This window comes from Populus trichocarpa, chromosome 3, assembly GCF_000002775.5.
Source record: "Populus trichocarpa isolate Nisqually-1 chromosome 3, P.trichocarpa_v4.1, whole genome shotgun sequence".
Taxonomy (NCBI): domain Eukaryota; kingdom Viridiplantae; phylum Streptophyta; class Magnoliopsida; order Malpighiales; family Salicaceae; genus Populus; species Populus trichocarpa.
Window position 1 is genome coordinate 11,762,415 of NC_037287.2, and position 72,089 is coordinate 11,834,503.

Here is a 72,089-nt window from a genome sequence, read left to right on the forward strand (position 1 = left end):
TCTTCTTTTCTCATTCCACTTCTTGGGTTTGGTTGGGATTTATTGGCCCTGTTGAGCTTTCCTCATTAGAATTCCTCACCAAATTTGTACCAGTATAACAAAAGTGAGTATCTAGAGACTTACATATGATAACAACCATGTGAAAAAGTCAAGTAGTAAAAATTATCCTAATCTAGAACCATTTCATTGAAAATCCAAGCATTTTTGGTTAGCTACACTATCCACAAAGCTATTTTTATTTTTTTAGACCGAATAAAGAAATCCTATTCTTGATATGACTCATCAATGGTGTTCGAAGTTAAGCAAATATGAATAGTAATTATCTATATCTAAATAGAGAAAATAAGGTTGAAAACATCGTGAACAACAATCAACTAGGTTTGAAAATTCCTAATCGAGCAAGAAAGCTAGAGAACAATTGATTAGATGATCAGAAGTCATGATTGATACAAAAAAGTGATTGATCATTGGAGTTTAAATTCACATGACTGATCAGAGGGGTCAATCCTACTTAGAATGGGAGTCCTTGATGGGTTAATTTGACTAAGTTGTTTAGATTAGTTAGGATTGATGTGAGTATTAGTAAAGGAAAATTTTAGTTTGTATTAGGATTTAAAATGACTTCTTGTTTGATATAGATTACTTGTTTAGATGGAATTCAATCACTATATCAATATAAATAAGAAATTTAGTACATGAAAAATTTGGCCAACTCCAAGTATGTAAATTTACTCAATTAATTCTTTCAAAATATCTTCTTTCAATATTTACAACCTTCATTTATCTCATTGCTTTCAATTCTTTGTTTCTTTTTACCTATTCATCTTCTTGAGTGGTGCAGCTTAGGACATATACATATTATCTTAAGGTTTAAAGTATTAAAACACTCACATTTCATTTGATTTTACGAGGCTGTAATTGCCTCTGCTCATAATTTAGTTCATGGATAACGTTTTTCTTATTGGAAGAAAATAAATGAAGAACTAGTAGCTTAATTGATCTAGAAATACTTGATTGATTAATACAACCAAACCATCTTATAATATAGAAGAAGATGCTTTGTTGATTCTTGAATGAAGTAGGACATATAACAATTGACGTGGATCATTCATGAACCAAATAGACAAGTCTAAGTGCAAGAAGAATTCTAGATTCATCAAATGATATTTGAGAAGAAAAAAATAGAATATTTAATTTAATTATTGAATCAAGTTTAAATTTTATAAGCATGTTCTATAGATCCAGTTCCTCATGAAATTAGCTTAGAAGATGTCCAAAATAGACTTAAAAGATGTTGTTTAAGATTATTTTTTCTAGTTTTTTTTTTAATCTTTTTCTTAATTAGGTTTCAAAATTTTATTTTGTTTAAATTTCACTAACCATGTCAGTTTTAGCAACTATTTAACCAATTCATATATTACTTTCAAAATAGATTATTGTTCTTGTTGTTGTTGATTTTAAACATTTATCACATCAGAGTCTTCTATAGTTTAATGGTAATTTTATAACTTATGATCAAAACCTACCTTTCTATCTTTCATATAACAAGCCACCGAGTCATCCACACCTCAACATGACGGAAGATAAAATGATTTAATTCCTTTGACTTCCCTTTCTCAAACTTAAACTTTTTAATCCCTTTGAAACCATATGGCTACACTAGAGATCAAGACTGCCGGCCGGCGAAATGTGGATTGCCTACCAATAAATAATCCATTAAACGAAATGACTTATTGGCTCATATCCGAACCAAGGAACAAAGGACAGAGATCAGGTAGGCCTCTGTTTGAAGTAACAAGTTCGATGAAGAAGGAAAATGGATAAATCATTCTGGACTTGAGAAAACTCTCTGTCAATCTTAATTACCTGTGGACTTTCATCTAAACCGTGCGTACTTATGCCAAACCACTAGATACTCCATCAAGTCACATGTGATTAAGAACCGACCAAAACCCCTTCAACCTCTGCTTCCTTATGTTACATTTTCTATATTTGTGTTAAAATAGCAATCATTTTTTAAGATATATGATGTTAGAAAAATCAGTTAAAGCTAAACACCTTAATATTTGGAGGAAAAGAACGTGAACAGTTATAATTGTAAAAGAAAGGTGTTCTGTTGGTCTTTTTCCATATTTCATAATAGTTGGGAGAATTGCTTTTATATTTGTTAGCACATAACAAATATATAGTCGAGAGGCTAACCAAAAAAATTACATAATCATTCCATCCTCAGGAACGCTATTGCGTTTAATCCACCCTTTTGAAGGAGAGTGAGACTTGCATCCACCTTCTTGTACACATTTCTCAAAAATTAGAAGAAACATAAGAAACTCGTCCACAAACCATTATTCTATGCATATATTTAAACTTTAGGGTGTGAGAGAAATGACTGCGTTTCAAGTCTTTGTCCCCTCTCCTTCCTCCTCCTTCCCTTCCCTTTTCCCTTTCTCTGCACTTCATCCCTCCCTCTCTCTCTCTCTCTCTCTCTCTCTCTCTCTCTCTGTCCTTGTTTATCTTGTTTTTTTCTCTCCAAAATATACATGTAACCTCTCTCTATATATTCATATATTTTTCTTCGAGTCCCGGTGTTCCCCTTTCCCTTTCTATTTTCTTTATAATTTCACTCTCCTGTTTCCTGTTTCAACATTAAACAAAACCCAAAACAGTTTTTAATCATCTAAAATATTTATTTTTCTAAAAAAATCATTTCCTGTTTTTTGTTTCCTTTTGATGTTGGCATGGCTGGTTTAGATTTAGGCACTACTTCTCGCTACGTTCACCAGCTTCACCACAGACCTGACCTTCAGCTCCAGCACCAGCCTGATCCTGAAGACGAGGATCCCAATAGGGCTGGAGACGGTCTTGGAAGTGTTGGTCGCTTTTCTACTGACCACAACCCCGACGATGGCCTGCATCAAGGCCTTGACCTGGTTGCTACTGCGGCCAACTCCGGGCCAGGAGACATCATGGCCCGTAGGCCTCGAGGCCGTCCACCTGGTTCCAAAAATAAAGAGAAGCCTCCGATTATCATCACTCGCGAGAGTGCAAACACACTGCGTGCCCACATTCTTGAAGTAGGAAGTGGATGCGATGTATTCGAGTGCGTGGGTAACTACGCGCGTAGACGGCAGCGTGGGATTTGCATACTGAGCGGAGCAGGAACAGTAACAAATGTTAGCATCAGGCAACCAGCTGCAGCAGGATCTATAGTGACTCTCCATGGCAGATTTGAGATCTTATCTCTGTCTGGATCTTTCTTGCCGCCTCCGGCCCCTCCAGGCGCGACGAGCCTCACAATCTTCCTTGCTGGGGGACAAGGCCAGGTGGTGGGAGGAAGCGTGGTGGGAGAGCTTACCGCAGCAGGCCCAGTTATAGTGATTGCAGCATCGTTCACAAACGTGGCATATGAGAGGCTGCCTTTGGATGAGGATGACCAATTGCTGATGCAGAGTGGTGGAGGGGGTGGAGGTGGTGCTGGTGGTGGGATTGGGGTTGGGAATAATGGTCCTTTTAATGAAGCGGGAGCGGCTTCCGGGGGGCTTCCGTTCTTTAATTTGCCGCTTAATATGCCATCTAACGTGCAGTTGCCAGTGAATGGATGGGCAGGTAACTCAGGAGGTAGGGCTCCGTTTTGAGAGAAATAATCGAATAGGTTGCTGGTGATTTTGTGATGTGTTGTATTATGGAAGCCAATTGTGGCTTTGCTGGATTGGAGCAGCGTTCTTTGGTTGGCTTTGTTGGGCTTGTTGAATAATAAAAGGTCAGCAAAATTCATGGATTATCTATCCTCAAGATCATGATCATGTTACTTCTTCTCCATCTCCTTCTTGATCTTACGGTGATGTTTTAATTTAGGGTATAACTTCTTGTTTTCCCAGTCATCTATTCTCCTTTTCTTTTTATTTTTTAGATTCTGATGGTTCCTTGAAAATAGCCTCCTTGTTCATTGTGAAACTATCTTCTACTTTATGAGAAATGGTTTGATGATGTCTTGACTATCTTAATTGAAAACTGCAACTTACTTAATTTCAGTGATGCTGATACATCAACTAGGGTTTCTTTTGGTTTCTCTCTCTTTATTTAAACTTCCTCTTGGATCTCAACCAGGTTCTTTTTGTTGGTGATATGGTAACATATACAATATGGGGTATTTTTTTTATTTTTTCTTAACCACTTTGAGGTAAATCTTGTGGGATTTGGTAACATGGGATTGTGTCTTTTGCATTGTTTTTCGGAGGGAATAAATATGGTAGTAAGGAACCGAGGTTTTCAATAAAAACATGGATTCCTTTCATTGGATGTACTTTTTTTTGTTAACCACCAAGAGTTGTATTAATTTTCTAGCCGACTTTCTTGAGCTAGTTAGATCTCCTGGGAATGAACTATACAACTAGTTTTCTGTAATAAATATAACTTTCCTGTCTTCAAAACCTCTGGCATAAAGAATGAAATGACAGAAAAACCAAGACCTTGTTCATTAGCATGTTGCTAGTACTAAAAGCACTCCCCTTTAAGATATACATAAGTTTCCAGGCAACAACAGGGATTAGTAATTTATTAATTATTATTAATCATACTTTATATGTTCTTCTGCCAACAAGGGTTTTTATTTTTTTAAGATAAAGTAATTCATTATAGCTCTTCTTTACAGACAATTTTAGAAATCCGATTGGGAAGTAGGATTATTGCTTTTAAAAATTGAAGGTTCTGCATTGTTTTTATCCCCTCACACTTGGTAAACATACAAAGAGCTAGCAAATAATCAAAAGAAGATTTGCCTTTGGTAATGAAATCAATTATGGTCATCATATGATTCATATCCATGAACTCAGTGTCTGTAAGGAAGAACTTTAGTTTTCTTGCCCTAAAAATTAAAACCGTTCGAACTCGAGATTATTATTATTTGCGCTGCATGAATATGTTCAAATATTTAGCAGCTCCTTACCCTCCTCCTGCTCCCTTTATATCTACATTGAGTAATTAACAGGTTACTTCATCCTCCATTTTACTTCTAAACTAGTTGCAAATCCTGAATATATGCGCTGTGATGTTTGTCATTTCCGAATATTTTGTTCTGGGTTTTTTTTTATAGAGAAGTTTTTTTATTTTTGTTATGGATAATGCAAAACAATTGATTTGCTATTGGTTAACTTTAAATCAGCAATAAAGAGAAAAATATGACCATTGTTCTAGTAATCGATCGCATGAAATTTAAATGGAAAATTAATTCCAATTAACTTGATAAAAAATTGAGTCTCAAGTGTATGTGTGTGCAAAGTTCAGCAAAAATGTTCTAGTGTAATTCCAAGAAATACTGAAGCCCAACATATCTAGTTTATCATATAAAAGAAAGAAAAAGGAGCAGAAACAATTTGATTCACAAGGAAAAAAAAACTAGCAATCATAAGAACTTACTAAACAGCCATTCTACCAAATTATGAGGGATCTAGATATGAAATTTGGATGGTGGAGAATAGATATCCACATCGTCTACCTCATAAAAGTTGTAGATTGAATGGTTTCTTGGATGTCAAGAATGGTTTCTTTAGCTCACATGTTCATGTACAAAATATGCTCAGAATAACAATATCGTTAGGTTTTCCAGAATTAAAGCTGATACACCTGTGTATTTTATGGTTTATTGGATGTTCGTGGAAGCTTGCAAGCCCGATTCGGCAGTACTGTCAACAAAGCCAGAAATGGCTATACTGGTGAAATAGAATGTTACCTTATTTGATCACGGACCCAACCGCCAAGGAAAGTAGTTTAGGCCATATAGGAATAGAAATCTATGGATTTCCTTATATTCCTTTTCCATCAGCTATCAGCTAGCAAAGAAGGATTTAGTTCATCTCGGATTACACTCAGAAGCCCTTCCCGTCATGTAGATGGAACTTTAACAGCAGTTAGGTCTAGAGGAAAAATTATGAGCATTACGTTCATGCATAGCTTTTATATTAAAGTTAGCACAATTAATAATCAATCCAGGTATTAATTACACAACCTTGACTATTGTTTGAAATTAAAACCATTTATATTGAAAATAATATTGCTAATACTTAAAGCAGTGAACCAGATACCTACTAAAGCCAAGCAAATACCTGCTGCTACAGGTCAAGCAGATACCTGCTACAGGCCAAGCAGCTGAGAAGAAATATAAAGAATGAGAGTTGTTAGAACTAGCAGATCAATCAAACCAAAATAACCATCGACTCCGATATCATTGAGGATTCAGATTGTTGTATTCGCAATCCCTTCTTTTGAAAAAGGTGAAAGAGCTCATAGCCCGTGGTTTTCGTTGAAGGCAGCTAGTGTAGTTCGACAAAGCAGAGGCCCTGAAAGGATAGACAAATACTCTGGAGTTCACTCTTCTAGAAAACGCTCTAAGAATTGTGGTCTAGATCCAAGGTCGATTCTCGTTCTTGCTTTCAACCATATCTATTAGTGCTTTTTGTACCTTGTATGAATGAGACTGCCCCTTTCCGGGGTTCCTTAATGGAGCAGAGTCATTAGGACTCTTGTCCTAAAAAAATTATAGATAATTAATCAAAATTGGTATTGGTGTGATTCAAAAGATAATGAGAAACCCATCTTGGTTCACTGCTTTATATATGAAAAAGGTAGAAGCGAATTTTCTATATATATATATATATATATATATATATATATATATAAACTGTGATAAAAAAAAAAAGAGCTTCAGTTTGGACGTTACTTGAATAAAACTATCATTTGTCCCCAGTTATGATGGATTTGGCTATGAAATTAACATAAAAGAAAAAATATATATATCGTTGTGAAAAAAATTCTAAAATGAATGGCTCGTTGGTTGCTAAGAATTGTATATTTAAGTTCACAAAATTAACAATAGAATCATATAATATAAACCAAAAAATGATTTTAAGTTTATTCTAGAGGGAAAGTGAATCCCATATTGTCTAGTTTACTATATAAAAAATCACAAATAAACCTAATAATTAAAAAAACTCCAGCCTACTTTGTTTGGATGTTACCTAAACCATGCATGCTACAATTTCTCTCTCAAATCATGAAGGATCTAGCTAAGAAATTTAATTAGACATACACACCTATCTTGCATAAAAGTTTCAGATTCGGTGGATTCTTTGGTTACAAGAATTTGTTTTTTAAGCTCTTCCACCGAATAATTAATTATAAACGGAATATTGAAGTTAAAAAAATAGATAAATTAATCGGTAATAACTCAAAGTAATTTTATATTTCATAGAATTTTTAGCTTAAGAGGAAGAGAGTCATGAAAAAAGAAATATCCACTTGCATTAGAAAAAAATAAACACAAAGGATAAGATTTTGAAGACAACAACAATAGTTTTGTTATTAAGGTAATATTGATCAGACCTATCCTAAAAGAGGGCAGTACCAATTTATCTATTTTTTTAGTTAATAATTATTATCTATTTTTTCCTTGCCTGGATACCTCACGTACGTCACATAATATAAAACCATAACACGAAGTCATAAGAGAAAGCAGCATATCATAACCTAGCTAACCCAAAGCCAAAATCTTCATTTTCTTATATAGTCCAATATTATAGCATATAATACATAGCGGGGACCCATTTCCTACTGCATCACCCAAAACCTTAAGTTCTTGGGTTGAATAATCACCAAAGCCTCACCAGGTCAAGGCCTTGATTCTCCATTTCAAATCTTTGAGCTTAAGTTCCATGGCGGATGAGGAAAGTGCTTGCCATATCCAATAAAATCCACATTGAACATTGATGAAACGAATTCTCGTAGTGCTTATTTATGGGCATTTGATTCATTGAAGTACTTTAGTTTAGAATATTTCACCTCATGTTAGATTTTACGAAGCAATGATGATGGTGAGGTAAGGATGAATTTTAAATATACAAAAGATTATATTATATGACTTGTTTATGTGTACAAGGACTTGTATAATACTTGAAAAGCTGGTGGGATATTTAATAATTCAGCGTTGTAAACCACCATTTTCTGCTGTTCGGCACATGGTAGGAGTTTATTAGGGTGCTTTGATGCTTGCTTCTATCTTTTTTCCAAAACACTTGCTCCTCTCCTATCTATTATATAATAGATGATAGATTTATACATCATATTATCATGGTTCTTAATTCATGACGCAATTATCTGTATTTGGTTGGGATTTCTCGCTGCTACTTAATTTGTCCAAATTCATGCCTTTGGAATCTTGACAATCTAAAAGCAGCCTCAACTCAGAGTTACATCATCAGAGGTGGCATGAAAGAGTAATGTGGATTTCTTCCACTCAAAGAACTTGCAAGAACTAAAAGGTACGGCTTGATTTGAAGCTTGGAGAACTTGCAAGGTGAGTCTCAAAAGAGGATGATGTATATCATAGGTTGTAAAATATAAGAAACAACACACGAAGAAGAAGCCTAACTAATTATTACTACATGTTTAAGGTTGTGGCCATAATTGATAAGACTTCAAGCATTGGCCACTCATTATGGGAGAATGAGCCTACTTTTCTTCCCAGTTACAGCAGTGAACTTACTAGGTTTTTCTATTTTATTTATTACTTTTATTGCTGTAGATGATCATGGTAGTGAAAATTAAAAGCAATATACATGGCAAAAGATTATTCGAGGATTTAAAAGGTTGTTAGAAAATTAATGAAGCTCTATGCTTACCCAACATACTTAATAAAATAAGGCAAGTGTGTGGTGGTTAAATCATGAACAAAACACCTTGATTGCACATGAGCTGACCGGATCTTAAGCTCACTTAGCATGTTATGAAATTATATTTGATTCTAAGCTGTCATCTATATACTTAATTAATTAAGAGCAGTTGAATTTCATAACGCCACAAGAAAACATTTTTTTAATAATAGATGTTAATGTATAAACAATGGCCAAATAGGATAATTAATTAACAAGTTGTTTATGGTTGGTGTACTGTGATCATGATAAAGGCGACAACGATGATGATGACATTGTACCATGGAGTTTCTGATCACTTCCTCTTCCTTTTCTCAACTTTCTTATATATAGGGTTTGGTTTTGTCAAATGACTGGATGCTTTTGAAAATCATGTCTGATTCTTTGATCGTTCCTAGTCGAGATATCCACATTTTTAAAATGTGCACACAGTAATCACAATATCTTAGCCTTTTACTAGCTATGTCAACGTCATTTGCAGTGGGTTAGATGTATTTTTTTTTAAGTGAAAAAAATGAATATATAGATTTTTCCATCATATTTTTTTATATTAAAATACTTTTAATTATAAATTAAAATATTTATACACATATCTAATTAAATAAATCAATATTTGATAAAGAAATAACTCAGATTAAGATATTTGATCTCATAACAAATTAAATATATAAAAAAAAGTACAAAGATCTTAAAAAAATTAAATATTAAAGGATAAAATTAAAAAAAATATTCAACTTCTAAAAAAAAACTAAAAAAAACTAAAGTGAATGTGTGTGAACTTTTAAGACTCATGATTGTGGTCATTAAGCCCAGGCTCACCACATATAAAAAGCAAACCCAAAAAAATGAATAAAATTCTCAATAAAAAAATATTGAGAGCGAAACTAAAAAAAAAAAAGATTTGAGTAAACCCGGGTTAACTTACTAACCCTATGATCATGAGTATAGAATTGAGATAGCCCTAAATAATGAAAAGTAAAAAAAAGAAAACATGAAGACCAATTTCAAAAAAATCAAATGTTTAAGGATGAAATTGAAAATAAATTAATTTTATAAAATGATCTAAAAAAAGACCATAATAAACCTTTGTCAATCTTCAGAACTTGTGACTTCGGTCATGAGACTTGTACTAACTCTATAGAAGGTAAAAAAAACAAGAAGTAACATACTCCATAAAAAATATTAATGAATGAAATTACAAAAAACAAATGCAATAAGAAAGAAACCTAAACAAAATAAACAACAATAAAAATAATGGGGACCGAATTCTATATAAAAATAAATTGAAATCAAATGTTATGAATGAAAATAAAAAAGAAATTCAATTAGTAAAAGGATAAAAAAAATCAAAAGAATAAAGATCATATCTGATATTAAAATCAAATTAAACCAAATGATTAGAAATGAAACTAAAAAAAAATCAAAAGAAGATAAAAAAAAAAAACTAGCAATCAATGTTAAACAATAAAATGTTTTAGATGTTTTATTTGTAAAAAAAAAAATTATTGTCAAACGATGAAATTGAAAAAGAAAATAGGGTAAAAAAACAAAGATGTCGACTCATGTTAACTTTTCAAATATGTGACTTGATTCATTAGACCAGAAGCACCATACATAGAAAAATAGCACACCCAATCCCTAGAAAATCAAAACGTTGAAAGATGAAATTGAAAAAAAAATCACACAAAAGAATCTAAAATAAAAATCATAATTAAAAGAATGAGGGTGAAAATTAAAATAAAAAACAAATTAGAATGCAATTATAAATTTTTTATTGGAAAATTAAACTGAAAAGAAAAATAACTTTAGCAAAAGAAAAGAAAAGAAAAATAAAAAAATAAGGTGTAAATTGGAAAAAAAAATAACACACCATAAATTTGAATTAAAAGATAAAATTGAAAACTAATAATTTTTTTAATAATAAAAGATAAAAAAAAACCAAATAAAAAAATAATATATGACAAAACTCATGTGAAAAGTCAAATAGGCTCATGCTTGTTTCTATTGATTCCTTCCTGTATTTAAGAAGAAAAAAAACAAATAGACCTAAAAGCTCTTACTCTTATATTAACATCATTAATTTCTTTTTACTTGGAGGTTAGATAAATCATTTTATTGTTTCTAAAAATTAAAAAAAAAATCTAAAAATCATATGTTGTCGGACAAATCTATAATGATTAATAGATTTGTTTATGTCTTGTTTTTTTCTTGGGAAAAAGAGTTCATACACTGCAACATTGAATAGTGAATTTATTTTGACTACGCAATTTAGAGTTTTTGTTAAACAATGTAATCCAAATAAAATTCCAGGGGAAAAAAGAAGAAGAAGCAATAGTAGATAGATTTTAACCATGATAGCCCGTGTCATGATCACGACATGAAAACGATTTTGAGATACATGTGTAAAGAAATTAATAGTGTTGTTGAGAGATCTTATAAACACAGTGCTTATAAGATCTAAAATCTGTAAGGATTAAGACAGACTAAAAAGCATATTATGGTAATAAATAAACCATGTAGATGAATCAATGAAGGGATATGTGGACAAATTAGCTGATTCAAGCAAGCAAAACTATAGACCACGAATTTCTTAAGTGCTTAACGAATGTATTAATTAACGGCCATCTCTCTTGCAAAGGAGAATTTCTACTTTAGTGATACGAGGGATGTATCTACCTTATTGGTCTCGAGAAATGGTGTTTTTCGCATGGAATTATGCATCTGATGATTGTGACAATGGATGTCTTTATCATTAGATAGTGCATGTCGACTTGTAAGAAGAAGAAGAAAAAAAAAAACTCTCTGGCATGCATCTAAAAGAAATGTGCTCCAGCTTTTGAGGTTTTAGAGGAGAATATTATTGAATTTTACTAAATTAAAGGACATGATTAATTTAAGCAGCCAGTGCCACGAGGATCTCTTTTTAAACAGATCAAATCAAATCCATATATTCTAAGATTGCAACTTGGAAAACCAAAGCCATTTTCCATCAATGTAATCCTGGGCTGGACGAGACGTTTGCTCCCATAAGGACCAATATTAGCTTTACCAGCACGATGGTGGAGCATATACTCTGCCCGTTGTCGATTATGACACAGCCCATGATTGATCTTGCTCTAGCCCAAGCCGAATTCCCTCACTTTCTATTTCTTTTTTAGAAATTCCCTCTCTTAAGAAAAAACTAAGTGCCTCTAAATAATCACACGTTAGTGGGATCGAAAATTAGTCTGCGAGAACGTAATGAATGGAGTGTAACTGTACCCTACTTGTCACTGAATATTTATTTATTTTATTTTGACGAGGCAATTTCTGAAAGCAAGGTTTTAAAAACTCTTTTATGTTGTTATTTTCTGTTTCCAGTTCCATCATATCAGAGAAAGTAATTGTACAGATTTCAAAACGTAGCAAATAGAAGCTTCAATATAGGGCAAAATTTGGCTATCGGAGAACTTTTTTACTGAACTATTCAAGAATATCCATTACCATGCTTCTTCTTTTTCCCCCTTTTGGGGGTCTTGAGTCAACTTTTGAAGGATGACATCAAATTCTCTAATAGAGGTTTAATTGGCTATTAAAAGAACATCTAGCACCATGATATTTTATAACTAATGTAAATATAAAATAATGCTTTAAAAAAATTAAACATGGGTTAATTGTAGTAAACTTAAAAAAGAAACATTCTAAATTGTCCTATTACAGAACCCCCCCCCCCAATATATATAGAAAAATTAGAAGGAAAAACCCACAAAATCGCCTTTGTTTATACCAATTTGGCAAATCAATCCCAATGAAAAAGATTTTGTGCGCCAATCAACAAGAAAACCTATATTGACTTAACCCAAAATAATTCAAATTTTCTAGATTGGATTGACCTATGAATAACCCGTGGGTCAAGTATTATATAACACCTTAACTTTACAAAACCTTAAAGTATTGTTTGACTATAAAAAAATGAAAAGTCCGGAATAAAAATGAAAGACTCATAGCGATATTTTAATTTCAATATTATGTTTGGAATGGCAATGGTTTATGAGGTCTTCACGAAGTTTTTACATATCTTATAAAATAGTTGAATTCTTCTCTTTTTTTTCCTAGAAATTTGTTTTTAATAACATGGATAGACCTAAACCCGCTCGAATATAATGAGTTAGGGTCAAGGTCAAGTGCATGCTGGTCCAAACTTAAATAGCAACACGATCTAGACGCACCTATCCTGACTCAATTACCGGTTCCACATGTGTTGCAAAATTTAGTCCATGCAACATAATTGAAAGAAATTGCATAAAATCTCAAAATGAATAACAATTAATATTTGGGAAATGCTTAAGAAATAAAGAAAAAATATTTCTTAATTTTAGAAACCAAAAGGTTATTTAAATGTTTGTAAAGATAGAGTCGATTCTACATAATTTACTTCTTTTTTTTTTGTCCAAGTTTCTTCACTTTTTTTTTTTTTTATCTAACTTACTTCCCAAATTTCTACTATTTCTATACAGACGTGAACAAAAAGGATATATGAAAGAAGACTTTTCTCTTTTTTAGTTGAGATATTTTTTGAAGACTTTTTAATAAAATTTCCAATGATATTTGATTATTAAATATTTTATAATGTTTAAGGAATAAAAACAGTAATGAACAGATAATATTTTAAAAAATATTAGTCATTAAGTTATGAATATGTTTTAAGAGATGTTAAAAAATATCAGAAAAATATAATATTTGAAAATATTTAAGAAATCATTTTTCTTAATTTCTCAACAACTAAAATTTATAAAATAAAAATTTTAAAATTTTCAGCCATTGATATTTTTTAAAAAATCCGTAACATTCTCAAGTTTTTTAATGTATGACTATTTCTTTAAGAAAAATATTTTGATATTTTTTATTACTTAGAAATTATAAAAAGTTTAAGTTGTTTTGCAAAAAAAAAAAAAAAGTGTTTCTCAAACATGTTTTTAAAATTATAATGATTGACTGTCTTTGAATTTTTTATTTATTTTTAATGAAAATATCCAAAAAAATTATTTTCTTGAGATAAAAAATTATTTCCTAAACATTTTAGAAAATTCTAATTACTATTAATATTATAATTTAATTTAATTTAGTCTAGTTGAGTTGCAAATTGATACAAATATTGGGCCTATGAGCTTTTTTTTTTCAAAATATAATAATATCTTTAAGGTTGCGATTGGTTGGTCTAAAATAAAAAATATATAAAAATGATAAAAAAAAACATGTTTAGTTAGTTAGAGGGATTAAGATGAAAATATAAAAATAGATTTATACTTAAAAAATTGGAGTGAATTTTTTTTATTTAAAACATAAATAACATGAGAATATATTTATTCTCTTTTAATTATCTCTATCTCTTCTGTTTCCATGTAAAACTCTACTTAATTGATATCACTGTTTTGTTACTCCGTTCATAAAAAAGAGTGCAATCCAACATAATTGATGTATATAGATCTCATTTTTATGCAACTAGAGAATATTAAATCATGGTGCCTAATAATCTCCATGTGATAAAACTAAGTTTTTTTTTGTTTTTTTTTTATCAAATGCTAGTTAGAAATGGCAATGGATATCCGCGGGTTAGATTTTTTTATATTCATACCCTATCAATTATCTATCGAGTAAGAAATTTAGATATTTATAAATTATTCATCAGGTTTTGGGTATCAATAACTATATATTATCTACTATTATTTATTAATAAATAAATAATAAAATAGTTAATATATATATTTGAAGTATGTATGTGTATATTAATGATAAAATGATAAATGTTATTCATATATGTGTGTTTTATATCAATATTAAGGTATGTATATATCATGTTGTATTTTAAAAAAATCTAAATATTCTATAATTATATTTATATAATATAATTATATATTTAAGGTTAGATTTAGACAGATTTCAAGTTAAGTTTGATAATATTCTATTTATTATTATTCATTAAATAGTAAACTTCTTCGTACAAGAGAATGGGCTTCTCCATCTCATCTTGTTAATTCGGTAAGGCCCTTATGAAAAGTAGGAACTCCCTAAGGCCAAGACAACAGAATGGCTGAAATTTGAGTTCACCTGCAATGCCTATTTTTGTATCTTGGAATGTTTGTCAGCAAGAAACCATCACGGATTAACAATTTTTCTTGTCAATCGTTTTCAAGTCCAACCCACTTGAAAAAGGCCACATAAATTTATATAAACTGGCCAGTTTCTTCAGAAAACAACATCGCAACAAAAGCAAAATTGGAATATTAATTGATATTGATATCTTTAATGACTCCAAACCGCTCTTTCGTGACCACAACGAAAAACTTGTGCTGTTAGTCTTTGATCATACTTCACCGTCAATGCATGCATTGATGATTCTCTATTAGTCTCTAATTGACCAGAGAACTTCGTAGGATATGCTAAGTGGGCGACAAAAGAAAAGGAAAAGAATATGCTAAATGGAATGCATATTAAAGTTCATGGCGTTAACTTGCTTCATCTGGTTAGAGGTGGATTGGAATCGATCTAATTGTATTAACAGATTAAAACTTCATAAAGCTTGTTATTCTGGATCTAGTTACAAGTAATCTGTTAGGTTGTCCATTAATCTGAACAATTTACAGCTAAGTGCATATTAATTTGTTTTTATTTCCAGTAATCTAATGTCATATTTGACTCTTTCCAAGCGAACAGAGGGGAGAAAACACTCTTGTTGTTACGAAACAACGAAGAAAGCTCTCAACAGCGTAGAATAAAAGTGAACTACGTATATTATTTAGTAAGAAAAATCCTGCCGTGTGGAAAGATTTGGTAAATATTCTTGCTTGCCTCTAACAAGAAATAACTATTTTGGACATTAGCACAAGCAAGACTTGGAAACCGAAAATGGAAGACGATGAACACAATTGGCCGATTTACCACGTAGCAATGCGGCCATTTTGAGGCGCCTAATATTATCTACAACTGATCCAGAAAATCTCCATTGCTTTTTTCACAGGGCATATATTATCCAATATCAATGTTATTGATCAACACAGAAACATTGATATGAAGAACACGAATAACAAAGAAGAAGAGAGCAGCAGGACAAGAAATGAGAACAATTAGAATTATTTATTAGTGGCTTTAAAGAAATTTACATGATCGATGGAACTATATAGAGATTTATATAAAATGAAATTAGCTAGTGTGCCTGGTATACCTTTCCTTTGTTTTATTCACTTGTATCTAACAATCTTGAGCATAGAAGTCAATAATTTCCTTGAGATTAAGCTGAAATAAAGAAGAACAATCATTGTACATCAACCACAACATGTGCTCGAACAAAATGGCATCCACATCCACAAAAATCACTCTCTTCTCCTCCCTTGATCTACTCGTATCATCGAAAACTCTGTCCTTATTTACTGTTTCAATCAAAACCCGAAAGGGGCTCTCTTCTAATACAAACGGATCAACCAAGAACTCTTTCCTCTCTTTTCCCACCACCACGGTCACCGGACTGTCCAAATCGCCGAACCCATCTTCAGTTAATGGCCGATAGCCTAGTCGTGACCTCGAGTAGCACTTTCTCAACATTGATACAGGCAAGACCAAGCAATCCATTGCCGTTAATCAGAGACTGGGTTTTTTGTACAGGACTAATGTGAGACCACAGTGGATACAATGTTATATGATTGTGTTTGGCTAATATTTATATACAAGATTAGATTGCGTGTGCATAACTCGTATAATGTGAATGGAAGTGAAAGCAAAGGATTGGAGATAGATGAGAAAAAGGTTGAAAGGGTCAAGGCTGAATAGTCTTACCACCGGCTAGACAGAGAAAATTGTTAGTAGCAAGAGAAGTGTATTTGTAAGCAAAGAAAAGGGTGTATTAAGCATTAAGTAAAATACTAAACTTCTTGGTTTTTTTTTATTGTAATTTATCCACAATAAAATATATCCACGAACACAATAAAATTATTATTTTCCTATTTATTCTTTAATTTTTAAAATTTTACTTGATAGGTAGTAAGGTCTTTACACACTGTCAATTTATCATATTTAACTTATTTGGCCTTAGCTTTAAGAGCTTGATTGTAATTTTATAAGGGTTTTTTTTGTTATTGTTATTTAGTCATATGGATATTTTTAGTTTTTTTGCACATAAAAAAAAGTTGTTGATGATGGTGGTTAAAATCAAGTTTCCGCCACCTCATTTGATGCATCTCGACGTCCTTTTCCTTCCTGAATGGCACGTGTATAATAGTGGGGTCTGGTTTAAAGCCAATTGGCTTTTCTTTTTTTCTTTCTTTTCCTTTTCTTTCTATTTTGGATTGCATGCTGGTCATGCATAAAATTATATCAGCCCTTCAATTTCCTTTTTCTTTTGATACAATTCTTCTTCTTTTAACTGCAATTGTTTTATTTACATTGATTGTTTCTAATTGGATTTTATTTTCGATTTCATCCCTAGTTGTTTGATCTTGTTAGTTTTTTTTTTATCAAATTTAATTTTTATTATTTTAATTGCTATTTTTTTTTTGTTTTCAATCATTTTCTTGATTTATTTGTTTTTCTTCAATTGCATCTTGAGCATTTCTTTTCATTGATTTTTATATCAAGTTTGGTGTCAATTCTTTTAATTGTTATTTTTTAATTATTTTCTTAATTGATTTGTTTTTTTCAATTACACCCCTAAACATTTAATTTCATTTAGATTTTCCTTAAATATTTAATTTCAGCTGGTTTTTATGTTGAATTTAGTTTTAATTCTTTTAATTAATATTTGTTCTGTTTCACATTGTTTTTTTATTGATTTTTTTTTCCTCAATTTCATCCTTCAATATTTATTTGGTTAAGAATCTTGCTTCTTTATTTTTTTCAAGTTTGACTTTAACAGGGTCACCCTAATTTCATGACCCGATTCATAGATCTGAAAGATTAACCCTGGTCGACTTTGGTCTTTTTTTGAAGCATTTTTTTTTGTAGGTGTTTTTTTTGTTTTGCTATTTATGGGGTCATTTTAATTTCATGTCTTAGATCATATGTTTTATTTGTTCAGCCGGGTTAACTGCGAAGTTCACTTAAAGCGTTTTTTTCTCTATACCCATGACCTGGTTCATGGGAAGCAACGCCTGATCTTTACTTTTTTTTTTTCTAAATTAATGATTTTTTTAATAGTTTTTTCTCTAATTTTTTTTAATTTATATTTAAATTAAAACTTCTTCTCTCTTTCATTTTGTTTGGAGAGCTTCTTTTAAATTACTATTATTTTTTTAGTTATCATTTAAATTTGAAGAGTTTTTCTTATTCATCTATAAATTTTTTTTTATCTTTTGTATGGATTAACTTTATTTTTAAAATTTAAAAAAATTATTTTCAGATAATATTTCTAATATGTGCAACCTTGCATGATGTTTTTTTCTTTTTATTTTATTCGATCAATTTAATTTGTGTCTTTATTTCTATTATCGTTTGGTTAAATAAAAAAATTATTTTATTAAATAAATTTAGCAAACAAAACAGGGTAAATTTCCTGTCTGTCGAGATTAAATATCTTGATCTACACCTATCTCTTGATTTTTCAAGTTTTATTTTCAGGTATCGTTAATGTTTTTTTTTATCTATTCGTACATATGGTTCTTGATTTATTTAATTTCATGTATGTATAATTTAGATTTTTTAAATTACAGAAATGCATTAAAAAACCTATATATATAATTTTTTTATAAAAAATAAAAATATTCCACGGATCACATATCTATTTTGAATCTATAATATGTAATAATTTTGTGTAGTTGTTAATACATATATAAATATAATAGGATTTGCTGGCAATAAAAATAGCCGTTGGACTGAGGTAGAATAGAATCTCCTGGAAGTAGGAATTAGAAGTCGACCTGGACTGCCGACTTGAGTGATGACAAGGACTCCACTTTATGGTACCGCGTTAATTAACTTAAAATTCAAAGCTGATAGAAACTTGGCTGCTGATTAATCAATCCCATTAGCTCTCTCACTACCGCGTTTCGCGCGGACTAAACTTTTTTTTTTTTTTTGATAAAAAATAATATTCAACTTTCATAAATATATATTTTTAAAAAATATATTAGTTGGGTCATATATCAAACTAGATTAAATAAGCTGATTTTAATTTAATTAGACAAAACAAAAATAAAAAACAATAGTTGATGGATCCAACTTTTTTTAAAAGTGATTAGGATAACTTGAGAAAAAAATATTTTTTTTCAAAATGGAACAAACGATGTATATCAATTCGCAGTCCATTAAATATGAAAGAACAAAACGGGGTAAAAAACAACATTAAATAAACTGATCTTGGTTAATCCGAGTTAGCATGACAAACCTATAACCCCGATAATCAATGCTGAGTTAACCTGGAATATCCCACCAAACCCGCGGTCCAGATAATGAGATTTGAATAACTCAATAAAAAATAAAAAGAATTATAAAGCCTTTTAAAAAAAACTCGTGTTAACTTTTCAAACTCATGACCCAGGTCATTAGACCCGAAATACCATATGTGAAAAAAACATGAAACCTAATTCTCAATCAATCAGATATTCAATGATTAAATTAAAAAGAAAAATCAATTTAGCAAAAAGATTAAAAGAATAGCAATTAAAAGAATGGGGATCAAAATTCAAATATCAAATAAATTTTAAATTTGATTGAATGGTGAAATTGAAAAGAAAAATCAATTTAGCAAAAGGATTAAGAAAAATAAAAAGAATAAGGATCAAGATTGACATAAAAAAATTTATGATTGAATGATGAAGTTGAAAAGAATAATATTTTTTTTTTCTGAAAGGGCCTAGAAAAAAATTAGAAATCAAAATAATGAGGACCAAGTCGAAAAACTTAATATCATCAATTTGGATTGAATGATGAAATTCAAAACAAATAATTTTTTTACAAGAGGGCCAAAGATAAAAATTAGAAATCAAAAAAATAAGAACCAAATTGAAAAATATAATATTTGTAAATTGGGATGGAATAATAAAATTAAAAATAAATAAAACTTCTACAAAAGAATCAAGAACAAAAATTAGAAATCAAAATAATAAGAACTGAAATTGAAATACTAACAACAAAAAAATTTATTGCAACCTTTGATTGATTTATTATGTTTGATTACATATGATAATTGTATAAATGTGTGTGTGTGTGTGTGTTAATTAGTGAAAGAGAATGTATAGGTATGGTTCATGATTTTATTTTCTTTGCATGTGTTAGAACAAATTAAAAAGATAGCACCATAAAAAAATTAAACAGTTGTTTTTAATTTTCATTATAGCCAAGCTTAGAAAAAGCATAATAAATATATTTTCTTTGTTTTTTAATACCATGTTTAACATAAAAAGAAAAAATAACAAAAAAAACATGTTTTTTGCATTATTACAAAAAATAATAATTTTGTTGCATGCGTTTTTAAGCTTGACAACAAGTATATCAAGCTCATTGAAAACTTGACTTAAATAAAATGGCCCATTAGGCCTACATACAAAAAAAAAAAAAACCAAAAACCTATATTTCTTTTAAAATAAATAAATAAACAATGATAAAATTTTCAACGTATAAGATTTTTTGAACAAAAGAGCTAAAGCTCATTTTACCACTCTTATGGGTCCAAAGCTATTTCTCATCATCCATATAGATCTGACATCTATTTTTAACAATTTTGATGTAAACTCTTTTTTTTAGAGATAAATATCAAAAAAAATTACAACTCTTCTATTTTCAGAGACTTATGTCATTTTATGACATGTTTAAAGACTAATGTCAACCTTCAAATTAAGCAGCAAACAAGCTGTCTATTTTCAACGATTTAAATGTAATGTTTTTTTTTAGGGATAAACATCAAAGTTTTTCGATTAGTCTCCTATTTTTAGAGACTGGTTTTATTTTCTAACATGTTTAAAGATCGACATCAGTTTTTTCATAAAATAATTAGAAATTAAATACATAAAAAAAAGCTAAAAACAATCAAGATAATTAATAGCAATCACAAAAACAAATTTAAAAGAAAACACATTATAAAGATAACTTTTGTAAGAAAAGATGTTGTAAAGATGGCATCGTTCCATTAAGCATAATTAACCCCTTACTTGAATCATTGGAACCAATGTATAGTTTAGAATCCCTAATTTTTTTTTAATTACTAAATGACGACTCTTAATTTTAAAGTAAAATTTTTTTTAATTGATTTTAGAGAGTCTCAGCTGACATCACAGTGTAACAAGATCCATTTTCACAATCATGTAACACAATAAGTATGAATGGTTACCTCAAGCAAGTCTTCATGTACCACACACCATGCAAATCCCACACATTCCACGTAATTACTCCCCACTAGGTACACACTTCACACCTTAGAACTACTTGGCAAGATGGCTTAAAGAAATTTAGAGAGAGGAACTTCTGGTGTGAAATGAAATGGAATGTGAGGAAGTCCTTATACAGTGGAAGGCCTCCCTCATGCCCTGCCAGATCAACGACACATGTCATTGCCTTTGGCAGATCCATAAAGTTAAAGCCAACATCGTCACAATGTGTTTTTCCTACTTTTTTTTTTATTTAAAAGAAGCATTCTTTTATTCGTGATGTATACCTCTGCATGTAAATACTTTGACTATGTGCCTTGAGATATCCATCCATCTTTTTATACATAGAAAAATTAACTCCGCCAAAAAAATCAGATTTATCTTTAAGTTTTTATGTATTTTTACCACAAAGACTCAAGGGATTATTGATGGACTAGGATATATCAATATTTTTTAAATGATTTTTTGTTGGGCCAAACACGTTTTAATGATGGACCAAGCTTTGAAGGTTCATTTAAAATAGAATTGAGCCTAGGTTATAGGCTTGGGCCCAAATGCTAGGCATTACTTGACACCTTTAGGCCAACGCATTACACCTCGGCCTAAGTGTTAGGCTTGCACTTGTGCACTCAAGCATCATGCCTAAGCCTAAGCCTAGATGTCAGGTGCGTGCCAGGCATCTTTTGGGTCTAGGCCATGCATCTGGGCTCAATACATATTCTTGCCTTGTGGCCTGGATCCAACACCTAGTCCATTGGGTTTTTTTTTTTTTTTTATCTAACCTAAGATTTCTAGCCTAGATCCTACTCAATTTACTTCTCTAGATGAACAAAGGAGTCTCCTATGACCTGCCATATTTCTATCTCATTAAAACACGTATCAGAGATATTTGTCCCCTATTAGCATATGACTTAGGGATATTTATTCATAATTAATATTTGTGTAATAGATGTTTATCCCTCATTAATAATATAAAGGTAAAATGACTTTCCAACTCCTTCGTTCAAACAAAAAAACAAGGTTTATGAGGTATAAATACATTTTAAACCACTCAAGTAAAGGGTTCATAATTTTCATTCTCAACATACACGTATCATTTTCTTACAACACTTATTTTCTTATAAAAACAAGAATAAACAACATAATTTTTAGAATTTAATGCTCGTTTACATATTTCTTATACTTTCTCTCTATAAAAATATTGACTTAAGCATATGGGGTCCTTCACCCAGAAGGGATTTTTTTAAAAGGTGTTAAGATTCTTACACCTAGCTAGCACTTTTTTTTGCTATGGAGAATGGATGTATCAACATGAATACTTGATCATTCCATTATTTAATTACCAAAAAATTATATTTTTAAGCATCTTGAATTTTAGAACATCATCAAAAGTCTCTCGCATATTTGCTTCCCTAATATTTATAAACCGTTTTGGAACAATTTATAATTTTCCAAAACAAATGATATTTTAGAAATAATTTTTTTAAGAAAACATATGTGACCATAATTACCTGTAAGTTATGATTAGCTAGTTAGGCCGATACAACAAATATTCAGCCTATAAAAATAATATTGATTTCATACATATTTTTTTAAAGTTGGGATATCAATACTAGCCTATGAAAAAAGAAGATGCACTCTCCGTTTTTGCATCTATAAAGGTCATATGACCTTTACATCCACCTCTCACCTCTGCATGTATTTGAGGGTAATTTTCAGTCCTCCGTAAATGGTAGATCTCCGGGGGAGGTTTACATGACTTTTATTCAATGACCAGTTTTCATTAACCAAAATATATATGCCATCAAAGATAATTTTTAATAAAATGTTGTATATTTATCAAATAAATATAATCAAAATAATCTTAGAAAAAATACACATTATTTTGGAAGTATATGAAAAAATAATAAATTATTTATATAAATCCGTTTGGGTACAAAGATTTATCAAGTCATAAGATATTATCATATTCTTATTTATCTTCAAATAAATAAATAAAAATATCTACTTTAATTCACTTCCATTACCCTGAAGTTAAATGTTCCTTCATGTCTATTTTCATAAAAATAAAATGTATAGTTTCCTTCCCTCTACCAAATTATATTGGTGGTCCTGTAGGTTGACTGTATCTATATTATATATAAAAAAATACCTAAGGGTCTCAGTTAAGTGCTTCCAAGATTTTCTTTTGGGCATGAGAAAAGAAGGAAAACTTGTAATAATTAACAAAAAATGAACATCTTTCATGTACTTTCATGGTTTAAAATAGATATGATCGTCAAACATTGTTGGAATCTAACTTAAATCTTGACATGGTCTCGCAAGATATATTAGAATAAAAGGAATTAACTGTGTTTTTATTATTATTATTATTATTATTAAGAGGAAATGCTAAAAAACAAAATGAAACTAAGCAATAACGGGGAAAAAGAAACCCCACCAGTATCCTCTAGCGGGATACACCAGCCAGATACAGAAAATAAGTTGAACCACCCAGCCAATTACACCCTAAAAGACAATCTGCTGGTGGTTGTGGAAGATAATGGGTGCTAACATCCAGATCAAATGGCATCGTTTGGTAATCAGTCGGCCACTTGATTAGCTTCCTTGAAATATGGTCAAACACGGACTACCCAATCTGTGCACAACAGCTATCGAATACGAACAAGGAACAACCAAGGGCTACAGCTGTGATGCTTTCCTTAAATAAAATCAAATGCCACTTAAATTCAAGTTAGCTGTATGTACTCTATTAAGTATTGACCTTACATTACCTTGGCGGTGGCACCGATATCTGCTGTGACTCGATATATCCTTGGCTGTATATATATATATATATATATATATTATTTTTTATTTTTATTATATTTTTTTTTTAGTTTAACGTGGGTGTCCGGGCCAGCTTGCGCGCACCTCGACTAATTTCACGGGCCCTGAAGTTAACGACCATGTAAGCCTCCAGTGGCCATCATATGAGCAACCACAGGGCTCGAACCTGAGACCACAGAGAGAGCAAACTTCTTGGTCCTAAACTTTTACCACTGGGCCACCACCTAGATGGTTCCTTGGCTGTATATTTGCTGCTTCTTATGTTAGTCTATTCACTATATAATTGTTCCACACTATATTATTGGGGTTGAATAAAAAAAAATTATAATAAAAAATATATATATTTATTGCTAATGTATTTTTAACATAATTGTTTTAAAAATATATGAGAATTAATTCAATATAATTTGGTTAACTTGAGTCCAATAACAATTTAAACAAGCAGTAAAAACATGGTTTGATTCAAAATAAATATTCAAGATGTTATTTTTAAAAAATATTAAGATGAAAACATATTGGATTGATTTAGGTCAACCTGAGTTAACTTGATAATCCACATGTCGAGTCATAAAATCGTGATAACCCAATAAAAAATTATATGTATAACACTTAGGCATTTTCATTTACAGTGGAGTAACATTAATATCATCATCAACATAAATGTGCATTTTTTTCAATATTTACATAAATATAAGTAAAAATAGGTTTGGCTCAGAATAAGATGTTTAGAGAGAATTAGCCACCACCAAGATTCTAAATTTTCATGGTGACAATTGGCGAACCCTTCAGTGCCCTTCGGGAAGAAATTGTGTAAGAAATCAATTAAAAACAATAAATTTTATGTTCAATTTGGTAGTTTAGGTTTAGAAAGAGAGAGAATTGTCACTTAAAGAGAGAAAATATCAATCTCTCTTTTGATCAATTTTTAAATTTAATATATATGTAATATATATGAGGGTGATTTGATAATTTTGTTAAATTTATATTGATTTAGGATGTAAACTGTATTTTTTCAAAGTATAGGAGATAAGTGAAAAAAATATTCTAATTGTAATTTTTCAAAGTATGATAGGTAATTGACTCAAAAATGTTACTTACGGATATTCAAATATAGTGGTTGAAAAAATGTTGCCCAAATAATTTTTACGCAGCAACAACACTACGATGGATTGATACAGTAGTGATCTGTTTCTTTTGTGTTGTTCATCAATAAGGATTGATGAAATAAAAATAAAAATAAAGAGTGGGAATGAGAAAGAAAATTAAACATGATTTCATTTTTATGAAAGAAGAAAAACCCTTTTCAATCATTACAACGAGAGATTTACAAAGAAAACATTAGAATTGAAATAAGATAAATTTAGATAGACATAAATTATGATCAACAATTGTTTTTGGATAGAACATAAAAATGCAGAAAACCAAGTAAATTATACCAATAATTGACGCAACAAATATATAGCAGTAAAGAATAATGAAGTTTATTATAAATGAAAACCCTCGTTCAAAAAAACACCATAAATATATTAAAAAAACCCAAAATATTTAAATTGTATTCATGATTTATTAAGAGGATATTACAACTCTTTAAAACATAAAAGATTAAGAAGAATAAATGATAACAAATAAAAAAAGGGGGCTGCCACTAGTTGCAGATTTCAGCAATCCGCAGCAAGCTCTTGAAGAAGACGCCATTAGGTAGACTCACAATGTAATAAGTTAGAAGTAGCTATTTCAATACTTTTCGTCTTTTGTTATCAATTGTTAACATTCCATATCATCGTAGAGTAAACATGCAGACCAGCTTTATTCTATATTTTTCTTTCATTGCAGTCGGAATTGAATAATATATTACAAGTTTCATTAGAATCCTGAATCTAACATCCAATAAACAAAAAGCAAATCTTAAAATTTAAAAGTTATAGATAAATAATTTAATATGACTATAATTATGAAAAGTGAAGAGATTTGATATCATACAATGTTATATAAATAAAAAAAATTCTTTACATATACAAATTTTAATTTTCTAAATTTGATTAAAATTCACACATATTTTATCTATCGTTTTCTGTGTGAGATAAAAAAATTTATATGTGATGATGTTCTAAAATTCAATATGTGTAGGAATAAGATTTTTTAGTATTTAGACGATGATTAATCATATGTTAACGTCATGATTCCATTCTTCAGAGTTGATAAGGTGGATGATTGATAGTAGAAGGCCTAACACCTGCAATACAATCTTTTTTGGTGGGGTTTAGAAATCCTTAGATGATAAAGTTAATAATTTTTAAGAGAGAGATTCCAAAAAATAAGAGAATGAGCTTTAAATTCTAAAAACAATAGTGTTTGTTTTTGTTTTGGTATAATAAATGTTTTAAAATTTAAGAGTATTCATATCTAGAGAATATAAATTATGAACTCTTTACTTGGGTGTTTTGAGAGATATTTATAACCATTGAACCTTGATATTTTGCTGGAGTGGAGGGATTACAAAGTCATTTTCTTCTAATAACATTAATGAAGGATAAATATATCTTACATAATATTAAATGGGGGGCAGATATCTCTTATACAATATTAATGAGAGATGAATATCTCTTACACAATATTAATCATGATGGAAATATGGTAGGCAGGGAGATGAATATTCTTGACATTAACAATTTATGTTAAAAGTCATAAGAATAAATAAACAAAGCTTTATGGCTTAACATGGGGTCTATAATGATCGCTAGCCTATACCCACTTGGACTTGGCATTGTGGCAAGCTCACGGGCGGTGGGTCTGACAACTTCTCAAACCCATGTCCGCTTGAGCTTAGCGTGTAACTGACCCCGAGAACGTTGGGTCTGGTACTTGCTAGACTCATGTCTGTTTGGGCTTAGCATATAGCTGAACTTAAAGATATCGGATCTGACAGCTTGCTAGACCTATGTTTGCTTGAACTTAGCATGTAGTTGAACCCAAGGATGTTGTTTCTAGCATTTCACTAGATCAATGTATGCTTGGGCTTAGCGTGTAGTTGAATCTGATAGCTTGCTAGACTCATGTCCGTTTAGGCTCAGTGCGTAGCTAAACTCAAGGATATTTAGTATGACAGCTCGCCAAACCCATGTTTGTCTAGGCTCAGCATTTTGCTGAACCCAAGGTCTTTGGCCTAGCACCTTGCCAGATCCATATCCATTTGGGCTCAACATGTAGTTGATCCCAAGGATGTTGGGTCTGGTAGCTTGTCAAACCCATGTTTGTTTGGGGTCAGCACGTAGTTGAACCCGAGAACGTTGTGTGTGGCCGCTCGTCAAACACATGTTCCTTTGGGATTTTAGCGTCTAATTAAACCCAATGATATTAACCCTGACAGCTCACCAAACTTATACCCACTTGAGCTCTGCTCTTAACCACGTCCAAAGACATTGGACCTAGAAGAGAGCTAGGTATATGTCATTTGAACTTGATATTCTGTTAAGCCTTGATATGTTGAGTATAGACATAAACCCCACTTACCTATTATTGGATTATCATCGTTCGTTTGAACCTTACTTTAAGGACTTAGGATACAAATTAATTTTTAAAAATATATTGATGCACCATATACAATTTATGAACATTAAAGTATGTGATAATTAATTACAGAAGAATTTAAACTTATTATAATGAGAGAACGAGTTTCATATCGAACTTCACTAACCAAAATATACATTAATTTTGGTTAAGAACATGCACCACAGACGTTGCTAATGAATTATCATGAAGTTATAATGTTTGCTGCTGAATCATCGAAATTTTAAACGTAATTGAAGGTATATAAATGCTATAAAGATTAATTATTTCATTCCATAACAAAAAATCGGATATGATTAGTACGGGGAGTGGATATGATTGGAGCATTGAAGCTGATTGTTATGTACTATATGAAACCTGATTTATTAGGTAGAAAAGATTATGCAAAGAAAAAAAATCAAATCCTAATTGAGTTACATATATATCACGAATTAGGTGTCTGAATTTTCAATAAGTTTTCAACTGAATTGTTTTCCAAGCCCTTCACCAATTTCAACAAAAAAACCACCACGCTTTCTATAAATGATTTTTTCTTATAAAGAAATTACGGAATTCAACAATGGATATAAATGGAGGACTCAATTGAAAATCTCCTGAATTATTTTTTGTTTTGAGAAACCAAATTAGGATAAAAATATTTTCAATTGTATCGATTAAGAGTTGGTACTGTGAATCATCTAGGTAGTGGTCCAGTGGTAAAAACTTGGGATCAAGAGGTTTGCTCCCTCTGTGGCCTCGGGTTCGAGTCTTGTGGTTGCTCATATGATGGCCACTGGAGGTTTACATGGTCGTTAACTTCAAGGCCCGTGGGATTAATCGAGGTGCGCGCAAGCTGACCCGGACACTCTCGTTAAAAAAAAAAAAAGTTGGTATTGTGTTTGAGAGAGTTATTTGAGGTTTGCTCAAATAAATTTCCATCGCTCCAACTCTTCCATAGTCTCTAGTCTCTACTACACAAAACTCACCCGAAATCACATGGTGGAAGTGAACAGAGACCCTAAGAAGATTGGATTTTAGGTTTGGATCATACTTTAATTTCATCAAATTTTCAGATTTAATATACTGTCTTCAAGATGATCAGTCCATCTTGGAAATTGAATAAAGTGTCATTATCTTGCTAGTCAAGGAATGTTTTGCACACTGAAAGAAAGTGATTATGTTTTGCTTAAAAACAAAGCAAACAGCTAGTTCAATCGCATCTCAAGAGCTGCTATTTGTTCAAGTAACATTGTAAATGAAAGAAAGATGATGGAAACGGGGGCAATACAAAAATTGGATTTTTATTAATAATTTTTAATTTAATTATAAACAAGCATGTAAATTCAACTAATTTGTATTTATTTTTGCTTTTATATAATATTTATTTTTTAAAATATTTTTTATTTGAAAATATATCAAAATAATATATTTTTTAAATTTTATTTTTAATATGATATAAAAATATAAAAAAAATAATTATTTTCTTAGCAATCTCATTCCAAATTAAATCTTAATTTTTGTCAAATTTTTTTAAAAAATAATGAATTAACTTATCATAATATTGAAATTAACGTTAACTAAATATGGAATAAATGAAGAAATAAGCTCAAAAAAAGAAAAAGAAATTGTTTTTGGCTATATTTATCCCCACTAAGCTATTTTGAAAAAAAAAAAAAAAAAAACTATGTGGAAATTTAATTTCAAGATTCCTCCTGCTTAAAATTACAAGACTTCTCAAATAACCAAAATTCTTAAATCTCACCAACCCCCTTCGTTTTTACATCCCCTCCCCCCTGGAAGTGGGCAATGACAAGTTGACAACACAGTTTATTTTCATGGCGAAGTTCTATTAACACTGTTTCCGGTAATCCGATACTCTCCTTGATTGATTTATGATTGATTTTACACAACCCCTTTTTTGTTAACACTCCTTTTTTTTTTCCAGATTGTAATCTGGGGAGAGGTTAAAGTTCTGGACTTTCGATTAAGCTTTGATCTTTATTTGCATCCTTTTCTCGTCAAATCAAGTTTGGTATGATTCTTAATATTATTCAGTTTTCGGAGCGTAACTGAATCATTTGTGGAATTGACAAATTCATTTGTTGCATTTATAATAATAGATGGCATACTTTCGTTTTTCACTTTGATGGTAATGCTTACCCATCACCTCCCTTATTTATGGATTGTGAAGAAACTGCTTTTGGGTTTTTGTTTTCTTCTTCACTCTATTTCTTAGAGCTGATTCAATCCTTGAGCTCAAGTTAATGTTGATTTGTGGTCGGAAATGACTGGGGAATGAAAAATTGAGAAGCAAATACATATATTTAATGGGAAATCGCATTCCTCATATTTGATGTGTTGCAGTGCTACTATGAGTATTTGATCGTATCTTTTACTATTGAATTACATTGTTCAAAATTGTATATGGACTTGGTAAGAGAATCCAGTGGTTGGCTCGGATTACAAATTGTCTCTACCAAGTAGAAGATAAATGACTCATTTTCAGGGGCGCTTGAAATGAAAATTGAAAGAAGAGAGTTGTGGGAGCTCATACTTGTGTCCTCTTTCGTTGTCCTGGATTTAGAACACGTGCACCTGAATGTAGTTAGAAACATCAGTAGTTGGTGAGGATATTTTTTACTAGTTTTTGTTTTCACGATGCTATTTGTTCTACAAACCTGGAATAGTCCGCCCTCCACATTTTGCCTGACAACTTGTATTTCTCTTCTGCATTTTGTGAAAAATTTGTCTGTTAACCTGCAAAGAAACAATGAAGGATGTAGCATGGCATCTGTTTTGCACTTCAGCTATATTTTGCCTGAATATTTATGTGGAAATTTAATAAGCAAACAATACTTCCATTGCTGTTGTTTCCCTTGGCTTCAAATCAAACATTATGAAAGTAATTCAAGTCTTTCCCTTTTATCCCTTGAATAACTCGAATTCATATTTCCAGCTATCTTGCAGATGGGGGACGTAGCGAAGGACTTGACTGCCGGGACAATCGGTGGTGTAGCACAATTGATAGTCGGGCACCCCTTTGACACCATCAAGGTCAAGCTCCAAAGCCAGCCTGCCCCACTCCCTGGCCAAGCTCCCAAGTATGCTGGTGCAGTGGATGCTGTCAAGCAGACTTTATCTGCTGAAGGCCCAAGGGGGTTATACAAAGGTATGGGAGCTCCACTTGCTACTGTGGCAGCCTTCAATGCTGTTCTTTTCACAGTGAGGGGACAAATGGAGGGATTGTTAAGGTCTCAACCTGGTGCCCCACTTACAGTTAACCAGCAAGTTGTTGCTGGTGCGGGTGCTGGAGTTGCTGTTTCTTTTCTTGCTTGTCCCACTGAATTGATCAAATGCAGGTCAGTGCCATCTCTCCTTACCCTCACAACCTTTCCTGACCTTTTTACCTGATTTTTCTTAATTTTTGAGTGCTCATTATTTTGCAAAGCTTTCATTTTTTGACTGGGCTGTGTATCTTGACAACTTGATGGTTTTGGGCAGTTTCTGTCCTACCTGTCATGTCCTGAATTCTTCTAAATCGCAAAACAAAAATGTGTCTGGTTTTCCTTCACCCTTGAGGTACTGTCGTGTCTTTTCTGGTTCACCCTGACATTTTAAGTCTATGAATAGTCCTGAAAATTATCAGGCAAGGGGAAAAATCACATTGCCAAATGAGATTGTTTCTTAAAGTCTTAAAACAACTGGAATACAATCCTTTCTTTCTCTCGTTTCTCCAACAACAAAGTGGTGGTTATGCCAGTATTTTTCTAGTTATGAAACATTCCTGGCAACAAATAGTTTTAACTTCTTCACTTGCCATTTCTGTTTCTTTCTTGTTTTTGTTTTACATAACCTGGTAGATCTTTGAAATCTACCTCCTAATCAGTTGGGGTTTCCTGGTGGAAACAGGTTGCAAGCACAAAGTGCTTTGGCAAGTTCAGACTCAGCAGTGGTGGCTGTGAAGTATGGGGGGCCAATGGATGTGACCAGGCATGTTCTCAAATCAGAAGGTGGTGTGAGGGGTCTCTTCAAGGGCTTGGTTCCTACTATGGCACGTGAAATTCCTGGAAATGCTGCTATGTTTGGTGTCTATGAATTGCTGAAGCAGTCCTTTGCAGGAGGTGAGGATACTTCTCAGTTGGGAAGGGGCTCTTTGATGGTGGCCGGTGGCTTAGCTGGCGCTTCCTTTTGGGTATCTGTCTACCCCACTGATGTTGTTAAAAGCGTCATTCAAGTAGATGATTACAAAAACCCCAAGTTCTCTGGGTCTATTGATGCTTTTAGGAAGATCCTGGCTTCTGAAGGTATCAAAGGCCTGTACAAAGGTTTTGGCCCTGCCATGGCTAGAAGTGTCCCTGCAAATGCAGCATGCTTCTTGGCATATGAGGTGACAAGGTCAAGCATGGGGTGATTGGCTGCCGTTCTTTCAGAGCAAATAACTGGATTATTCTTCACCATTGTTATCATATTGCTGCTCGCAAAAAGCTTTTGCAAGTAATTGTTTAGTAATATGATAACAGGTTATGTCAAAAGAACATGCTATTCATCCTTAAAAATTAATGAGCTCGGGTGCTGGAAGAAACACTCGCCAGTCACCAACAATTGAACATGCAATAGTTGCATTTTTTTTTCCTGAACATTTAGTTTCTGATTCTCGTGCGACTAGTAAAAGGCAGGACAAAGCCTCAATCAATAAATCAGGAATGATGGGATAAAAAACCAAGCTTCACCCAGATGCAAACAGATGAAACTAGCTGCTTTGGCTAACTGTGTGATAACCCAAAAATCATCGATTCTTTTTGTGTTTAAGGTGGAGTCACCCTTGGTTACAAGGACAAAACATGCGCCTAATGTCTCTTCACAGAACGGCAATCAGCCTTTTCTTATGCGAGGTCTGAAGTTCCAGGTTGCAAGCATGTAACAGCTGTTTCTTTCCATTCCGTCCAAACTTGTTGCGATTTTTCTGTAGTTTATTGTCTCTTAAACGGTTGATTCCCATGTTTGATTCATTTAAGTTTGAAACGAACTAAATACAGAAGAAGGGTTCATAAATTATTCTCATCGTGGACATGGAGGCAATGCCTAGCTAGTTACAGTTTCCTTACTAAAGCTTCCGTTTTGCCACTGCTTACTGGTGACATTTGGCTCAGACATCGACGACATTAGAATGGATGCCACATAATCTAACAAACCAGCGTTTGACTAGTTAGCGCACTCCATTGGGGTTAGAGTAAGCTGCTTGAATTAACAAACTCGCGCGTGACTAGTGAGGAGGACTAGAAATCAGTAAACTTAAAAGGAGGGAATCTGTAACCGTTGCAGACTTGGAAGCTATATGACAGACAATACTGAAGCTTTACAAAGGTTCATCAAAGTTAAGCATTAGAGTGACAACAAAATGGAAGCTGCAAGACATTCTCATTCCTCCATGTCTCTTGTTCCTAGATTGGATCATTTGGATTTCGTTGTAAGTTTGTCTTTCCCAAAGCATCTACGGTCTCATAAATACTGTCTATCAGTCAATTTTCTTCACTTGCACTGTGTGGTGTCTTTTTAACGAGTGTGGGTGTTTTTTTTCCCTGTGAACAAATTAAGATGAAATATTTAGAAGGAAAACGACATTTACCAAAATGGCGAGGAAATTGTTCGGTTGGAGGTGCTGGGAGGCAATCCATGCCGATGGATTTGGCAGTGAAGGAGGCTTGCCTTAAAGGGTCACTGATGGATCGAGTGGCATGTCTTGAACATAGGCTTTTTCAGGTGAAATGTAGCAGTACAACCATTCAAGTATTTTTCTTTTGAACAACAAATACTACAGTTCAAGTTGACTACAAGTTTTTTCTTCCATTGCTTTTTCTCAATTTAGTTCTATGTCCAGTTGCTTAATTTGATTTCTGGACATTAATTTCTTATTTATTAATTTGAAGAGGTCCACCAACATTATAATGTAATACAACAAATGTTTTATTTCTAAGAAAAAAAATTTGTAATCAAGCATATCTATCTCTAATGTGTTTTAGAACTCGGTGACTCATTGGAGAATTGTAGCCTAATTCCTCTAAAGAAAGCTTAAAATTGCTTGCGCTATTGGGATTTTTCTTGTGTTCCAGCTTTGCTTAGAGTTGGATTCCAGCAGCACATCAGCCACTTCATCACGGGCATCTGGGTGTGCATCTTCTGGGCAAGGACTGCCAACTTTCACGCTGGCAACTTTCAATAATCCAAATCAAGGACACAAAGAGGAGTCCCTAGACCATGCTAACAGGGTTGAACTTCAGGTATAGTACACGAACTGTTGAATTTTAGAACTGCATGCATATAATTTACTGCCTTGATGACTCCCTCCAGTTGATCATGTAAAATCTCGTTTTTCCCTCGGTTAGAAACACGTATACTAAAGTGAAACCTCAATAGCAGTGGGAATTTATTGAACCAGAACTCTACTGCAACGAGGCGGATCTAAAAATATCGGTGTCCTAGATTAATGTTGTTTCAAAACATTGCCACGTTTTATTTATCACAGCCTCAGAGTTTTTTTTCCCCTGATAATATGATGATTATTCTATTTGTTTTAGGCTCGGGAGAAGTCTCAGATGCAAGAACAAGAGAGGAAGCATTCGAAACCTACGAAGCAAGAACTTGGGAAGAATAGGCCTAACAGAGATGATAAGAAATGCAAAAGTGGGAAGAAGAAAGTGCCTCCCAAATGGCCTCGCTTGAAACTCTTAGGGTGTTAATTAATCTTAATTAGTGACGACCGCCATCTCCTCCTCCTACAAGTTAACTGTTTTGTTTCTTTCAGACAACATTTTTTGAGGTGAAAGTATTGATGTCAAGGCAAGATTTAAGGAGGACCAACCCCTGCTGCGTACATCGCTTATTACACTATAACGCAACAATTCAGAATGTTATGTTGTAATTAGCGTTTGTACCTTGTGTTGAGGTTTTGCTTTGATATATTCATTTATTAAAAAAAATGTTCAAGTTTAAGAATTTAATTTAGTGTTTTTTATTTAGAAATATATTAAAATAATATTTTTTTTATTTTAAAATTCTAAACATCATCAAATTCTTTAAAAAATATTAATTAATGTTAAGAAAAGTCTAAACATCTCCATGCTTCAATGGAAAGGAATAAAAAAAGCTCTTAATGCAAGAAACTATATATTATGAAAGGAAAAATAATATTTTACGAGCAATCCAAGGACCCAGGGGGTAGAACCTAGAAACATAATTATAGCAAGAATTTAAGAATGGGAAATTTTTTATTCATGGCTGATGGAATTCGACCGTTTTATATATTTGTTGATCGAGTTGGGTCGGCAGGTAAAGGGTCTTTCTGATAAGGTTCTTAAAGTCTTTGAAAGAAATTATTTATAATCGTACGTACATTTTTATAATGCACGGAAAGGGGGGAATGTACATTCGGTTTAATATCAATGACGTGGCAACGCCTGCTGTGGATAACTACAGCCCAACGAGTGAGTTTTTTTTTTCTTCAGTCTATTTTTAAAAATGTTTTTAAACTATTTTTTATTTTAAAAAGATACTAAAAATATTATGTTTTAGATATTTTTTATAGTTTTGATATATCAATATAAAAAAACATAAAAAAATAGTAATTTTAATATTTTCTTAAAAAACACTAACTAAATGCTAATACAGAAAGTGATTAGTTGGAAAACTATGGTTTGGTGCCAGAAGTAACACTCCTCAAGAATTGGACGCTGCCATGCTCTCCATGGCTGGTAGTGGTATCATAATTGCGCTTCTGATTTGGCCAAAAACCGCTAATTAAAAGGAGATTATTATAGAATGGCACAGTACTGGAACTAGTTTTGAAAAGATAATGTAAAAGAAAGGGCACGTACGTGTATCTAGCTAGTTTATGGAATGTTAAGCTAGCTTGAAAGTCTAATCAAGGATTTAATTACAATTAGATATACATATAGTGTTCAAAGGTGACTGAGATTACACTGGTGAAGCAGCAGCATGAATGCACAAAATCTTATAGAATGGTTTAAACATTTACTATTAAATATGAGATCGTGCATAAATGTTGTAAACTATCTGATTAATGTACTATGCCTAAGAACCAATAATGTTTAAATAAAGAACATATGCTTGAATTAAATATATATTTTATGGATAATGGGATGTTTAGTTGTTTATGTGTTGTATTGAACTAAATATATATTTTATGGATATATAATGGGATATTTAGTTTTCCATGTGTTGTAAAGGGTTTTTGGTAGATTAAAATGTGATAAGTAATTGGACTGTAAAATAATTTCTTATAGACAAAAAAATAAATTCTTATCAGATAAACAAGCGGAAAGGCGTGGCCATTAATTATTTTTCAAAAACTAATTTAAATGAATAGAAAATTTTTGGAATTTATTATCTGTTTTATATATGAATTTTTTTAAAAAAAAATCCAATGCTAGGTATTTCTGAAAGTTTTTATTTATGAAAATTTTCAAAATTCTAGTATTAATTAATCCTTTTAGGGGTAACCATGAAACCCAATCCCCAACAAATTAAACGTCGAAGAATGAAACCGGAGGGAAAATCTATCATACAAAAAAATACAATTAAAAGAATGAGGGTGAAAATAAAAATAAAAATAAATAAATTATAGGGTTAAATTTAAAAGAAAAAACTTTAACAAAAAAAAAATCAAAAGAATAAAGGCTAAACTGAAAAAAAAAAAAAAAAACAACATAAACTTCGATTGAAAGATGAAATTGAAAATAACAAAACTCTAACAAAAAAACCAAGAAAAAAAATTAGGAATCAAAAGAATAAGGACTGAATTTGAAAAAATAATATATGACAAATTGCAATATAAAAATTAAATTGAAAACATCAAGAACTTTCTAAAAGAGCCAAGGACTAAAATAAACAATCAGAAATATAAGGACCAAACATGAAAAATGAAAAAAAAAAGGCATGGTGAACTTCTTTTGCAAGAGAGAAAAAAAGAAATTATTATCAGCAACAAACCGCTCATCAATTATTATTACACGTCGTTTCAAGAGGAATAATAAATTTGGCTATCAGTACACACTGTACACGCTACCTAAAAAGTACAAACGCCTCCCACACACCATCACGTGATATCTACGTTCCTTCATCTTTTTTATTAAAATATTAATTAGTAAGAGCAGAAAGTCTAAAAACATTTATATTTATGTAATAATAAAAAATAATTTATATAAAAAAGATAAAATCACCCCTGAAATCTTGGCTTTTTTTTTTCTAAATCCAAGCCAACTGCTCAATTGTTTTTACTGGGGGTAAGTATTTTTATTGTTCATAAAAAGATAAAAATAACCCCTTACAAATCTTTATTGACTAACCTTTGAAAAAGATCAAATCCTTTGAAAAAAATCAAATCACTCTCAAAACCAGGGCAAATGAAATTTTCTTCAAAGAATAAAAGCGTAATTTTACTATCACAGTGAACAGTTTTTTATGTGTCTATGTGCACAGCAAACTCTATAGTATTTATTTTCTGCATAATAATTAAAATTAACAAAACGAAATCCTACAGATCCATCACAAAGAAACCAGAATAATGCAGCAAAAATCAGCATAAAAAAATAATAAGCAGGTCGGCTTTGGAGCTTAGCCAGGTTGATGTGTCAAGCAACTAACATGAAACCCATTTAGTTCCATCCCACCTGCTTGATCAAAACCCCCCTCCCTTCAAAAAAAAAAATATATATATATAAAAACCCGCTCACCATCTTTCCTTCTTATTCTTTCAAGGACTCGAACTCTTATGTCTCAAAAATCAAAAGACATGACAGACCCAGAACAACAAGAATCAATTGCCTCCACTACCCACCACATCACCATCCCATCAGGTTTAACTCAGTCCGAATCCGAAGAGTTAGCCCCTCTCATAACCGAGTTCCACACCTACAGAATCAGCGCAGGTCAATGCTCCTCTCTTCTAGCCCAACTCATAAGCGCTCCTAACGACACCGTCTGGTCTATTGTCCGCCGTTTTGACAAGCCACAGACCTACAAGCACTTCATCAAGAGCTGCAGCGTGGGTCCAGGATTCACAATGACCGTCGGATCCACACGAGACGTGAACGTGATCTCTGGCTTGCCTGCAGCAACAAGCACGGAGAGGCTTGATATATTGGATGATGAACAGCAGCTCACGGGGTTTAGTATTATTGGGGGAGAACATAGGTTGAGGAACTACAGGTCGGTGACGACAGTGCATGGGTTCGAACGTGAAGGGAAGATCCGGACCGTTGTTTTAGAATCCTATGTCGTTGACGTACCTGAAGGGAATACCGAGGAAGAAGCACGGCTGTTTGCTGATACTGTTGTCAAGCTGAATCTCCAAAAACTTGCGTCTGTTGCTGAAAGCTTGGTTCGAGACGGTGACGGTAAATAAGTAACCCGAAAGAAAAAACAAACAAAACCCAAAGAGGCAAAGATTCACCAAACAGAAGAAGTCCTTTATATATATATATATATATCAAGTATTGTAATTAGTATGTTATCTCTCCTTTCTTATTTTGGGCAGTTGGTGTATTTGGGGAAAAATGAAAATGCCATTTTGTTGGAAAAGATTGACTATTGATGCCACTTGAATTTTCCATTGGGATTATGCTGTTTTGGTTTTCTTTCTACCAATGCGATCAAAACGCTTTGTTGGATTTCGTCGAAGATGAAGGTAAGGGCATTGGAGTCAATGCAATTGTACAGAGATTTTCAGTTTTGGTAGCTTCGAAAATTTGTGAAAATTAAGGAATTTGTGTTTTCCTGGTCTGTTTGTCATTCTTTAGTTCTGTCCTTTACCGTAATTCTTGCTAGTTTCGGCTGTCGTACATTTTGGTTAAATTAAATTTGGACTACATAAGAATTAATGAGAAAGATCAAATATACATGAAATGAAAGATAAGAAGGGCGAATTAGTTTTCATTCCGGAGGTGTTTTGTTTTTTCATTTTAAACGATATATTTTAATTTTAGAATATTTTAGCGTTTCGGAACTGTATTATATATTTATATATAGTCAGTAAACAAATATAATTTTAATTTAAATAAAACAAAATTAGAATTGAATTGTTATGACCTCGTATGCTTGATGAATTTAAAGATAAATTGGACAACTAGTAAAAATATAGTTTGATAAAAAAATAAAAGATAATAATTTTAAAAAAAATATTGAGATGACAATATATTAGAGCAACTCGAGTTAACCTATATTAACTTTTCAAACTCATAACATCTTGATAATCCTAAATAAAGCAAATTAAAATAAATTATAAAACTTAATTCTCAATGTTTATATCGTTGAATGATGAAATTTAAAAAAAAATTGATCTAAAAAAATAACTCAATAAAATGATCTTTATGAACAAAATTATAAAAATATCATTAATGAGTCCATGTTTTATTTTGTATGTTTTTGTTCAACCGTTAATATTCTCGTAAAGCATTTTTAAACTCTGATTTGTATTTTTGTTCAACCATCAGTATTCTTGTAAGGCATTTTTAAACTCTGATTGTCCTAAAAAATTTAACCTAGAATAAAAAAAAATATCAAGAAATTTCTCATTATCGAACAATCAAAATAAAAAATTATTATTGATACAATAATTGTTCCATCTATTTTTTAAACAGAAACAAGATATATCAGCCTTTCCTAACAAAACAGAAAATAATTTAGAATATGAATTGCTGTGCATGAGTTAAAAGTAACCTAGGTAGCTATGAATTTGAACAGAGGGAACGGAAAAGCAAAGCACACTGCTACACCGAACGTCGCGTCACCTTGGGACCGTATGGATTCATTTTTCTTCGTGGTCTTGATAGAATCTAATGCTTTTGACCTGTCGTTTCAGTATGAGAATCCAGTTGTGAAAGTGGAGCCTTTTTCTCTCACCTTTCAATCTATTCACAGTATATTATAAATAATATTTTTTTTTAACTTTTACATTTCAAAAACATTTTAAAAAAAATTTAAATTTTTTTTATTTTTTTCTTTATTTTAAATTAATATTTTTTTGATATTTTCAAATTATTTTAATATAATAATACTAAAAATATTTTTTAAAAAATAAAAAAATATTATTTTAATATATTTTCAAATAAAAAATATTTTAAAAAACAATTAAAACCACTTTCTAAAATTCTTTCTCGAGAATGAATGTCTTAATTAATCACTCCCTAAACTTTTCAATACGTATTTCCACCCAAATCGTATATGATTATGATATATATGGTTCGCAGACGCTGATCTCCCTCCCTCCCTCTCTCTCTCTCTCTCTCTCCTGTTGAGATATATAGAATATTTACTGTTTCCTAGTTACTTGCTTAGTAAGAATGGAATCTTATTCTACAAGTAACAATATATATATATATATATATATATATATATATATATATATATATATATATATATATATATATATTAATTAGCTAGTTGAACCGCTTTCCGCCACGATTTATAAATTATTTTTTTAAAAAAATAAGGTATGCAAGCTATTTTAATATATTTTTTTTACATAAAAAGATGTAAAATGTAAATAAAAAAATTTATGAAAAAATCTAATTGTATAAATTGATAATTATTTATATAAATAAATAAATAAAAAATCATTAATAATAACTAAAAAAGATATTGGAAAAATTAAAAGGTGAGTATAGATCAAGATATTTATCTGGTTGTGTCTACTAAATTTATGTATCAAAATTAATAAAAAAATAAAATAAATAAAAATACATATAAAATTGATTGAATAAATAAAAGGAAAAAAAATATTATGCAAGTCAAAACATCTTAGAAATATTATTTCAAGATAAATATTTTTAAAAAAAATTAAGTCCATCTATATAAAAAATTAAAAAAAGAACAATTTTTTTTAAAAAAACTTCTATTCAAAAAAAGCCTGCAAACTCATGCCTTAGGTCATGAGATTGAGATAAATTGATAGAAAACAAATTGAAGATAACCATAGAAAAAAAAATTAAAAAATAATGTAGAATGATAAAATCATAAAAGAAAATGAGCAAAAAAAAAGATTGTCCAACCGCATTAACTTTTCAAACTCACAACCCGTGTCATTGGATCAAAAGCACCACATATAGAAAAATTATGAAGCTCAATCCCCAACAAATTAAACGTCAAAGGATGGAACCAGAAAAAAAAATCAATTACACAAAAGGATTCAAAACAAAAAAAAAATTATAATTAAAAGAATGAGGGTGAAAATCAAAATAAAAAATAAATTAAAGGGCTTACAAAAAGTTTCAATTGAAAGATTAAATTGAAAATAAAAAAACTTTAACAAAAAAAAAGATCGAAAGAATAAGAGCTAAATTGAAAAAAAATAAAACAACATAAACTTTGATTGAAGTATAAAATTGAAAACCAATAAAACTTTAACAAAAAACCTAAGGAAACAAATCACAATTCAAAAGAATAAGGACTTAATTGTAAAAAATAATACATAATAAATTGTAATTTAGAGACTAAATTGAAAACATAAAAAACTTTTATAAAATGACCAAGAGAAAAAATAAGAAATAAAAAACATAATGTACTTTGTTTGGAAGATTGAGAAAAGAATGGGAGAGAAAAAATAACTACCAGCTATAAACTGTCTATTACTGCACGTGTCACACCAATATGAAAAGAACATGGTGGTGTTTCCAACAACACAGTGAAAATGCAAGTTTGGCTATTGGGTAGTGTCGTATACACCATCCAAAAAGCATGAACGCCACCCATACGCTGACAGCGTAATAAGCACGGGACAACATTTTTTTTGAATAAAAAATTAACTATCCAAATTAAAAATACTAAAATGTCTTTTATATTTCTAGAAATTACAAAAAACTAGGTGAAAGGACAAAAAGACTCTTTAAACGCATAATTTTTTTTTTTATTTTTTTAAGAATAAAAATATCTTTTTAATGTATTTAAATAAGTGAAAATAACATGCATACACTTTGTCAATATTCCTAAATCTTTTGATGTTAGCTGTAAATAAGTAATTTTATTGTTTGGTTTTAAAAAAAACAAACATATATTTTAAATGATCACTAAACCATTTGAAAAGATTAAAATACCATTGTTTGCTTTCATTTTTTTCTAAACAAAAAAAAGAAGATAATTTAAATGCAGGAATCCATATTAATTTGTATCTAGACCTACAATGAAAAATCTAATTACCCTGATCCATCACCTAGCAACAGCATTTTGGACCTCGTTGGAAGGTAATACAGTTTAGTCACGGGGATGGTCCATTCTATCCATACGGTGGAGAGAGACTGACCACCTGTTATGGCAGGATTGGATTTTCTAGATGGGAAGAATCTATGTATATTCAAGACTGCACTCATATTCATTCAAAGTCGCCAGAAGTCATAGATCCGGTAAAGTAACCTCGACCTCGAGCCCAGTTCTAGTAAGTTCCTTACTTCCGGCCACCGCTATTCCATTTTCAGCTATGCCTCTTTTTTTTTTTTTTTTACCAAAGACTGATTGCCCTATAAATTATTTAGGGTCCATTTGTTTACGCGGCTGCGGCTGCGTTTTAATTAAAACGCAGTTCGCAGCCGTTTGGTAATGAAAAAACTTGATTTACTGTGTCTGGGTCCCACGTGTTTTTTTGCGGCTGAAACGTTAAAAATGAAAAGCAGGAAAATCATGATTTCCATTCACTGTGCAAGCTAATTGCACTGTTCACTGAACAGTGCAATTAACAGGCACAGTGTACATGGTACACTGTTCACGTGCACTGTTAAAACTTTTTTTTTTTTTTAATGTATTAATTTTATTAATATTTTTTTAAAAAAATAGTTTAGAGTGAATTAAATTTATTTGCAATGTGATATGAACAATATATTTTTACCGAAAAACTAGTATAAAATAAATTAAATTTACTCGCACTGTAATATCAATTTTATACATGATAATATTTTATTTAATTGTATTATTAAATAGTTTAATGGAATAATAAAAAATATTTTATATAAAGTATTATTTATTTCATAATGTAATATGAGTAATTAATTCTATAATATTTAAATTTAAAACTATCAATATTAATATATATTTTTAAAAATTATTTTATAACCTCAATTTCAAAAGCATTCTTACCCAAACACATTAAACTACTTTTTTTCAACCTCAATTTCAACCACAGTTTTAACCAAACACCTATTTTTTCAAACCAACCTCAATTAAAAGTACTTTTTATAAAACTACTTTTTTCAAACCACAACCACAACCACTACCGCAATACCAAACACACACTTAGTGGGTGTTTGTTATTGTGGTTGCGGGTGAGGTTCACCCGCAACCACAATTTTTAGTGTTTGGTAAAATTAAAAGAGCAGTTTTTTTTGTTATGGGACCCACTGATAACTATGGTGTGCCACAGGTTTTTGAGAAGCAGCATTTTGCTGCTTCTCGTCTAAACATTAACACCAACAATGGAGCCATGCTCCACTGTAACACTGTTCACGTATTAACGTGAACAGTATTTTTTTTTTAATTCTGAAAAACAATGCAAGTGAATTAAATTAATTCACTCGTATTGTTTCACATGAAATTTGTTTTTTTAAAAAAAACCAGTGTAATTAATTGATTTCACTCGCACTATTCACGTGAACGTGAACAATATTTTTTTTTGTTTGTTAAAAAAAATAGTTTAAGGTGAATTAAATTTACTCGTATTGTAATCTCAATTTTATTCCTGATAATATTTTACCTAATTTTATTGCACGCTCAAAAAATCATGAAAACTATCGTTCTTGTCGAATGAATTTTGTACGTAATGAAATTGTAATTTTTTTTTTTAAATTGAGTTTTACTCGAAAAACTAGTATTTAATATTATTTATAACACTACATAAATTAGAAGGATATCGCATGATAACATAGCATTTGTGAAATTTGATCGCAATTCCAATTATGTTCTTGCCGGGTCCGATCCAGTTAAAAAAATTCAGTTTTTATTTTTATTTTAATTGTGTTTTATTCAAAAAATTAGAAGGATATCGTTTGATGACGTAACAAAAAATTCAGTTTTTGTTGTTGCATGCTTAAAAAACCATGAAAAATATAATCATTGTTGAATAGATTTTGTATGTGATGACATTGCATATAGTTTAATGGAATAATAAAAAATATTTGATATCAATATTATTTATTTCATGATGTAATAATAGTAGTTAAATCTTCAATATTTAAATTAAAAATATTTTTTAATTATTTTATAACCTCAATTTGAAAAGTATTTTTTTAACCAAACATATTAAACTACTTTTTGTTCAACCTCAATTTCAACCACAGTTTTAACCAAACACCTATTTTTTCAAACCAACCTCAACTAAAAGTACTTTTTATAAAAACAACTTTTTTCAAACCACAACCACAACAGCAACCGCAATACCAAACTAGCCTATCAAGTACTAACTGAAGCCCCATGCACGGCCACTACCGGATCATCCAGGAGTGGCTGTATATAACAGTCAAGGCATAATAACGTGTGGAAAGTCCGATTTTGAAGATTTCTTTCCTTTTTCTTTTCATTTTTAAAAGGAGAGGATGATGTCTTTGCAGCTGTACTGAATGATGGTTTGTAATTGACTTGCGATTTGGGTATTCATTTGCGTATCAATTATTGCTATGCCAGTCATAATCTATGTAGAGTTTGAGAAAAATGTTATCAGTCTATGTTGCGTCTGTTCCAAATTAATACTTGTTATGTCAACTTCTCTAATCTTCCATGTTAGGCTGTTGAGCTTTCAGCTTGTGACCGGATTACAAGTATTAATTAAAAGAACATATGTAAGGTATTATCAACAATGTATAATGATGACCATATATTTACTTGTGATTCGGATAATTTTATTTTTTAAAATTAAAAATAATTTAATTAAATAAATCAATAATTATTTGTGTTAATAAATGCAAAACAAAACAGTCATTAAAATTAAAAAATAAAAAAATAAATATAAATCAAGATATTTGATCTGGTCATGTATCCAATTGTATTTAATAACTTTGTATCATTGAATAAGTTCTTTATTAAATCAAACAATTATATGTGCCAATATAACATTAAAAAAAAATTGCTACGACAACTAAAAATTGAACTTGAAAAATTAAGAGATAAATATAAATTAAGATATTTGATTTTATCCCGTTGTTTCTAATAACATTGTTTCTTAGAATAAATTCTTTATTTAATTAAATGATAATAGAAACAGACACACGCATAAAAACGATTAAGTAAAATCAAAGAGAAAAAAATATTATGCAATGCTACACATATTAAAAAAAAAAATTATAACTTTATATGAAAACCAAGTAAAAATAAATTATATTTAACCAACGACTAAATTGAAAAGTTAAGAGATATATATATATATATATATATATGGTTATAGATATCTGATCTCGAAACGATTTGATTATATTTAATAACATTATTTCTTAGAATGAATTTTTTATTTAATAAAATTATAATAAAAAAACACATAGAAAAGAGAATGAATAAAAATAAAGGGAAAAAAATTAAGTAAAGCTATACAAAAAGAATGTCTCGTAACATAAAAAAAATTCTTATCTATAAAATGAGTAAAAACTTAATCATATTCTATATAAAAAAAATCATATGAAATTGTTAAAAAATTAATTAAATTAAAAAAAACAGCAAATAAAGGATGAAGTTGCTAGAAGAAAATAAAAGTATCAAAAAAACAAATGAAAGAAAAGGCCAAGGGTGTATGCCCACCTTAACTAAGTTTTTTATTATTATTATTATTAAGAGGCAAATGACATGGTGTTTGTCCGTAATTTTTTTGAAAAAAAACAGAAGTAAGTGACACTTGTTCTATTGATGCAGACGACATGTCATTTTTCCCCCCAAATTTCACCACTATGGTAGTTGAAAAATCAAGGTTGATAACTTTTTGACCTAGAATATCATTTTCCAACTAATTGTTTACCCAAAACATCTATAAAACACTTTAAAAACCTTAATAAACCCAAATAAGGCCTTAAATAACCCAAAAATTCATTTCAAAACTCAAAATCAACTAAAAAAACTTCTCGAACTTAGATCTATCACCTCATATAAATTTAAATGAAAAATAAATAAATTTTTCTCATCGAATGAAACTCATTAACACCAAAATAAACTTTTTTCATGGCCCGAATTAGTGTCATCTAAAACTTTTTCATTCTACCACTAAAACCTATCTAATTTCTTTCTGTTTTCTCAAATCAGGGATAAAAAAATAAGAAAAATGAAGTAAAAGAAAGACCAAAATGAACTTTTTGACTGTTTTTTTTTCCCACTCTTGTCCTCCTTCTAATCTTTTCCTTGGTCAAAAATTTTGAATTAATTTTTTTTTAATTTGGCCTCAAATTAATGGATGCAATCACTTAAAAAAATATTTGAAGATCAAAATATAAAATCTTAAATAATAAGTTCACGATGAAATGTAAGAGGCTTGAGAGCAATTCTCTATTGCAATTAAATCACATCTTTTAGAGTTTCTTATAATATAATTGTACAGCATATGCAATATTATATTAAGACTAATCTCGAAGATCGCAACATATTTACACATGATGAAGGCATATTTTTACTCTAAATCATGATGGGGTTATATTTATGTCTATTTATTTAGCTACGTACGATATAGCTAGTTCCATTTCTTTTTGGGAAAATTACCATCAACAATCTTCTTTTCTTTTTGAGTTTTTTTTTAAATATCTTTCTAATAATTAAATATGATGTTTTTGGTCATTGAAAGTTTTAATTTATATATAAAAAAAATGTTATTTTTTGCTCCTGTATGCATCGCTAGTGAATTACTAGATCAATTTACCACTACATAATTGACCACACAGCTTGCATGAATTAGGTCCTATATATATATATATATATATATATATATATATATATATATATATATCAGTAATGAGTATAATAAGCAAATTCCATCTCTCTCAAAGTAGTTGAGAATATTTGTTCTCATATTTATATAATGCATGCCTCCGCCGGAAGAAACAAAAGGATCTGCGTTAGATAGAACTTGGCAATAATGTTCAATAATTCTGTGTATTAAAGTATTAAAGTACAGATAAGCATAGCTAGCTCCAGTAAAGCAACATAAGAAGTCAAATTAAATGGTTCCATATCAATCAATTTAAGTTCCTTTATCATGTTTAGAGTAAAAACTAGAAAAGACATCATAATATATAATAGAAAAATAAAATATAGAAAAAATAAAATTAACTAAAAAAAATATTTATTTTCTCAAAAATCTCTTGTATAATTCTTTCTAGGCTGGAAAGAATTTGCCCTCGAGTTTGAACCTTAATCAAAACTGTCATCCACCACTAATTTTTTTTATGTGTGATCCATCTCAGCGTGGGTTCCTAACAAAATATATTCATGTAGGTCGTTCTATTGTGGATTCCTAATACAATATCTTGGTGTGGGCCACCTATCAGGGGTCTTATTATCTAAATTTTCAATAACAACAATTGACATAGACGTAAACAACACACTAATTACAAAACATTTTTTTACTCAGGTTCACCTCATCATCTCTTCATACACGAGTACGTCATGTTCTGTGACATCTTCTAACCATGGTTATTTAATGGCGCACAACATTAAATCGTTAAGAATCATTGAGCTCTAATACACGTTTTTTACAACCTCCAACAAAAACTATTAAAAATCATTGAGCTCTAATATTAATTGAAGCAAAACTGCCTTGCCAACTAACATGGACAGAAACAACGGATGACAAGATTTGTTACAAGTCAAAACCCTCAAAAATCAAGAATACCATAATTATAGAGAGACATCAAAAATATTTAATTTCCATCCATCTAACTCTCACATGCCAAAAAACTATTACAATTTTTTATATAGAAAACAAAAGGAAAAAACTAGAAAATCTTAATAATACAGAAAATAAAAAAAAATTCTTCAAATAAAAAAACAAAAAAAAACAAAATAATACAAAATAAAAAAATAAATATGATAAAAATAAAATTAACTAAAAAAATTATTTATGTTAGAATTCCTTATAGAGTGTTTATTTGTGAGGTGTGCGGCACGGCACACCTCTATAAAAGCATGTAATACATATTTTTTTCACGGGGTGTGAGAGTTTTATTTATGAGGTGCGCCATGAAAAGCATATAATACATGTTTTTTGCGCACCTCTTAAAGAAACACACCCTAATTTGACACCTCAACAAAGGTAATTTTCCCTTAAAAGCGAATGCCAGCTTGGCGCTTGGTCTCGATTGCCGCTTCGATTCGATGAGCAGAATAGATTAAAAAATATGGCAGTCCTGAATGGCTGATACTTTTCACTTTACATAAGTTGATAGCACTGCTGATAGGGTTATCTGACCATTGCCCTATTATTTTGGTGCAATTTCATGTATTCTTGGTGAAAAACGCATCTCGGTTTCAGCTGGTGGTTTCGTTTTAACTTTCACGAGATTTTGCAGAACATGAGGGTGATTTGTTGTAGTATGGAACCTGAAGGATTCAGAGTGGTTAAAATGTTCAAGTATTCTCAGGAACCTAAATACTCAGCTGAAGGAAGCCGAAATATATGTTAATGAACATGATGTAATTAGGGAATCCAAATTACTCCAGACGAATCGGATCCCTATCGGCAAGCCAATTCCAACCTATGGTCTGTATCCATGAAGCTTTAGTCGTTATGGAGGCAAAAAAAAAAGAAAAAAAAAAGAGTTAATAGGTGCCTATTAAGAGACAGAAACACATCCTTTTTTAACCTGTTAATTTCATTTAGAGGCGGGCAAAACTCCATTGTCAGGAACCGCGGAGATGAAGTTGTTCTCACTCAGCCAGCAGAGATTAAAGCCAAAGTCGTCGGTTATTACTCAAATCTGTTTAGTAATAACCGATGGAATAGGCCTAATATCGGTTCAGATGGCTTCATGAGGCCTGATAGCTGGTCTGCAATGGAATTATAAAATGAGGTTACTTTGGAAAAAGGCATAGATGCTGTGTGGAGTTGTGATGGATCAAAGGCCCCTGCCCCTGGTTCGGACGGGTTTAATTTTGCCTTCTACAAAAAGGCATGGCATCTAGGTTGGCGAAGAGATTTTTGACATGGTAGGTGGTTTTTTAAACTCTGGCCGAATGCCAAAGGGCATTAACTTGTTCCCCCCTGCAATAATCTATTTGCTACACACACATGAGCATATTGGTGGCGTGCGCTTTTCTGTGCATCATTCTAATTTTTTTTTAAATATAAAAAAAAATTATATTTAGATAATGTTAACATATTTTTAAAAAGTAAAAAAGAAAAATAATGACTCGAGACATAGCCCCTACTGAATCCAATCAAATAGTTTCATTTAATTATATGATAGAAAAAAAACAATGACAGTAAATAAATCGAATTTGAAAAGAAAAACTGATAATGATGACCAAAAGAAAAGGAATATTTGTCAAAAGGGAAGAAATTACGAAGTCCATTTTTCAAAATAAACAATGCTGAATGATGAAATTGAAAAAAAAATAAGTGAAAAAAATAATGTCAGTATGTGTTAACTTTTAAAACTTATGACCTGATTCACTAAATTAAAAATAGTTCATTTAAAAAAATCATGAAACCCAATTCCTAACAAATCAAATGTCGAATAATGAAATTAAAAAAAAAAGTACAACCTAGAATTTTGAATTAAAGAGGGAAATTGAAAAGAAAAACAAATTCATAAAAGGATCCAAAATTAAAAATTAAAATCAAAAGAATGATGACTAAATTTGAGACAAATCATGATTATGGGTTCAATGATGAAATTGAAAACAAATCAAAATTTAAAAAAAAACGCTAAGAGCAAAATTAGAAATCAAAACAATGAGGATCAAAGTTAAAATATTAGTAAATGAGAGGACAACTCTAAGATTTTGAATGGACATCATGAATTTTAAGGGGAAGGAGAGAGAAAAGAAGAAAGAAAAGTCTGTCAGTGACACACTGTCACATAAATGACGACACTTGCCGCCCTATGCAAATAGATATGTATTGATGGTTCCAACACCATCATAAAAGCTGTCATTTGGACATCGAGAGATGTCATACAAGTCATCAAAAGACCGCGAGTGCCCGACCCTTGCTAGCGTATACGTTGCACAAGCCATCCAACTTTTATTTTTAAATTATATTTTATATTTATAAAAATACCAAATTTCCCACTAAAAATCTATGATGAAAATACAAAAAACCTCATGTACAGTAGTTAAATAAGCTTTTCTTTTAAGGGTAATTTAGACATTTCATTGTGCTTTTATAATACAAGAAGACCTACTTGTAATCAATCTGACAATAACTAATAGACTTTATAAAAGATCGTACTACCCTTGATAGCTAACTCATCATTTTTTTATTAGAATGGTAAATCGGTTATTATATTGTTCCAGTGAATAGTAAATCCTCCCACATCGAGCAATGTTTTTCCCTTCCTAATTAGCTTTTGTTTATAAATGGTTCAGTTGTTTCAAAAGTAATGGTGTAAAGTGAGCAGATGATTAGTAAACAAAAAAAATGGTGTTAAGTGAGTCCTTTCAAGTATAAATAATAATTAAAAAGCTAATACATTAATGGAAAGACTTCAAAAATCATAAGCATAAAAAGATCGAGATTCTAAAAAGCAAACTATAGTCCAGTATCTAACAACTAAGGCAAATATGGTGGAGCTTATATTTTTTATGATGACATTCCCTATCACGGTATATGTTATGATAAAACAAGTTTTTCTGAGTATATAGTTGTTGATGTTGGACAACAACTATTCAAGAACTTTTTTATGTGCAAGATCTTAGATCATAGACAGGTGGTGTTAAAAATAACTTCTATAAAAAAGCACTCTGAATAATATGGTTCATGCTTACCCTCATCAAGAGAATTTAGTTTCTCGTTTGTTGTTGAGTGAAAATGGGCTGAGGTTTGTTTTTGAATCTAGTATGTTTACCCTCACAAAGAGTGGGATGTTTGTGGGAAAAGAATATTTATATGATAGATTATTTAAGCTCAATGTTATGATTTTTATACCCAAAAACAAAAATATTGATAAGGCTTTTTTATTTATTTATATGGTTGAGTCTTCTGATCTATGACATTGTTGTTTCGGTCATGTTAATTATTAAACATTCAAAAGGATTAGTAATTTGGGTTTACCCTTTAATTTCATATTCATCAAAGCCATAAATGTAAAATTTATGTATAATCCAAATTGACTTAGACACTTTTCTATTTCATAGAGAGAATGAGTAAGCCTCTAGATTTAATTCACACTAATATTTATAATTTAAAATTTATGTAAATTATAAGTAGTAAAAACTATTTTATTACTTTTATCAATGATTTCACAAAATATTATTATAACTCAAGTGAAAAAAAAATTTAAAAAATTATCTTCACTTAATATTTTTTTGAGTTTTATGTAAAGTTGCGTTTAAGTCAAATGACATGCCTGTTATTGCATTATTGTATATTAAAAGGGACGAGTCATTAATAAAAATTCTATTACTCCCGTTGATATAAAATTTACAATAAAAAAAAATGCTTGAATCACTTTTTTTTTTTTAAAAAAAAGAAGAAATTCGTGCATTGATCTGATTACATCATGCACTAAACATTATATATAAATAATATTTCTTCTATAAAAGTTTATTATCCTAACACCAACAGAGACTAATGGCACTCTCTGTGTATAACGCATGTGTGCCAATATATGGTCACATGCACCAACAGACTCTGTCAGCCCATATGATATGGACAAGAACTTTCATTATTTCTGCGAGGAATTTGAATGCATGATACTGATTGCACATGTCCGTATTAACGTTTCTCTTTGTTTTTGTCCAAGATACAAAGATTTAATTTCCACTAGCTCGATTTTTGACGCACCCAAGTAGCACAAACAAACAAAAAAGAAAAATCGGAGTATCCACAAAACAATCATAATGATCAGGTTGAGAAGTGATACATCGCAATTCGGCCTGCTACCAGAAGATTTTCAGAATCAATAATCAGGTTTTTCGAAGAACAAGATCCATGTTTTCCTGCAGTAGAAATGGAATTGTGAAGTGATTGATTGAATTTTAAAAAGCTGATTGCAACGTCATGATCTTCATTGGGATTGAATAAAATAGTTGAGGCAATGATGCTGCTTTCTTGAATGGTTATTTCCCAGAGAAGGTCAGACGTAAGAAATAGTAAGCAAATACATCATCTCCCTTATTTTTCCTATAATGTGGCTATGTATGTGTGAATATATCAGTATTTGAAAGGATATGATAACTCGAAGGTCACTCACTAATTGGTGGTGACGTGAAGAGCACTATCCTGATGACAGGAACGTCTTGAGAAAGCGGCCTGCATCTAGGCTACGATTGGGAACGCGGCTGCGGCGGCGTTTCCAAAAATTTTGAAATTTTTTTTTTTTATTAAAATTTAATATGGTTTGTACGTTTTGAATCGTTTTGATGTACTGATGTCAAAAATAATTTTTAAAAAATAAAAAAATATCATTGACATGTATTTTGACACGAAAAATTATTTGAAAAATACCCACAACCACACTGCCAAATACACTCGCAGCATGGTGGGGGAAAGGCGAGTTTAGCGAGGTTGCAAGTTGCCAACTTGGCTAATAAAGAAACAAAGAAAAAACAAGTTTAGATAACCGTGGGAGCTATAAGCCCAGTTCTAGAGAAGGAATTGTTAGGTGGGGGTGGCCGGGTGGGGCTCACCGGAGAATATCTTTGCCTCAGTTTAGGTGTTTTCTTTAGTTATTCACCGGTTCTTTTTGTGAGAAAACTAGTGGGTTTTTTTTTCTTTGAAAAAATAACGTAATTGACTAAATTTTTTAAAAAATAACACGGGCTAAAAATATATTTAAAAAATAACATGGTATGAATAAAACAACATTTCATAATATATTTTTATACACAATCGTTATTTGAAATATCGGTCGCGTCTTAAAATATTTTTTTTTACATAACCATTATTGGAAATAGTGGTTGTTTAATGAATATTTCAAAACATTTTTCTTTTGCAAATTAATTAGCCTCAACAAAAATCAATCAAATATTTTTATGAAAATCCAATAGTCAAAAGGTGGGATTAAACATCCAATGGTTAAGAAAGAAAGAGAAGATAATTGTGTGAGAGAGAAATGGAAAAGAAAAAATAAAAACAAAAAAAAATGGATCACCGAGGATATACTAGGATTATGTTTTCGATATACTCGATACCATTAAAAAGATCTCGATAAAATGATTCTAACTACACCTTGAAAGAACAAGATCGTAATTAACCTTAAACAAAATTCCTAACAAATTACAATCATATTTAGTATTTTTTTAGTGGTTAGAATTGTCTTATTTCCTTATGAAAAACTTGTTTTTGATGCAAATGTATTAATGGATTTGTGTAGCAATGTACTTGTTTGGACCATGTGATTCAATTGTTTGATAAAATGTCTTCGAGAGACATTGTAGACGTGGAGGCTTTATTTGAGAGGATCACACAAATTTATACCCAACCCTTCTATTTCCTGGGATTCAATTTGGGTCTCAAAAAACAAATTTTAATTTGCCATGAATTGCTTTGAAAAATAACTTGTTGTTTCTTTAGGTTTATAGTATAGGGGATATGATTGTCAACTACATGTTATCTATTTTGTCACACGAACTAATATAGTATTTGAGATTTGATAGCATAGTTATTAAACCCGGACCGGCCCGGTGGGTCGACCCGGTGGCTGGACCGGTTCGGGTTAGGAGAAAGACCGGTAAATGCAAAAAACCAGCAAGACCCGGCGGGTTGACCCATGACCCGAGAGACCCGGGAAAACCCGGACGAGACCCGGTGTTTGTAATGCATAAACTGTCATTTGTGAAATCAAAACTCGATCCATAAACACCAATCAATCTAACATTTTAATCCCGCAAAAACTAACAGATTTGAGTCAAACTCGGGAACAAAACACATAAAACTTAAATAACGAGCTCTGCAAGTTATTACTGACTCAGGGGAAGAGCGGGAGAGAGAAGAAAGAGGGAAATGAAGGCGAGGAGAGGAAATGATCGAGCAGTGGTTGCTGAGGACATGGCGATTGCTAGTGAAGATGAGATCTGATGGAGAGAGCGATTTTTTTTCCTTTCAGATGGAGAGAGGGGGGGTGAAGATTAAAGAGACTTGAAGAGACAGGGAGTGAAGATTGAAGAGACAGTAATTGTCTTAAGACTCTAAGCTATGTTTTTATTTCAATCCATTAAAATAATTATTTTAGTTTTTTTATTCAAAAAAATTATAAATGCATAAAGTTTATTTTACAGTTTATAATAATAAGAAATAAATTAAAACAGAAGAGTTTTTTCATAATTTTAATATAAAAAAATTATGTTTTTTAAATATAAAATAAAATTTTTTTTGTTTAAATACTTCAACTTAAAAAAATAACATAGTATCTTTTCAATGTGTAATTTGAAACCCTTACATAAATATACTCTATATTCAGAAGAAAAAAATTATGTTTTTTCAATGTGGAATAAAAAAATTTTTGGTTTAAATACTTCAACTTAAAAGCATAACATAGTATCTTTTCAATGTGTGATAAAAAACTTTTTAAAATATTTTTTAAAACTTTATTATTTACAATATAGCATATATTCACATTGATTTTTTTTTAATTTTTTCGTATGAAATATTAAATTTGTAATTTTTTTTAATTTCTCCGGGTTGACCCATAAAACCCGGGACCCGGTCCCTTGGCCGGGTCAACCTCCGGGCCGGGTCTGATAACTATGTGTGATAGTGGTTGTTTTTAAAAGTGTTTTTCGCTCGAAAATATATCAAAATAATATTTTTATGAAAATATTTTTTTATTTTTAAAAAATTATTTTTTACATCAACAAATTAAAACTATATAAAAATAAACAAAAATAAATTTTTTATTTCTTGTGAGACGTCTATTCAGGCCGCGTTTTCAAATATCACCTAAATGAATAACAAGTCTTTTGTATTGTATTAATGAAATTGAAAGTGATAAAATATAAAATTCAAAATATAAAAATTAAATATATAGTTTTAAAAAATGAGGATTAATTAATTAATGCTATTAAATTATAAAGAATAAGTTATAATTAACTTCAAAAAGGAAGCAAAGGCCTTAAAGTCAATGAAGGAGTAAAGTAATGGAACAAAAGGCTAGCAAAAATAGGATATCATCTATAGGTTTGATTTGTTGATGCAATATGTCTATCTCTAATGGACCCCGTCGATTTAACCCCACTATAGCCCTAATTTAATTGGCGAAAAGAAGGTTTGTAGCTTCTATTTCCAATTTGTGGATAGGTACTTCAGTGGATGGTGCAAAGTGAGGATTATTGGTATATATATATTTATACTTTTCCAATTTATTCCTACTGCTTTTGTTCGTTATTCGTGCACACATAAATGTACAGATAATTAATAAAAGTTAACTCCCCTGTGAAATGTATTTTTCGCTGTAAAAGGAATTACTGTTCACTGAAACAAGATAATAACAGTCTTGTTCTTTCAAAAAAAAATATTAAATTGGATATAGTCAAGTTGATTGGGTGTAATTTGATATTTTAATAAATATAAAATATATTTTAAAAATTAAAAGTAATATGAACCAAGTTATGTCTGAATTTTGTCTTAAAATATTTGTTTATTAATTTTACGAGATTTGACATATCTCTCATACCGTACATTGAATCGAGCTAGAATTTTACAGGCAGATACTAGACACATGAAACTATATTGTGCTAAACTTTGAAGTCAATTGAATTTCATAAACATATTATTTAAATTAGTCAAACTTATTGTTACTGTTTTGATAAATTTACCGACAAAGTTGTTTTTTCTTGGTTATTTTCAGCCCTATTAGTCCAAACCTATAATGGGTAAATTTTGAACAACAAAAAAAGATTATATGAGTCTTATTTACGCCCTATACTTATGCATGGGCTTGAGCTATAAGTGTTTCTGATGTGATTTTGATTCATCGAAGAATTTGAGTCCTTTCTTTCTTAGGATATGTGTAGCAGTTAGGGGCTCTATAAATACTTTAGTTTTAGTTGTCTTTTATTTATTTTGGTTCTCTTTAAGTTACAGAAGATTAGAGAGAATTTTTAACACTTAGTTTTTCTTTCTTAAATTATGTTTTTGGGTTCGTTTTATAAGCTAATGCTCAAGGTTTGTTTGGGCTTAATTTATTGTTTGGGCTTAATTTATTAATTAGTTTTCAGCTATAGTCCAAGGCTTGTTCGGATCTATACTTCTGGGTTTCTTAGTAGAGGTTTTGGATCAATTTTATAAGTGCGTCAATTTAGCCCACAAAAGTAGATCATTAGGGTTTTTATTTTTAAAAGTATAAATACTCTTTGTAAGGACAAAATATTCAGACTTGATAATACTATTGCTACCAAATTTATTTAGCGTGTGTGAAAGAGATTCTGACATTCTTTGGTTCTTTAACGAACTAAATTGACTTATCAAAAATTAATTGGCTTCGTGACGTCTTCCTTATACTTCTCATTCGTGAATTGTTATTTGTAGGATAGGGTTCTTATTCCAATAAAGCTAGTGCCTTTGGACAAGTTTTCATTGTGTCACACTCTTATCATACTTGTTTCAGCTTTCTAGGATTCAATGTCAATCTTGTTGTGATTATGAAATTCTCGTCAAAAAGTGGTTGGCATGTGTGGCATCTTCTGGCTGTCAAAAACTTCCTCCAGACGTGTCGTTGGAATCTTCATGATGTCTCTTCCTATTGGGGCAGTGCATAGTGTTGATGTTGGGGCAATTTGTCGCCAGCTATGCTTTCTTTCTTTTTTTTCTCGTTTTCCTCTCTCTTCCCCCTCAACATTCTAACCGATCATTCAAAATTTTAGAGTTGTCCTCTTATTTATTTATATTTCAATTGTGGTCCTTGTTCTTTTGATTTCTAGTTTTTGTTCTTGACCCTTTTGTAAAATTTTGATTGGTTTTCAATTTCATCATTCAATCTCAATTTGTGATATGCTATTTTTTCCAATTTGGTCCTTATTTTTTTTTATTTTTAATTTTTGTTCTTGACCCTTTTATAAAATTTTAACTTGTTTTCAATTTCATCATTCAATTTCAATTTATGATGTCATTTTTTTCTAATTTGATCCTCATTCTTTTGATTTTTTTGTCCTTTTGTTAAATTGATTTTTCTTTTCAATTTCACCATTCAATTAAAAAATTATTATTATCCTCTAATTTATTTTTTATTTCAATTTTGATCCTCATTCTTTTAATTGCTATTTTTTAATCTTGGGTCCTTTTGTATAATTGAAAAAAAAATCTAATTTCATCCTTCAATATTTGATTGACTGTGAATTGAGCTTTGTGATTTTTTTAGATAAGGTTCTTTTGGCCTAACGACTCGGGTCACGAGTTTGAAATTTAACACGAGTTGACATCATTTTTTTTTATTTCATCATTAGATATTTTTTTTAAAAAGAAAATTTGTAATTTCTTCATTTTTTTTCTATCAAGTTGATCTAAACTGGCTTGACCCTTTTTATGGGGTCGCTTTCTTTAAAGAAATTTTAATTATTTTTTGGTTCCATCTTTTGAATTTTTGTTCTTTTTAAAATTAATATTTTGATTCTTTTTTAAATTAATGTTTATTATTTTTCTTATTTTAATTTTTATTGAATTATCCTATTATCATCATCTAGATTGCAAGGTTTGACAATAATATCGTAGAGAATCTTAGTAGTGGTGTTGGATATTAAATGTTTTTTCACTGATGGTGGCGATCATTATGTGCTGATGACGGAGACAATTGAGAGGACATGTTAGGGTAGGAATATTTTTAATTTTCCCTTTCATTTTCCCTTTCATTATAACATATAATGTTGGGTATCAATTTGAGAACTAGGAATGGACTGTAATGTCCTTGATCAGTGACTATAAGAACATGACTAAAGATTTGGAAGAGTGCATGCATCACTCTCAAACATATGATTAACAACTTCCAATTAGGAGACCCCATGACTCAAGATTAGCTCAATTAGGTCAGAGGAAAAATATAAAACCCATGACTGTAATGATGTCATGCTGGCTCAGGTAGAGACCGATGCTGGCTCAGTTCCATGACCGATTGCCTGGTGTCGGCTCGAACAAAAGCATTCAGTACTTGAATAGCATGATGACATGAATGCGGCAGTATTCTTTCAATGAAGGGGAAAACAGGCACTCTCCTCTAAAGTCAACCATATTTTACATTTCAGTTTTTCATCATGTTTCCTGCCAAGCAATTCCACTTCTTTGACTTGCAAACTTTGACGGCAGCTAAATAAATTCCTTTTACGCAAATCCATTAAAGTCCACAAGACCAATTCCAAGTTCCAACAGGGAAATTTCAAGACGCGCATCAAGGTAGCAATTTTCTCAAACACCAAAGGACTAAAACTAGGCAAAGCATCTAAATAAGTGAGAATGCATCACGAGCCATTAGAAACTATCAGATGCATATATCTCGACAACATAGACCCACATCAATATAAGTTTGCTCATGTCGACCAAGCATCAACCAAAACTTTTCACTTGATTTACTGGATCATATGAAAGAAAGCAAGCAACTTGTAGTTGTTCAAAGTGTTATAGCTGGATTTAGTAAATATGAAAGAAAGCACACGATCCAAGTATCTAAGAGAGCAATGCTCAAAAAAAGAGTACTATCAAATAGAGCATAATAATACCAATATTGCAAAACCAACTGAATGTACAAGGCAAATAATCAGAACCTGCAGTGAAAAAACCAGCGTATGTAACATTTCTAGAAATTTGATTTCCCATCAATGAGTTTTGGCATCAGAAATTAATCAACAAAAAGCTGTATAAGCAAAAATGTTACTAGAAGACAACTGCAAGGATTGAGAGGGATTTATATGAACAAGAACAAGAAGAGGCAGTGATCAAAGCTACTGGAGATGTGAATAAAGGTTAAGACTTTCTTGTAGACATTCATAAGCTGTAGATAACCATTTAGCCCCACCAACAAATATACTTTGCAATTCCAGTCTAACCTGACCCTACAATAACCACATATATAAAATTAAAATTTGAAATTGTGTCCCCAAAGAATTGTTGTGACCTTGTGCCGCAAATAATTGTGATACCGTATGGTGTACATTCTCCAAAAGTTAAACGAACTTCTACATCGATGCAGACAAGACAAGACCAGAGAACAAAAACAGGGCAAGAATAGTACAAGTAAAAGAGAAAATCACTTTAAATACAATGCACAGTCTTTGAAACTGATCCTAATAGCAACAGGGTCTTTGATTCCAGAAAATAGCTCCACCCCATCAATCCATCACTTAACTAGAACTCATCAGCTCAAACCTTCACCCAGTACAACCAAATGACATGCTACTGTGCTGACCTATCTAGCCAATGGCTTGTGCTTAAGATTTAAAGTCCAGGCACCCTTGCCCTTCTTTCCACCTTCACTCATCAGGCGCATGCCTGTGTCATGCTTTAGTTGTTACTCTTTCTCTAAATACACCTGGTTGGGTAATTCCCATTAACTGATCATAACAATGAGATGCTATTATTTTGTTAAACCTCACCTCCCTTATTTTAAAACAAACACCATGTCAAACACTCTCTGTACTTCAAAAGCAATTAGGTCTTGAAAGCACAAGAGCGACTGGTCAATGTTCAATCACAATCATGTGGAATAATAATAGAGCTGTGCAGGGAATACAGTCCACAGCAAACAATGGTCGACTCAGAAATGCTGTCCAAGCATTACAAAAAGAACTCCATGGGGAAAACAGCTTATTGAAGGATGAAAACTAAAACCTATATTTTACCATGCTTAAGGTTGAAATGTTTTTGTGAGCAAGTTAGATGAAGACATTAATACAAGGAAATAATGAATTCAAGCTGATGAGACTAAACAGCATTAGACAAATTGGAGATGTACGTGGATTGCAAACAAACCTTGGAAGATGCTCTTCTAAGTTCCAACATCTTTCAAAAAATATAGCACATGTTTCCTTAACACGGGAATAATCAGAAGAACAAATTATATCTAGTTTTCTATTTACCTTCCTGGATAGCAGGTATGACAATAAAGCACAAACAGAACATTCACGATTGATTACAACAACAGGATAGCTGATAACATAATACAACCAGCAGTTGGTAATAACCAAACATCATGATCTAAAATTGAAACAGTTAAACACCATGAATCTTTCTTTCATTGTATAACACATGAAACAATAAAAGAAATGCATTAGAATTCCTTCCCGAGAAGAATTGAACTTCAAAGCAACTGAGATTTAATCCACAACAGTACAAGTACATAAGAATTCTCTCCTAAACAACCTACATGCTAATTTTGGTGTCTGTAAACCTACCTCCTTTCATGATACAGCAGTCTTACATGTTACAGCTTTTGTTCAGGTGTCCAGTCAACTTGGGTCTGAACTTCACTACATCACCCAAGTAACATTTATCCAAGAAATTAAAATAATTGCAGTTGTTAAAGATTCTAATCTCAGTACAAGCTGCACAACTAGTAATGACTATCAACAAAACAAAATGATAACAAAAACAAAGAAAGTTGAATAAACAAGAAGACTACAACTTTTTAGACCTCTTGCACAAGCAGTGTACTTGATCATTTTCACAACTGAAGTTCCTGTGAATCACAGATAAGCCTCCTCAAAGAATGCACCAGCTTCTCATTAAACACAGAACTCCGCAAACAACAATGTTATCTCATGGACTATTGATCCCTCCATCTTGGACTTGAGACAGGGAAAAAACCTGAAGGTGATAATGGAAAAAAGCCCGGAGAAGGTGGAGGTTGAGGCCCTGGACCCAAAATCCCTGACTGAGCCATTGGTGAAAATGCAAAATTTGGTGTCAGTGGAGGAAACTGAACCCCAGGAGAAAGCAGTGGGTAAGGTGACCTCGGAGACAACAGATTCATGTAGCCAGTAGGAGAGGGCAAAAGGAATTGAGATGTTGGTGAGGGTAAACAAGGAGGACCATTCATCCATGGGGAAGGGAGGTTGGGCATAGGTGGGGCAGGACCATTCACTCCGGGCGTGGGTACTGGAGCCAGAGGTGGATTCAAAAGCAAACCACCAGAAGGCGGTTGGTGTTGAGGCTGAATTTGCCCTCGACCTTGTGGTAGTGGTGGATGGGGTTGTAGCGGAGATTGAGCTTGGTTTCCCCTGGGACCAGGGTCTATCATTGTATTCTGAAGGTAGCGCATATACGCCGAAATAGGAGACTCTGCTGTACTTGCCCAACCCGAGTCCCCAGGTATAAAAGGCGGCGTCATTGTTGGAGATGGTAGCCCAAATTGGCCAGGTGGGTGTGGCATCCCTGGCCTAACGAATGCATTATGGTAAGGAACTGGAGGTGCCACTGCTGGAGCTGGGACTGGTGGGGGGATATGAGGTCGATTGATAGGCGTTAAAGGAGGCGGTCTAATCTTCTGTAGCCGCATACTTTGAGGCTTAGGAGGATTCTGGGGAGGTCTAGGCAAAGGTTCTTGTGAAGGGGAGCCAGTTAGTTGCTGAACAATGTTTCTAAAGTCATTCTTGCTTATGTTGTAGACCTGAGGTTGAGGCTGCTGCCTATTGGGATTGTTTGCAAAATTGGGTTGGTGCAAAGGACTCTTCTTTATATTCTTGCCTATCTTGTTCACACCCAAGTGATCACTCTGCCTGTTTTTCGAGTTATCCATTGTTTTTTTTTTAAAAAAAAAAACCTTGTTCCTAGCAACTCAATACCAATATTATGATTTAACCAGAAAGTCAAACAATTAAAGGCTTCAAAACAATACCCAGAACTCCACACTTTAAGCTTGAATATGCTAGATTCTATTATTCTGAATTTATCCACAAAGTCAAAACATTAGAAAAGCTTCAAGGGCAACACCCATAACTCCAAAATGAAGCTCATCAAAACCCTAATAGCTCAATGCCAAAAGAGCAAAAAAAAAAAATGGAAGATATAAAGCTGATATTCAAGAGGCAAAGAGAGCATACCCTTTTAGTCTCGTCTCTCCAAAACTAAAATCCCAAATTGGATAGAATCAACTGGAAAGCTAGTCACCTCAAAATCCAATTCCTTGCATAAGAAACCCAAGCTACAGAATCCAAATCTCTCCAAACAAAGAAAAGAAAAACTTAACCCAATAGAGCAAAGCCCAACAGAAGAGATCAAAAGCCAAATATATATGAAGTCCAAAAATGAAAGAAGTAGCAACTCTAAACCCAAAAATTCAAAGTAAACCCCACCTTGTTTTTCTACAAGGAAGAAAGGAGGAGAAGTAAAAAAAGGTTAACGCAAGAGAAGAAAAATTACGAGGGACGAGACGGCAGGCTTGGCTTGAAAACTGCAGAGAAGAACCCGGAAATATTTCCAGAAAGAAAGCAAGCAAAGAGAGGAGCGTAAGAAAGAAACCCTAACAATCACAGAGACCAGCCAGTCAAATTCAATGGTGCGTATAATTGAAAACAAAGGAATTGAATGCTGTAGTTGGGACTTGGGAATGGGATGGAGAGAGAAATAGAAGCAAGAGAGAGGGGTGGGTGTGGGGCCCTTTTAGACATAACAGCTAACACGTTATTACAGTCCATTACAATTGGACTTTGCTGCTGTGACTTTTTCTTCTTTCTTTTATGGGCTTTTCTGGGATGGTCTGCTATGCATACACCGGCTTTGGTGTGAAACCTCGTTGTGGGTTAGGTGGGAAAGGAGGGTTTGTTTTTTTGGTTTAATTTGGATTTTAAAGTGTTTTTAAAATTATTTTTTTATTTAAAAAATATCAAATTGATAATTTTATATTTTTTATTATTTTTATGTGCTAATTTTAAAAATAAAAATAATATTTCTTTAATATATTTTTAAAAATCGTCTTATATTGTAATATCAAACACTAGTTAGTTATCCAATGCAATGTTGCGAATAATTTTTTAAAAATATTATTAAATTTATAATATTTGATCTGACATTACTTTCAAATTAAATCGAATGTAAGTTGACTTTATAGGTGTATTTATTACCTCATTAAAATTTAGTTTGACTTAAAAAATTCAATATAATATTGATATAAAATTATTTTTATTTAAAAAATAATAAAAAGATAATGTTTTGGATTGACTCGGGTCAACCAAGGTTGAGCCCATATCATGACTCAAATCATGGGTCCAATCAGTGTTAGTAACTTTATTTTTCAAAATTTATTTTTATTTAATCATATGATAATAAAAATAGATATTTGCGGAAAAGAAAACAAATAAAGTTATAGAGGATAAATGTATTTTTATGTCAAAATTGTAGTTTCAAATTTATTTAATTTCTATTTGTTTTGACAACAAAATATTTTTTTTTAACTAGTAGCATAGTTCATTTAATAAAAAGCAATAACAATCAAAAAAATATTCAGAAAAACTATAACAATTTGAACTAAAAAAGAAAACATATATTTTTAATCAAAAATCTTATTCGCACATTTCTTTTTTATTTTGAAAAAAATATATTTTTTAAAAATATATATTATTTTTTAAGCAAAAACTTAGTATGAAAGTAAGTTTCAATTAGAAATCTTGCAAACTTATATGAAAAACAATATATGAGAACAATAAATTTAAAAACAAATATAAGAAGTTAGCAATAGAAATATTAAAAAAATATTGTATTCTTTTTAATATTAATGAGAAATTTATTTAAAAAAATATACATATAAAAATAAAACATAATTATTCATAAAGAAATCGATAATGTAATCACGAGAAAGCCCTAATATTTTAAAAAACACTTTTAAATATAAGAAGCCCTAATATTTTTGTACAAGTAACACTTTTTTTGAATAAAAGGCAGAAAACATTAAAATAAAGGCATGTTAAAAACTTTAATAACTTGAAATAAGTAGGAAAAATATATCTCATCAATCTAAAATTCATTACCTTATTAATTCATCTCTTTATTGTTCTAATGAAATTATTTTTTTAATAAGAAGTATTGTTTTTTAAATAAAAAATTATCATGATCTTAAAAGCAAGTTTTAATAAAAAAAAAAATTGAAAATTTCTCAATATTTTATGTGTGATCAAAGGAAAAAAATAATTAATATGATAAAATCATATTATAAATCTATTAAAATTTATTTTTATTAAATATTCATGAACAATTTTTTTTTCCGTATTAGGTATATGATAATTGAAAAATAAATTATTAACATCTCATAAAAACATATTAAATTATTCAAGAACTATGCCAAAATTGAATAATAATTTAAATATCAAGTTAAAAATTTTATTTATAATGCATTTCAATCAAAATAAAAAAATTGAGAAAAACTCATAGAAAATAGGCTAGGTGCCTAAGCCGAAGAGATTAGGCCTGCGCGATTGGTCCAACATAAAGAAGAACTGGCACTTGCGAGCTTATCTGTCTTCTTGATCATTTTTTTATGTTTAAGCGTGGATGACATGTTGTCCATCTTTTTATTTTAAAAAATTAAAGTAAATGACGTGTCATTTACTGATCCAGATTTTGGCAACCAACGATTGCTAAAAAGTTGGATTAAGGTTTTTTCTTTACCCAAAAGCACATTTTCATCTAAACATACCTAATAAATACAATAAGAGTTTTAATAAACTAATTGTTAACCTCAAAATACCTCTAAATTAGATTGAAAATATAAAATTAAACTAAATAAAAATGATTTTCTTAACCTCAATCTACATTTTTCGGACAAGATGGAAGTTCAAAAGGACTTTAATGGCACTCCTCTCGTTAAGAGAAGCCCAACAACACTAAAATCAGCTTTTTATTGCTAGAATATGGCCTACCAACCACTTTCTCTTTCCTCTTAAATTTTATGGACTAAAACATAAAACAAACAGGGTATAAGCTTGAAAAGTAAAATCCTCAAAACACAAGAACCAGAAATAAAAAAGCTAATCATAATGTAATGTAAATGATGGAATTATATATATAAAAAACGAGATCCAAAACAAATAATTAACAAAGAAAAAAAAAGAATGAAGCAGGCACATACACAATGTGCCTAGTGTGTCAGAACAAGATTTTCCCTTTCTTTTTTTAATATATAATTAATAAACATATTGGTACATAAACAAATAATAATTAATGCAACGCTGTTTTATTTAGGGGTGTATTTAGAAGTGCTTATTCTTCTATTTTAAGTGCTTTTTAAAAATATATTTGGTTTAAAAAAGCATCAAAACGATGTTTTTTTTACTATTTTATGATGATTTTGATGTGTGATGTTAAAAATAAAAAGAAATCTAAAAAAATAATATATTTTTAAATAAAAAGTTATTTTAAAAAGAACGTTACAACACAATCTCAAATACACAATAAGTCAATGAAACTCATATAGATAATGCCAATTTTTTGCTTTATTTCTTATTCTTTTTTTTCCTCACTTTTCTTCGATGGTCAACACTCACTCAAATTAATTGGTTTAGTTTGATGGCAATTTATTTATTTTGTGATTCTTATGAAAATAAAAGTAAAAACAAATTATTTCTAAGAGTTTTTGCATGAGTTTTCCATTTATTTATTTATTTTATTAGATATTTAATTGTTTAAGTTAGGTTTTAATATGTTTTTATATTTATCAAAAAAAGAATATGTTAATAAAATAGAAGAAAAACTATCTTCAAAATAGAGTTTTACATGTTACCATTATCACATTTAGCGGCCACTTCATTCATATTAGAAATTATCTTTCTCTCCTTAAACTAGTACTATTTTCAAATTGATATCAGAGCACAAATGTTTCTTTAAATTCAATTTATCATGTCTCTGTCATTAAGTTTAACTACATCAACTTTATTTCTTGAAAAACTTAAATGCAATCCTCTTATTAACAGTTATTAACTATCATATCCTATTAATTGCAAAAATAATGATCTTTCTATAGATTTGTTTAATGCTAAGCCAAGTGTCATGAAACCAAATCCAGCTTTTGATATCTAGTTTAAAAAGGATAGATTGTTTTGTCTTAGACCCTCTTCACCTTAACCAAATAAGCCTTCATTTGTATTGTTGGTTTAACCACTAATTATATTGTATGAGACATTTTTAACATGCATTTGAATCAAATTCTTTCTTGATATAAGTAAAACTTTATATTTAAATTTAGAAATGATACACTATACAGTAAAAAAAAACAATGATTTTACAAATTCTAAAATTACAACTAAACTATAGAGAAAACTATGATTTAATGAACTCTAAATATCAATAACTAAATTCTAATAACACACAAAACTTTTTAAATAAATATCTTAAATTTAATTAGAAAATGAATATGAAAATAACAGTGACAAGTAAAGAAAATTTTGAAACAACAATATCTAAACGTAATTTGAGCATGAAAACCTAGAACTTTATAAAACTGAGCTTGTATAATGTATGAAAACCTAGAACCTTATAAAACTGAGTTTGTATAATGCACTTATAAAATTTCAACTCGATTCAACAATTGAATTAAAAGTTATGTTTGTTTTTGTTAGTAAATTCATTTGACTAATATAGGTTTCTTCTTTGATTTGAACCTATCATTCTTATCTATGACTTATGTACTAGATGTTCCATTTTAATCCCCTTTACTTGTGAAAGACTTGATCTTAACTCAACACCCTATTCTCATTCGAGCTTTTTTTTTAGATTTGGACTTATCATTCTTATTTTTTAATGTACCCATTAGATGCTCCACATTCGTGAAAGACTTGATCTCGAGTCAACACTCGAATGTAGATATAGTGTCTTATCGTTATACTAAAGATAAAAATATAAAATATTTAAGGCGTTGAAAATACCCATATTATTTTATAGATTGACAATATAAGTATTATCATTGATTTTTCTTAGTACGTTGTAATGTCCATCAATACTTCTTCTTTTATAGCTTGTTATATGTTCATACTAAACATCTCTGCTTGAATATAACACCATCACCATATATCCTTCCTTGAACACTTTGACATGATAGTGTTTATCAACAGTCTCCTTGTACTTAAACATTAGTTTGTTATAATTTTTATCTCACCTCTACCTATACATCTTGCACATCAGTAGTCATCTTCTATGCAACAATGTTATGCAACACTTTTTATAAATTAGTACAAGATTCATGTGTGTGTGCGCGCGCATTGTGTTTTGCTCTATTGTATTTGAGCAAATACTTCGTATGATGTTTATTTTAAGTTAACAGAAAATACTAGTAGATCAATTGCTCAAATTGAATATGCTAATGCAATTGGTAGCTTAATGTATGTTATGCATTGTACAAGATTATATATTGCTTTCATAGCGTACAAATTATCTAGATACACAAATAATCATAGTATGGATCATTGAATAACAATTACAAGAGTACTTGGTTACTTGAAAAGTATTATGATTTTTGGATTATTTTATAATAATTTTCTAATTGTACTTGAAGGTTATATTAATGTTAGTTGGATAACTAATGCAAGTTATAATAAGTAACCTTTAGATGAGTATTTATTTTAAGAAGTGGATCTGTTTTTTTGGCTTTAAAGAAACAAACATGTATAACTTATTATACAATGGAATCCGAGTTCATAGCTCTAGCAACCGCAGGTAAATAGATAAAATGATTGAGAAATATGTTATTGGACATTAAATTGTGGCCATAACCAATGCTTTTTATCCCCTTACACTGTGATGATCAAACAATTATGTTTAAGGCATTTAGAAAAAAATTACAATGGAAAATCTAGACATATCAGCTTGACACATGAATATATAAGGAAATTAATTTCTAACAAGATAATTATTATTGTGTATGTCAGATTTTGTAATAATCTAGTATATCATTTCACTAAAAGTCTCTAAAGAGATTTAGTTAGAAGTAATTATGCTAGTATTGACTTGAGACCATTTAGTTAAGCTTAATAATAATATGAACCTAACTCTTACTAGTACATTTGCTAATTAGGAATTTCACCGGTAATAACAAATTATCAGTAAGAGTGATGTATATTAATTTGTGTCTAAAATCAAGATTTACAAAATTAGTATCCAAATTAAAAGGGATAACGAGTAATTAACATTCTTAATAAAACCTCAATGTGAAAAGGAAATTTCACCTATATGAACATAAAAAGTGGTGTCGCTTCAACAAAAGTTTGGAGAACTCTATAAATATTCATGAACTTAGAAAGTAGCACAAGGCCATATTAGTGCTAAAAAATGGTGAACTTCTGTTTTGGGTTAATTGGATTATGTTTGTAGGATTTCCAATTATATTGAATAAAATTCTGATTTATGTTTTTCTGCCATTATGATTTCTTTATAGTTTTGAAATGTTTACACTAAGAAGAGGTTTAAATTGAAAGATACCTTCTTTTTATAAATAAAACATGGTACAACCTAACTTTATAAGCTAAGACGGAGATTGTTATAATAACTTGCTTATTAGATAAATAAATAAAGAGAACTTCATCTCATATTAGAAAGGTAAGAGGTTTTCTTATACCTTATAATATGAGGGATACCAAATCAATTAATTTGGATGTTAGAGGAAAGATTTAGAGGGAAAAGCAAAATTTATATATATAGCACCTGGCACTTGGACACTTAGCATTATATAAAATATTTTTTTATTTTCAAAATTAATTAATTTTTGAAATTAATTAATTACGCATGACATCTCTTACTAAGTTATTCAGTTAATTTATTTGATGGGTTACCTTTTAAATTCAACAAACATATTAGTTTGAAGAGATATACCTTTAAATTCTATAAATACATTGGTTTGAAATGATATTATTTCCCTTGTAAATATCAATTTCAAATGGTGTTATTTTCCTTCTAAATATTAGTTTGATACCGGTAGAAATCAATTAGAAAATAATTTTTTTTCTCGTCCTATTTTTCTCTCAATGAACTCCCTACTTACATTTATAAAAAAACCAAAACATATATTTTTAAAAAACCTATAGAACTTGTTATTTATATATATTGCTTTAACTTTGTCACAAATATGGTAGAGGCAATTAATATCTTAAAAATAGTAATCTTCACGTCTCAAAACATGATTGTTATATACTTATTAACTTAATAGGAAGTAACTAGTGACATCCTAATAGTTACTCTCTAAAACTCCTTAAAAAAAAAACAAGCACAAGGAGAAGAAATAATAAATTTCATGACCAACAAAAAATGATGAGAATATCTTCACTTATGATTTATCTCTCGTACTTATATTTATTTCTTTCTTCCAAATAAATATAAAAAATAACTAATAAAATTTCACTAAAATTTACATTTATATTGCATAAATCACAAAAAGAACGTAGACGATGAAATTAATATGTTGATTCCTATTATATGAAAGAAAGAGAAGAAAAGTGTAGATGATGAAATTAATACGTTGTTTCTTACTAAAGGCTTGTTTGGGATTGTGAAAGCGGTCGCGGTTCAAAGTATTTTTTACTTAGAAATGCATCAAAATAATATTTTTTTATTTTTAAAAAATATTTTTTTGATATCAATACATTAAAATGATCAAAAAAACATAAAATAAAATTTAAAAAAATTTGCAGACTATGATAGCCTCACTCTTTCTCGGGAACGTTACTAAAAAGAATGGGGTGAGAGAGGCTCGAACTCTCGACCTCAGGATAACTCAGAAGCTATGAGACCTACGCGCTAGCCAACTGCGCCACCACCCCTTTTGATAATGCCAATTAAATATATAATATAAGTACTATAAAAGTTAATTTCATAGCATCGAACAACTGAGTCCTAAAACACCTTAAACACAAGCCCCTGACCTTGTTTCCTTCCGAAATCGGACAGTCCGTCACCGTTTTCTCAGTTCCCGCTAACACACAGCACGTAAAAATAAACTCCGCGCATGTCTCTATCAAATCACAATTCACAAAGACAGAATTTCCACAAACTCTATCTTAGCCAACCGCTGCATTTTGAAGAGGTACTTTTTAATTTCTCTCTTTCACCCAATTTATTCATTTCTTGAGCTCTGAACAGCGACCCCTTGCTATTAATCAAAGCATCATTTATTTTTTTTTCTATTTTGTTGTAAAAAAACCCTTCTTTTCTTGTCCTTGAATGAAAAAATGTTTGCTTCGGCTTCTTTTGGTTTTATTTTTTGGTCTCAAACTTGCCACAGCTGGTTTACTGCTTATATATAAATGTTTCTCCAGGGTTTGCCTGCTTTTGTTTGTAAGACATAAGTCATTTTTGTGCGGATTAAATGAAACCCATTATAGCTTTTCAAGTTTTGTTGAGGAAGTTCTTTATGTGAGTGTGTTTGATTAGTGTTTTAGTCGCTGACTTACCGTATAAGTGACTGATCCGAAATTGAGATACTGCATGTGTAAATGAGGTTGGATGTCTAAAATTATGCAACGTGCTTGGATGGGAGGGATCTCTTATGATTCAATGAAAATGGGGGAAAACTTGAGATGAATTGTTGCTGGAATCCATCTGTTGCTCTTCCACATGGTCCATAACACGCTTTCAATTAGATATATATATATAAGGTAAATGAATAAATTGTCTCTACCAATGATGTTTCTATAATGTTACTTGATGCGCTACCATTGAGTATACATGACATTTAGTACATCAGCTTATAAGAAGCAACTGATGAGTCTCAGTTGTAAAGCTGAATCATTCGCTTCTATGTTTGACTGCTTATCTGTAATGTATATATCCTTGTGCTTTTGTAATCCAAAATTTTTAATGCGATTAATGTCTATTATGTGTGGTTTTAGCGTGATGATCATCTTATGTCTCTGAGGCATCTAATGTCATGCTGTAAAGTAAACTGCTAATAACTTTGTTTGAATGCTTTTGTTTATGACGTACATCTTCATGTTTTCACAATTGAAAAGTCGCTGTGTGATGGGCATCCATCGTGTGCATTTGGTCTTGAGATTGACTTTGTATCTTGTGTCTAAGATCTCCAAGGGCATGTCATTTTTGGGAAAAATATCTTGGATGCAATGCTTCGTCAGTTTGGATAGATGCCGAGGAAAAGGCAAGTTTCTCTCCAAGTATCACGCAAATGAAGTCACTGAAAATGAGTTCTCTTTGCTCAAATGTTTGAATGTTAGTAGGTTTTAATAAGTTTACGTGTATTCCTCCAATTGAATAGTGTGGTGTTGCATGTACAGATATTGCAATCCTTTGTCCATTTGTATGATCAAATAGATAATGGAACAATAAGCTAAATTGCAGGTCAGAAACATGAATTGCTTATAAAAAATTATGAACAAAGCCATAGCTTGATATATTTCCTTCTAATTTATTTATTTTATGAATTTTTTATGCAGTTGATAATTGTTACACAAAATGGATAATGGGCGAATTATGAACTCTGCTGTAATACAAGATGGTTTTATGATGAAAACTCATGATGAAGAAGAGCCCTCCAAAATCCATAATGACATTATTACTAATCATTGAAAGAACCGTGAATGGCAACATAGATACAGGGCCTGAAAACTCCTTGAAGCAGATATGAAGTAGGGCTCTGTGACAAACCAGCTATCACCATCACAAGTAGAAGTGGAACTGAATGGGCATCATAATAGTTGCATAAGCCCTATTCCTTGTAAAAGAACTGGAAAAAAGATGCAAGAAGAGCTCATGCATATAGGCATATGGAAGAAACACGTAATGCTTCTGCTATTTCTGCATTGCCCTTAAATATTGAAAGTCAGACAGTATGCTTGGCCAATGCAAGAATGACAGGGGCACCACAAGAGAGGAAAAATCATTCGGAGAATTCTGTTAGCTTGTGGAGTGGTGAAACATATAATACCAAGCCGGGTCGAAGAGATTGGAAGGCGAGGCAAGTAAAATAAATAAATAAATGTGTTTGTTGGGCTTAATGAATTTGCAGAGACATTTTGATCAGCAGGTAATGATTGTGGAGAATAGTGAGTTCTGATGGCCCCACTAATCTATACCATGTGTTGAAGTGCAGATTGTCTAGACATGGATTAGGAAATTTTATTGTCTTTTTCTGTTTTTGTTACTTTTGCAGCTTCTGCGATTACAGATAGGATGGGAGAGCGTCAAAAAATATAGCCAGCAAGTTAACAATTGCTTACCATCAATTTTGTGCAGGAAGAATATCAAATAGCAGAAGCTTAGCCGTGAATTTTGCCTTTATTTTAAGGTTAGGTCAGTGTTCAGGAATGATTATAATAAATGGTGACTCTACTGTGAAGTGTAATATCATTGTGCATACAAGACAGAGTATTGTTGTATACGCACCACAATGGAACATGAAATATGAAACTTTACTCATGTCAAGGCAATACTTCTGCGTCTTCATGCCTTTATATATGGGAATAGGAAGATGATTCTTGTCCAAAATCATTGTTTTCTTGAGTAATAATAGTGTTAAGACTCTTGAAAATTGTTTTCGCTTATGATTCAAGAAACTTCAGTGTTTTGTTGCTCGTAAAAGAGTTCATGGTCATCAACCTCTCATTCCATTAATATGATTTTTATACGAAATGCGGGGCTGATGTTCCT

At 30.9% G+C, this 72,089-nt stretch overlaps 6 protein-coding genes, 1 long non-coding RNA gene and 1 other non-coding gene across 12 annotated transcripts; 5 read left to right on the forward strand and 3 right to left on the reverse strand.

Annotated features, from left to right (window-relative positions):
* The first annotated feature begins 2,323 nt into the window (after window positions 1-2,323).
* LOC18096966 (AT-hook motif nuclear-localized protein 23) lies at window positions 2,324-3,987 on the forward strand. The gene has a single exon (XM_006385587.3). The coding sequence runs from the start codon at window positions 2,739-2,741 to the stop codon at window positions 3,633-3,635; it is 897 nt and encodes a 298-aa protein (XP_006385649.1). The 5' UTR covers window positions 2,324-2,738; the 3' UTR covers window positions 3,636-3,987.
* An 11,811-nt stretch (window positions 3,988-15,798) lies between these two features.
* Window positions 15,799-16,444, reverse strand: LOC18096967 (uncharacterized). The gene has a single exon (XM_006385588.3). It carries the CDS (start codon window positions 16,305-16,307, stop codon window positions 15,930-15,932), a length of 378 nt encoding a protein of 125 aa, XP_006385650.1. The 5' UTR covers window positions 16,308-16,444; the 3' UTR covers window positions 15,799-15,929.
* A 12,647-nt stretch (window positions 16,445-29,091) lies between these two features.
* LOC18096968 (mitochondrial carnitine/acylcarnitine carrier-like protein) lies at window positions 29,092-32,015 on the forward strand. 4 transcript variants are annotated; one of them, XM_006385589.3, is made up of 4 exons: window positions 29,092-29,270; window positions 29,352-29,438; window positions 30,374-30,765; window positions 31,316-32,015. In XM_006385589.3, the coding sequence occupies exons 3-4, from the start codon at window positions 30,374-30,376 to the stop codon at window positions 31,815-31,817; spliced, it is 894 nt and encodes a 297-aa protein (XP_006385651.1). In that variant the 5' UTR covers window positions 29,092-29,270; window positions 29,352-29,438; the 3' UTR covers window positions 31,818-32,015. The 4 variants fall into 4 exon arrangements, with proteins under 4 accessions (XP_006385651.1, XP_024454069.1, XP_024454070.1 ...); XM_024598300.2 differs by having other exon boundaries at window positions 29,101-29,270; window positions 30,363-30,765; XM_024598301.2 differs by lacking the exon at window positions 29,352-29,438 and having other exon boundaries at window positions 29,100-29,270; window positions 30,363-30,765.
* Window positions 32,016-32,408: 393 nt separating this feature from the next.
* LOC18096969 (uncharacterized) lies at window positions 32,409-34,404 on the forward strand. Its single transcript, XM_006385590.3, has 4 exons — window positions 32,409-32,873; window positions 33,002-33,166; window positions 33,517-33,684; window positions 33,982-34,404. Exons 1-4 carry the CDS (start codon window positions 32,805-32,807, stop codon window positions 34,141-34,143), a joined length of 564 nt encoding a protein of 187 aa, XP_006385652.1. The 5' UTR covers window positions 32,409-32,804; the 3' UTR covers window positions 34,144-34,404.
* Window positions 34,405-37,125: 2,721 nt separating this feature from the next.
* Window positions 37,126-38,203, forward strand: LOC18096970 (abscisic acid receptor PYR1). Its single transcript, XM_006385591.3, has one exon. The coding sequence runs from the start codon at window positions 37,194-37,196 to the stop codon at window positions 37,824-37,826; it is 633 nt and encodes a 210-aa protein (XP_006385653.2). The 5' UTR covers window positions 37,126-37,193; the 3' UTR covers window positions 37,827-38,203.
* A 21,601-nt stretch (window positions 38,204-59,804) lies between these two features.
* On the reverse strand, window positions 59,805-62,156 carry LOC18096971 (protein HAIKU1). Its single transcript, XM_052451605.1, has one exon. It carries the CDS (start codon window positions 61,246-61,248, stop codon window positions 60,277-60,279), a length of 972 nt encoding a protein of 323 aa, XP_052307565.1. The 5' UTR covers window positions 61,249-62,156; the 3' UTR covers window positions 59,805-60,276.
* A 7,006-nt stretch (window positions 62,157-69,162) lies between these two features.
* TRNAM-CAU (transfer RNA methionine (anticodon CAU)) lies at window positions 69,163-69,247 on the reverse strand. The gene is given in 2 exon segments: window positions 69,163-69,198; window positions 69,210-69,247. It is a non-coding gene; the product is annotated as a tRNA-Met (tRNA).
* Window positions 69,248-69,328: 81 nt separating this feature from the next.
* LOC18096972 (uncharacterized) lies at window positions 69,329-71,869 on the forward strand. 2 transcript variants are annotated; one of them, XR_002980865.2, is made up of 3 exons: window positions 69,329-69,510; window positions 70,718-70,781; window positions 70,877-71,869. It is a non-coding gene; the product is annotated as an uncharacterized LOC18096972 (long non-coding RNA). The 2 variants fall into 2 exon arrangements; XR_002980866.2 differs by lacking the exon at window positions 70,718-70,781.
* Window positions 71,870-72,089: the final 220 nt, after the last annotated feature.

Coding starts and splice junctions, on each gene's coding strand:
- LOC18096966 (XM_006385587.3), top strand. CDS start 2,739: ATGGCTGGTTTAGATTTAGGCACTACTTCTCGCTACGTTCACCAGCTT.
- LOC18096967 (XM_006385588.3), bottom strand. CDS start 16,307: ATGGATTGCTTGGTCTTGCCTGTATCAATGTTGAGAAAGTGCTACTCG.
- LOC18096968 (XM_006385589.3), top strand. CDS start 30,374: ATGGGGGACGTAGCGAAGGACTTGACTGCCGGGACAATCGGTGGTGTA. Junction 30,766..31,315: donor ACTGAATTGATCAAATGCAG/GTCAGTGCCATC, acceptor TGGTGGAAACAG/GTTGCAAGCACAAAGTGCTT.
- LOC18096969 (XM_006385590.3), top strand. CDS start 32,805: ATGGAAGCTGCAAGACATTCTCATTCCTCCATGTCTCTTGTTCCTAGA. Junction 32,874..33,001: donor TGGATCATTTGGATTTCGTT/GTAAGTTTGTCT, acceptor GAACAAATTAAG/ATGAAATATTTAGAAGGAAA. Junction 33,685..33,981: donor CTAACAGGGTTGAACTTCAG/GTATAGTACACG, acceptor TATTTGTTTTAG/GCTCGGGAGAAGTCTCAGAT.
- LOC18096970 (XM_006385591.3), top strand. CDS start 37,194: ATGTCTCAAAAATCAAAAGACATGACAGACCCAGAACAACAAGAATCA.
- LOC18096971 (XM_052451605.1), bottom strand. CDS start 61,248: ATGGATAACTCGAAAAACAGGCAGAGTGATCACTTGGGTGTGAACAAG.